The following is a 72,089-nucleotide window of genomic DNA, read 5'->3' as shown; positions in this document are numbered from 1 at the left end:
GTATACTGTTTGGAAATCCCACTTTAAACACCTCACTAAATCACAGCCTAGACATCATCACCGTAAGTAGATTAATCAGTATAACAACTTTGAATCACTGATAAATCTTATTTATAGGTAAATATAATGATATTATATTTAAATATAAGCTAGATTTAAAGTATGGTAGGCGTATCTCACTTACAGTGGGTATTTATTACAAACTGGGCTTCGTTGGAGCAGCTTTTCCGAACCGAAAAGCTCTTTTCTTGGAGCCTTCGGGAGCCTCGGGGATTCCTTCGGGTGCTAGGGGGTTTACCTAGGCTATAAGGGGGGGGGGGGTTTAGAGGCTAGAGAGAGGTTCTAGAGAGAGAGAGAGAGAGAGAGAGAGAGAGATGGATTGAAAGGTGTGAATAACTCGGCAGCCCTTCATCTCTATTTATAGGCTAAATTGGGGTCAATTCACGTCGTAAACCTTAAATTCACATCGTGAACTGGCTTGGGCACCAAGTCACAGCCTGGTGTTGACACGTGGCATCAAAAATTCATAACTTTCACGTACGAGTTCCTTTTTCTAGGTTCTTTATATCCACACATAGGTAAAAATAAGATTTACAACTTTCATTTTGACTCCGTCGGTTAATTCTCGACCGATCTCGAATTTAACAGTAAAAGCAGATTATACTGTTAAATGACCGCGCAAAATTCATAACTTCTACATACGGACTCCGTTTTCGTCTGACTTTTTACCGTTGAGCTCCTATTAATGAGATCTTCAACTCTCATTTAGGTCGCATTGGTGAAAAACCGCTCGATTTAAAATTCGAGTTTCGAGTTGTGCACTGCTAAGCCAAATCTTAGAAAATTCATAACTTCCTCATACGAAGTCAGCTTTTTGCGTTCTTGTTAAGGATGCTCTCAGTTTAACATATTCTACGACTTTCGTTTAGATTACTAAGGCTAAAAAGTCCTCTATCATAAATTCACTATTTACGTCTCCCGGTGCCGTGCAGGTTTAGCCGTAAAATTTCGACGGACCATAACTCCTTCGTTATAACTCGGATTTCGGCGTTCTTTATATGTACGGAACCCTTGTAATATATAGTAGAACTTGGTTAAGATTAATCCTTCTAAATAATCTTCCATTAAAAACTCATTTTTTGTAACATCCGGAATTTCAGGTATTAGATTTATTCTTTTTAATTTGAGTTTTGTGGACGAACTCGGCAAGTTGGTGCGTAGACTCGCCGAGTAGAGACGCGGTTTCTCACCCGGATTAATGACCGGACTCGACGAGTAACATTAGTGGACTCGACGAGTCTGCGCTGTTTAATGAAACCCTAATTTCTCGGGTTTGGGGCCTATTTAAAGGGCCTTATGGCCGTCATTTGTGCTCACCAGTCCCCATAGTGAAACCCTAGTAAGCTTGAGCGTTTGGAGTGAGATAAGGAGCCATTGTTGACCTTGGAGGTGTTATCTAGCAAGGGAAAGGAAGCTATAGCCAAGGAGGAAACGAGAGGATCAACTTCCTAAAGATCTGAGGTCCAGAACATCACGTTTGAGGTACTATTTTCGAACCATTTTCTGTTAAGGTGATGTTCTTGTTGATTTAGGGCTTATTGAGCCCTTTTGTGGCTAGATCTAGTGCTTCCTTGGTCCCTTAAGCGAGTTAGGTTCTGGATCTGGACCCTTGGAGCTCCAGAGTGTCCCTTTGTCCAAGCTTTTTATGAATCCATGGAGGTTTTGGTTTGGGATCTTTGTGCTTGAGGTCAAAACACCATTTATGAGTCTTTAGGTGTGTTATGAGCGCCAAGACATGAACTTTACGTGATGAATAAGCTTGGAAGGACTGGATCTATGAGTTAGTGAAGCAGATCTGACCGCAGAAGGTCGTTTGAGGTTGTGCATGGAATGTACTCACCGAGTCCATTTCCAGACTCGACGAGTTGGTGCGGGTTGTTGAGTGTTTTCGAGCCAGGGGTTGAGTAACCGAGTCGGGTGAGTCGAAAGGGACTCAGAGGAATCGGGTCCACGTAGAAACTCGGTGAGTCCACGCCAGACTCGGCGAGTTGAGTTGACCGTTGACCATTGACCAGAGTTAACCGATGTTGACTCGTTAGGGTTAGTCAACCTTAGTTGGGAAAGTGTTAAATAGAGATGTATTGTGTTATAGGAGGACTATAGCTCGGGAGATCGAGCACTAGTGATTTCAGGGATTTGCGAGTTACCGAGATACGTGAGGTGAGTCTTCTCACTATACTTTACCTTGAGTAAGTAACCAGAGTTATGTGATAGAGTATTTGTATGCTATATGTTATGTGTTGTACTGCACTATTTCTATGTGATTTATGTTGTGCATATTTATAGAGTTAGAACCGGAAGGTTCACAGAGTTAGAACCAGAGGGTTCACAGAGTAGGGTCCACAGACCCATAGAGTTATAGCCTCGAGTGGCTAATATGTGTTATGTGTGGTATTTTGGGGAACTCACTAAGCTTTGTGCTTATAGTGTTTGGTGTTAATTGTTTCAGGTACTATTGAGGATCGCGGGAAGGCGCCGGCCAGATCAGTACACACACGGGATTTTTATGTCATGAGATCTTGGGATTTTTATATGCTATCAATTTGAGTTTAAAACAATGATGTTTTTATGATTAATGAATGAATTGTGTTTTGTATAAAATGCGAAATTTTTTTTTGAAATTTACGGTGTTACAAGTTGGTGTCAGAGCCTTGGTTTGAGGGATTCGAGTACACCTTCGGGCGTATTTGAACTCAAACTGAGGATTTGAGAAATATTTTCAAAAAAAAAAGAGTAAAAGATTTTTGGAAAACGCAGAGCAGAGTCGTGTGTGAGATCAGTCCGCGCCCGAATGGTCATTTCCCAAGATACCCTTATATTTTATGTTATGATATTGATATGATGTATTCTCATGCTAGAGTGGGCTAGGTACTCCTATTAGGACTAGAGTGGCCAGATTTGTGATGCCTTAGCCTAGGGAGAGGTGAGCTGCTATGAGATGCTTGAGAGTGAGTAGGTAGCAGCGAGGAGCTTATGAGAGATGTGTTAGAGAGTGGATCATGGATAATAGAGTACTTGGAACTTGGTATCCGAAGAGGAGGACTTGGGGTGTATACTGAAACGGTGCAGACAGTAGTATGGGGCCCGTACTACTGGAAGCACCGAGGCGGTGTACAGTCCAAGTAAGAATCTCCGGAATGCCAAGGATCAAGGAGGGATGAGTTGTCGAGTGTGAGTATGCTCGAATGGGTTCTAATTTATCGTATGTTGTGTTTCAGAGGTAGATCATGGTGAGGACACGTCTTATGCCAGAGAGCAGTGGGGCTAGTGATGAGGAGATCCGCCGGATCATCCACGAGGAGGTGGCTGCGGCCATTAGGGCAGAGATACCAGAGATGTTCGGGTCTATTAAGAGCACGCTGATTGAGACTTTTGACGAGCGTTATGCTGCTCTTTCTGAGGCTGCTGTTGCAGTGGCCACCATAGCTATTGCTGTTGCGAGGCCGCAGGGTGGTGATGCGTTGCTGTTCCGAGAGTTCAGCAACACAAAACCTTCGGAGTTTGACGGGACCCAGGACTCGGTGGCGGCTATGAGATGGATTTCAGACATAGAGGGGTGTTTCTTTACTTGCTCATCTCCTGGGCATTTAAGAGTCTGGTTCGCGCTGAACTAGCTTCGCTTGGGAGCGAAGGACCGGTGGAAGTTTGTGACGGCGCACTTTACGCCTGCTGAGCTTGCGGCAGTGACCGGGGAGAGGTTCGCTGCCATGTTCCGAGATGAGTACGTTCCCCAGGTGGAGAGGGAGCGTGTGGCCCAGGAGTTTCGGACCCTCAAGCAGGGTACTGAGTCAGTTACGGTGATTACCAGGATGTTCCATGAGAGGGCAACGTTCTTCCTTGAGCACGTATCTACTGAGCAGGCACGTATGAGCCGATATTTGAGTATCTTGAGGAGAGACATTAGGGAGTTCGTGGCGAACTCCTTGTATCGGACATTTGTCGAGCTTCAAGCAAATGCCCGGAAGAGGGAGATTGAGCTAGAGACTCAGGCTAGGGAGGAGGCGGAGTCTCATGGGAGGGATCGCGCGACCGGCACAGTCCCAACCGGCAGCCAAGCGGGCCAGGCCCGCTGATCCCAAATCAGGGAGCCAGAAGGGCCGCACTTGTGGAAAGTGCGGCAAGGGTCATGATGGAGTTTGTAGAGTTGGATCTTGCTACAAGTGTGGCAAGGAGGGGCATATGGCCAAGGACTGCCCCAAGGGGTTTGCAGTGTGTTTTCACTGCAACCAGACCGGACACCGGAAGGCAGAGTGTCCGCAGTTGCGGGGATCAGCTCAGGGAGAACCTCAGGGATCTGCCCCTGCCGCCATCAGAGCTACCGAGAGTCGGCCAGTGATGCCGAGACGTCGAGGGCACGAGGGAGAGCCTTTTAGTTGACCGCAGAGGAGGTCCGTGCAGCGCCCGATGTCGTGGTTGGTATGTATTCTTTCGTGTATTTATTTTTGATGATGAGATATTATGCTTATATTATGTTATGCGTACGTACTTTTCTTATGAATTCTGTACCTGCCTTGGTGTTATTTGACTCGGGTGCGAGTCGGTCTTTTGTGTCTTTGACTTTTAGTCAGCATATCAATATTAGTCGTGAGGCATTCAGTCGGCCTCTGGGAGTTTCCATAGCTGACGAGAGGGTGATATATGCCACGGAGGTGATCCGTGGGTGCGTATTCGAGATTTTCGGTGATGAGTTCCCGATTGATTTGGTTCCTATTGCGATGGGTGATGTCTGTGTCATTGTGGGCATGGACTGGTTGAGCAGATTCGGTGCGGTCATCGACTGCGAGCGGCAGCTGGTGACCATACGAGACCCTAGTGGTGGATTTCTTACGGTGTACGGAGAGGGTACACGTTCTGGGTCAGCGTTTTGTTCGGCCGCTAGGGTGAGGCAGTGTCTACAGCAGGGCTGTAAGGGTTTTGTGGCATATGTGATGGATACGCGGGTTGATTCAGAGAGGCCGAGGTCAGTTGAGGAGGTTCCGATAGTGCGTGAGTTTCCGGATGTATTTCCAAAGGAGTTTCCGGGTGTGCCTCCCGTGAGGCAAGTGCAGTTCAGCATCGATTTGGTTCTGGGGGCCGCGCCTATTGCCAAGGTGCCTTATCGCCTTGCAGCTCCAGAGATGCAAGAGTTATCCTCGCAGCTTCAGGAGCTGCTGGGAAAGGGATTTATTCGGCCGAGCAGCTCGCCGTGGGGAGCGCCTATCCTTTTTGTCAAGAAGAAGGATGGTTCACACCGGATGTGCATTGATTACCGGGAGTTGAACAAGCTGACAGTCAAGAACAGTTACCCGTTTCCGAGGATCGACGATTTGTTCGATCAGTTACAGGGAGCATCTTGGTTCCCCAGAAGACAACGTTCAGGACACGTTATGGGCATTACGAGTTTGTGGTGATGCCTTTCAGGCTCACCAATGCCCCGACAGTGTTCATGGATCTCATGAACCGAGTATGCAGGCCGATGTTGGATCGGTCGGTGATTGTATTCATTGACGACATTTTGGTATATTCGAGATCTAGAGAGCAGCATGAGGGGCATTTGAGGGAGATCGTCGGAGTTCTGAGATCGGAGAGGCTATATGCCAAATTCTCCAAGTGTGATTTCTGGTTGCGAGAGGTCCAGTTCCTAGGGCATCTCATTAACCAGAAAGCGATACTTGTCGACTCGGCCAAAGTTGAGGCAGTGATGAGTTGGGAGGTGCCGAGGTCACCCTCCGAGAGCAGGAGTTTCTTAGGGTTGGCAGGTTATTATCGGAGATTTATCAGGGATTTCTCTAAGATCGCAGTGCCACTCACCAGGTTGACCCGGAAGGGTGTCGCTTTTTCATGGGGCCCCGAGCAGCAGGCCTCCTTTGAGACGCTTCGCCAAAGGTTATGCGAAGCCCCGGTGTTAGCCCTCCTGGAGGGAATGGAGGACTTTGAGGTATATTGTGATGCGTCGATCTTGGGGTTGGGAGCGATGCTGATGCAGAGAGGGCATGTGGTAGCATATGCATCGAGGCAGCTGAAGCCTCATGAGACGAGGTATCCCACCCATGATCTAGAGTTGGGGGCGGTGGTGTTCGCCCTCAAAATTTGGCGTCACTATCTGTATGGGGTTCGGTGTACGATATACATGGACCATAAGAGCCTGAAGTATTTGATGGATCAGCCTAACCTAAATATGCGGCAGAGGAGGTGGTTGGATGTAGTCATGGATTATGATTGTGAGATCCTATATCATCCGGGCAAGGCTAATGTGGTAGCCGACGCCCTGAGTCGCAGGGCGGAGGGCGCCCCTTTGCGAGATGTATGATTGCGATTGATTGTGATGGCTCCAGTGTTGGACACCATTCGTGGAGCACAGGCTGAGGCCGTGAGATCGGAGAACCAGAAGAGAGAACGAGTTGTTGGGTTGGTATCGGAGTTTGTTACTGATGGTCGGGGGCTTATGACATTTCAGGGTCGTATATGGGTGCCGTTTGTGGGAGGCACGCGTACCATTTTGATGGAAGAGGCTCATCGGTCGAAATTCTCGATCCATCATGGGGCCACTAAGATGTATTTGGACCTGAGGAGAGAGTATTGGTGGCCCTGTATGAAGAAGGATGTTGCGTGGTTTGTTGAGAGGTGCTTAACCTGCCGTAGGGTTAAGGCCGAGCACCAGAGACCGCATGGTAAGTTGCAGCCGTTGGAGGTTCCCAAATGGAAGTGGGAACAGATTACCATGGATTCTATCACCAAATTGCCAAGGACTGCTAGGGGAGTTGATGCAATTTGGGTGATTGTGGACAGGTTGACAAAGAGCGCCCACTTCCTTGCTATCAGTGAGAGTTCTTCCGCGGAGAAATTAGCAGAGATGTACGTGACGGAAGTGGTATCACGGCATGGAGTGCCGATCTCGATTGTTTCATACTGAGATGTGCATTTCACTTCCAGATTCTGGAAGAAGTTTCACGAGGAGTTGGGTACTAGGCTGCATTTTAGTACCGCATATCAGCCCCAGACTGACGGACAGAGTGAGCGGACGATTCAGACGCTCGAAGACATGCTCCGGGCATGTGTGTTGGACTTTGGGGGTAGTTGGGACACGTATTTTCCCTTGACAGAGTTTTCCTACAACAACAACCATCATTCGAGCATTCGTATGCCACCCTTTGAGCTGTTGTATGGGAGAAGGTGTAGGACCCCCATTTGCTGGGGCGACGTCGGGCAGCGTGTTATGGGTAGCATAGAGGTTGTACTTCATACGACAGAGTAGATACAGTGGGTCAGACAGAGATTGTTGACCGCTCAGAGCCGCCAGAAGAGTTATGCGGATAGGCGTCGATCCGAGCTTGAGTTCCAGGTCGGTGATTATGTTCTCCTGAAGGTATCTCTTTGGAAAGGAGTGATCCGATTCAGGAAGAGGGACAAGCTAGGGCCCCGGTATATTGGGCCGTTCAGAGTGATCGCGAGGGTGGGCAGGGTAGCATATCATTTGGAGCTACCTGCGGAATTGGAGCAGATTAATAATACCTTCCATGTGTCTCAGTTGAGGAAGTGTATAGCCGACGAGTCGGCGGTAGTGCCGTTAGGGGACATTCAGGTGGATGCGAGCCTGAACTACGCAGAGAGACCAGTTGCGATTGTGGATCGGAAGATCAAGGTTCTGAGGAACAAGGAGGTGTCTCTGGTACAGGTTCAGTGGCAACATTGGAAGGGGTCCGAGTTGACCTGGGAGCCAGAGCATGAGATGCGGGAGCAGCATCCGGAGCTATTTCTGGAATGAGACTTCGAGGGCGAAGTCAGATCCAAGTGGGGGAGAATTGTAACACCCGAAATTTCAGGTATTAGATTTATTCTTTTTATTTTGAGTTTTGTGGAAGAACTCGGCGAGTTGGTGCGTAGACTCGCCGAGTAGAGACACAATTTCTCACTCGGATTAATGACCGGACTCGACGAGTCGCATTGGTGGACTCGGCGACTCTGTGCTGTTTAATGAAACCCTAATTTCTCGAGTTTGGGGCCTATATAAAGGGCCTTATGGCCATCATTTGTGCTCACCAGTCCCCAGAGTGAATCCCTAGTGAGCTTGAGTGTTTGGTGTGAGATAAGGAGCCATTGTTGACCTTGGAGGTGTTATCTAGCAACGGAAAGGAAGCTATAGCCAAGGGGGAAAGGAGAGGATCAACTTCCTAAAGATCTGAGGTCCAGAACATCACGTTTGAGGTACTATTTTCGAACCATTTTCTGTTAAGGTGATGTTCTTGTTGATTTAGGGCTTATTGAGCCCTTTTGTGGCTAGATCTAGTGCTTCCTTGGTCCCTTAAGCAAGTTAGGTTCTGGATCTGGACCCTTGGAGGTCCAGAGTGTCCCTTTGTCCAAGCTTTTTATGAATCCATGGAGGTTTATGTTTGGGATCATTGTGCTTGAGGTCAAAACACCATTTACGAGTCTTTAGGTGTGTTATGAGCGCCAAGACATGAACTTTATGTGATGAATAAGCTTCGAAGGACTGGATCTATGAGTTAGTGAAGCAGATCTGACCTCAGAAGGTTGTTTGGGGTTGTGCATGGAATGAACTCGCCGAGTCCATTTCTATAATCGACGAGTTGGTGCGGGTTGTTCAGTGTTTTCGAACCAGGGGTTGAGTAACCGAGTCGGGTGAGTGACTCGGTGAGTCGGAAGGGGCTCAGAGGAATCGGGTCCTCGTAGAGACTCGACGAGTCCACGCCAGACTCGGCGAGTTGAGTTGACCGTTTACCGTTGACCAGAGTTGACTGGTGTTGACTTGTTAGGGTTAGTCAACCTTAGTTGGGAAAGTGTTAATTAGAGATGTATTGTATTATAGGAGGACTATAGCTCGGGAGATCGAGCACTAATGATTTCAGGGATTTACGAGTTACCGAGATACGTGAGGTGAGTCTTCTCACTATACTTTACCTTGACTAGGTAACCAGAGTTATGTGATAGAGCATTTGTATGCTATATGTTATGTGTTGTACAACATTATTTCTATGTGATTTATGTTGTGCATGTTTATAGAGTTAGAACCGGAAGGTTCACAGAGTTAGAACAAGAGGGTTCACAGAGTAGGGTCCACAGACCCACAGAGTTATAGGCTCGAGTGGCTAATATGTGTTATGTGTGGTATTTTGGGGAACTCACTAAGCTTTGTGCTTACAGTGTTTGGTGATAATTGTTTCAGGTACTAATGAGGATCGCAGGAAGGCGCCGGCCTGATCAGTACACACACAAGATTTTTATGTCATGAGATCTTGGGATTTTTATATGCTATGAATTTGAGTTTCAAACAATGATGTTTTTATGATTAATGAATGAATTGTGTTTTATATAAAATGCGAAAAATTGTTTTGAAATTTACGGTGTTACATTTTTGACGCTCATTGTCTCTAAATTGATTAGTCCGAACCTGCGTGCGTTACATCAAAACGCACACACACACACACACACACACACACATATATATATATATATATATATTATCAAAAATTTCTTGTGTATTTCCCTTAAAAACAGTAAAAAAAAATTACGAAAACGTAGGGGGTATGAACTCACTTGATAACTGGTGATTTGGGCAGTGCTTCGCTACTTGAAGTTACGAGTTTCTGGTGAAAATCGAGTTCTGCACGAGAAGAGTTTCGACTGAAAAAGATTATTTTATCAAGGACTTCGATTGCTCCGGGTTTTCTTCAGGTGTTAGGGAGGTTCCCTAGGCTCGGGGGTTTTAGAATGGCTTCAAAGGGTGTTTAGGGTGAAAGAATGATCAAAAGAGGCAACCTAAACCTGGTGGCCGAAACCTTGAATTACGCTGAGCGTAAATTCTGGTACGCTGGGCATACCTTGGTAAACTTAGGCACGTTGGGCGTATCGTTAAACGTAGTCCTTGTTTGATTTCCGAGCTTCGGATGTGTCAAGGCTACTAATACGCATCGAAGCTAGTTCGAGTACGCAGGGCGTACTCCTTCGAGAATTTATTTTTCAAACTTCAAAAATTCATAACTTTCGCATATGAGCTCCTTTTTGACGTTATTTATATCCACACGTAGGTGAGACCACGCTCTACAACTTTCGTTTAGATTCCGTCGGCTAATTTCGAATTGATTTTTAAAGTTATATTTTTAACAGGCCGGGACAGGAAAAATCCGTTAAAAATTCATAACTTCTTTATCTGACGTCCGTTTTCGTCTGTCTTTATACCTTTGAATTTCTATTGACATGATCTTAGATTCTCGTTTAGATTGTGTTCACTAAAAATTGCTCGATCTAAAATTCGAGTTTCGGGCTGCATACTACTATGCCAAATCTTAGAAAATTCATAATTTCGTCACACGAAGTCAGATTGGGACGTTCTTTTTATGCAGGCTCTCGCTTTTACGTATACTACGACTTTCATTTAGATTGTTAAAGCTAAAAAGTATTCTAGTGTAAATTCCATTTTGACGACACACTGTGTCATGCCGTTTCTATCGCGAAGGCACCAATGCCGGCCCATTTGGTTTATGTATTGTAAGAAGACCTGGGGGTAACCCTTGGCAGTTTGTGTGAAAGACCAGGAGGCGGCTCCTGGCAAACTGTATGCAAGACCAGAGTCTAAACTTTGACAGTTAATTAATTAAGTTGTGTAGATTTTATGCTAGTTGTCTTAGTGATGCTTGCATGGAAGATCCAGAGGTGGCTTCAGGAACTTGTCTGTAAGACCCAAGATTTTGGCCCCCGACGTTGCAAGGAAGACCACGAGGTAGCTCATGGAGTAATGGCAAGACTATGGATGACTCATAGCACTTTTATTGATTATGATATATGTATTGATATGTATGGCTCGATGTTATTAATGTTAGTTATGGCTTGATTGGTATGTGTGGTATGTAGGATTTAGGGAACTCACTAAGATTTGTGCTTACAATTTGTGGTTTATGGTTTCAGGTAGTTCTGGTTCGGTAGGGAAGGCTCGACTTGATCATAGTGCATCCACTCATGTAATCTGCAATATGTGATCTTGGGAATGAACTGTGATAAATGTTTTGTATTGAAATGTTTTGCAATGTTTGGAAAGATTACTCTAGTGTTTTGAATATAAAAAAAATGAAATTTTTACCCGTGATTTTTGGGATGTTACGAGTTGGTATCAGAGCCTTGGTTTTTGGAATTCAGGATACTCTCGGGTGTGCCTAGACTCAAACTGAGGATTTGGTGAATTTTTTTATAAAATAAAGATCTAAATAAAAAGAAATTTCTAATCAAGAAAGGGGTGTGATACGTGCAATCGACGATGCTTAAGTAAGTGGTTCCCAGAATACCAGTACATGTTTATTATGATATATGATATGATTATGAGAATTGCATGCTAGAATTGGGTTAACGATTTGCCCAATATTATATGATAGGAGAGATGCCTTTATATGCCTGACTGTATGAGCTTTAAAATCGCATGCTAGTATTAATTCTAGAGAATTGGATAAAATGGATTGATTTGTTTATGTGGGTTAGATTTTCCGTTGCTTGAATGCTGCTTGCTTTGTGCTTTGTGGGAGTCTTAGTGAGGTGAATGGACTGCTAAGTGAATATGCTAAGTCACATGCAGTATAGGTTAAATAATCTTAGAGTGATGGATTTGACCCTATTGCACAGCTCTTCTCTGAGTCTAACCGTTCTAGGGTCGAGCCTTTTACTCGAAGGATTATCTGATCTCTGTTTCATGTGACTATATTCATTAGGAAGCCATTTGACATTGGTGTGAGTTCTTCAGCATCTGAGGGCTGGGTGAGGCCGCAACCTTAGGAAAGCCTATGATATGCTTTAGTGGGTTAGTACTGTGATTTAGTGAGTTTTAGTGTATTGGTTTGAAGGAGTGACTTAGATGATTCGGGATGATTGCTGAGGAAAGTATGGATAGGTATGGAAGGTAGTATTGGGCATGTACTGTTGAAAGCACAGGATCCATACTTGAATCGATGAGAGTCTCGGAGATTTCTTGGGCATGTTTTGATCATTGGCTTATTGTATTTCAGTTTGGAGATGAACACTCAGGGAGGTGGTTCAGGTTTTTGTTCTGGCTCAGGTTTCGGCTCAGGTACAGGTGTTAAGCCGATTAGCAAGCAGTTCCGGGAGTTCATTTCTTCGGAGAATTCTCGCAGTATTTCAGAGATGTTGGATGAGCACTTGGGCGTGTTCCGTGCTGAGATTATGGCTGTTGTTGGAGGCCAAACTCATTATTTCTGGGATTTCCATGCTTGCAGAGCTCCTGTAGTCCATGGGGAGAGGGACCCCACTATTAGTAGGAGGTGGTTAGCGGATATGGCCAATGCGTTCAGGACACGACACGAGATTGGTCATATGCTTCATGCCTATTGAAGGACAGGACACGAGATTGGTGGGAAGAGGTTGGTAGTGAGTTGGGTGATGATGTTATTGATGCTATGTCATGGGATGACTTCGTGATCAGGTTCCGAGCTGAGTTTGCTCTAGCAATTGAGGTGGAGTAGTTGGTGTGAGAGTTTTTGGTTCTCCGCCAGACTACTGAGAATGTGGCAGAGATCACTGCTATGTTTTGTGAGAGGGCTTTATTGGTACCATAGTATGCAATAGACGAGGAAATGAAGAATGTGAGATATCATGATATGTTGTGGGATGATATCAGGGAGTTTGTGAATATTTCAGGGTGTGAGGCCCTGAATGATATGATTTCTAGAGCTCAAGAGGGTCCTGGGAAGAGACCCAAGACTTCTGGTCTACATTCGAGAGGCCAGCAAGGCCGAATTCAGTGCAACATGCACGGGAAAATACACGATGGAGTTTATTGTTCCACGAGATTTGGCTACTATAAGTGTGGTAGGGTTGGTCACGTATGTAGGGACTGTCGACTGGGGGCAAGCCCGTTATGTTTTCTCTGCGATCAAGTGGGTCACAAGAAGGTCGACTGTCCCATGTTGTGGGGAGGAGCAGTGAGTGCACCTGCTCTGGCTACTTTGAGGATCACCGATGGACGAAAGGGTAGGCTAGGAGCCCCATCAGAGAGGATTCAGGCCCTGCATTTTTAGACAGGGGAGGTCAGGACTCCAGCAGGCAGCATTGCGGGTATGTATTTTTTGCTTTCTTTTCGGTTTATATCTATATTTTATTGTTTGGAATCTTGCAACGGTTTTGGGTAGGCGTATCTTCGGTTTTATTTCTATGCTTATGTTTGGGTTATATCTTCTAGAATTGTTATATGCCATTTGCATGCCATGATTCATTAAAGATTTTAAGTGAAGGGTTATCTCCCTTATAGTGGCTTCAGAGGGTTCAGTGTGATCGTGGTTTTAGTCCAAGATCGATTCGGGGGTTTTTACATTGGTGCACGGATTGGCTTTTGGGGGTGTTGAGGGTAGTGGTATATTGTTGCGGTTTAGATTATAGCATTTGTCGTTAGGACTTTAAGATTTGAGTGTGATATCTTTTTGAGCATCTGGGGTTATCAGTAATATTGAGATTTTGTAAGTGTTCAGCTGGTCTTCAGGGGTTGTTTGGTCTTCGGAAGTGTCATAGGAGCCTTATTTTCGTTTGGGTTGCACTTAGTCATAATCCAACAATTCTTTGGTATTGGATGTGGGATAAGATCCATCAGTTCAAGGCAAGCGTTATTTTAGTCGCCAGCGTGAGAGATCGGGAAGTTGGTATAGTATCATGGGAAGTAATTTGGATTATCATGTCAGTTGAGATTTCAAGGGTATCTGTTAGGGTTCAGGAATATGGTGATCAATGAATTTGGCTAGCAATGGAATGCAAATATTGTTTAGCATAGGGTATGGACAGTTCACGCAAGTCGAGAAATACGTATTGATAAATTCCATGAGGATTAAAAGGTAGGACGCCTTAGTTGAATCAAAGTGGAGGAGAATCGTTCAGATATTTAGGACAGAAGTAGGGTGAAACTAGGATGTGTTTCGGATCCCCGTCGGGGAGGAAGGTGGTCGAGTGGCTGTCTGGATTGAGGATCCTGTTCGTTGGGAGTTCGAGAAACTTCCCGACATTGGTTTCGCATCTTTCTAGTGTTTGATAGCAGGCTTTAGGGGACCTAGGTTAGGGTTCCAGTCATGACTCGGGTTCAGTTCGGGAGTCTGGTCGCGTGTGTGCTCCACTATGGATGTTGTTCAAATTGATAAGATTAATGGTAAGGCTTGGGCCGCAGTTGTTGCGAGGTGGAAGTGTTGTAAGACTACAGGGTGGCCTGTAGCATTGACTAGCGTTCAGTTAGTGTGGGAAGTGTTGTAAGACTACGTGGTGGCTTGTAGCATTCACTAGCGGTCAACTAGCATGGGAAGTTTTGTAAGACTACGGGGTATCCCATAGCATTCACTGGTCCTTGTGTAGTGGTGAGATTTTGGAAAGGCTGTGAACTGCCCACAAATTTCTTCTAATGGATTAGACCAGAGCGGGCCTGTTTGTAAGGTTATGGGAGGACCACAACATGTTTGGAATTAGAAATGGGTAGTTCGCGGGAGTCCGACTATGTGATAAGGCTACAGTTGGTCATGCAGTGTTCAGTTTACCGTCAGTTGGGCGTTGTGATGATTCGGGTAATTATTGCCAGTCGAGGTTTTCTTTCGAAAGTTGTGTGGGTTGACTGTCTGAGTGTGAAATTTGAGGCAGATAGTGTAAATACCAAAAACAATCTATAACTTGCAAGAAGTATACACAGTTAGTATGAATAATATGTTTATTTTGCTACTTTAGGGGATTGAGAAATTTGAGACAAATCTTAAGACCTTTCACCCTATTTTGACTGAATAGCGTGTTTTGAAGTCAAAATTGGAGTTTTTTGTGATCCAGTATGCCAATGATATAAGTTCTGAAGCTCACATTGAGGTAGATATCAATACCATTCCAGTATGTAATGACTAAACTGAAATTAGCTCATTACTAAATAATCTTTAATTTCTCAATGCATATTATAACATTATAAGTTGCTTATACATGGTGATCTCATCTTTTGGTGATATTAATTAACGGCTTTTGGAGTAGGTAATGAGGAAAACAAAACCAGAAATGAAGGAGTATCAGATGGTAAGGATATTTCTCACCACACATACTACTATGGTAGTTGTAGGCATTGTTCCTATACTTGTATTTGTGCAACTGGTAACAACAGGTGATAATTTTTTCCTTCTTGGGTTTCCATCTTTCTTATATGCTTGTTTATCAGCTAAAAATTTTAATTTATTTTTTCATCGAGCAGTTATGTTTTTCATTATGGGCATGCAACAGCTCCAAGACAACCTATGTTCTGTCGCAAATAAGGTTTACAACCATAAAAATATTAGCTCAAACTATAGAAACCAAAACATTACAGAAAATAATGTTCTTATGCTTCTAATTATTTCATATAGTGGTAATTTTACTATCTAATAATCTTACTTCACCCAAAACAGATGGTTTTATATATAGATCCTATTGTACAACCTGATAAATATTTAATGATGGTAATAATAGACTGTTTGAGCAACCATGAAAAACTTACATGGGTTAGAGATATGAGTTTATCCTTCCAGTTTGCCATCGGTGTGGAAAAGGGGTTTGATTTCAGGGGTTTGAACACCCACATTTCAACCAGTTAAACAAGTTAAAATTAAAGATGGTGATAGTTGGCCAATGATAAATTTATTGCATCAAAAACATTTAAACCTTATTTTCTATTACCAAAGCTATAAATGATCAAGTTTACTAATGGGTTGGCATGCAGGTTTCATTGGAATGTCGTCCTCAGTTAATATGTTTGTGGTTTTAGTCTTGTTTGGGTTCACTCAGAGAGCCAATGAATTAGAAGTATGGTATGTAGTTTGCATTTAAAACTCCTTTATAACAAAACATCTCACCACAAACCATCTGAATTTTATTAATTCAAGTCTTATTTGGGATCTTTATATTTCCACAGGCATCTTATGGCCCTAAAATGACTATGCCACCACACTATAATCCTGTTGTTGCATCTGGTCATGCCCCTCGCCCTTATATGTAGGGTCCTCCACAAGTATAACATGCAAACAATTATCTCCATTCATTCATATTTATCAGGTTGACCTTTCTGTTGACTTATCTGTACTTGCAAAATCACAAAATCAACATATGATTCCACCATACTTTGCTTTCTATCCACATGGAGTTGTTTATGCACATCCTATAGTTCATCTTGTAAGTCTTCTTGATCTTTCTAAGATCATCTTGTAAGTCTTTTATGAAGATGGAAACAATATTGATGGGAACTCACACAGGTAACATAACTTGCATCAAGCCGATATTGGTCAATTTACGTGTTTCCACTTTCCACATATAAATGGTAGCGTGTTTATAAAATAGTGGGGAGACTAAAGGAATGAGTGAAGGAATTGATGGGAATACCATTGAGGTAAGAAAACTTTCTGTCATCAGCTGAAGTTAAGAAGGCTGAGCCACAAATGATGGCTAAAACTAAGGTAAACTGAGACAGAGCTCTATTTTTAACTTTGTTTTACTAACTTTCTGTTTTTAAAACATCATGTATCATATAAAAGTTTAATCTTTATTTGGTTGGTTGATCAGTTGAGCAGTTGGCAAATACCAACAGATGTGACTGAGCAAAGAAAAAAGCAAGATAGGTCTGGTGCAGAAGATTGGCTTTCATCGATTGAAATCCTGTTTTACAACAGTTTTCTATCCATTCTTGGCATTTCTTATAATAGTTACTAGAGAATTCTCAAGTCCAATCTCATTATTATATGCAAAGGTCATGATCTCCTTATGTGTGTATATTTAGTGTTATGAGAAGCCTTTAATTCTTGACATTATTTGGTAAATAAGCAAAAACTTAATTACTAAGACCCTAGTTCTTTGCCCTATTAAGTGTTGTCTTGGATGAAGTGCTATATGATAAATGATGTTAAAACATATTTGAAAAATGAATAAGGGGGAACTTGTTAAAAGTTAGGACTTGATAAGGATAGTTAAATTCACATATTTTGTAAGGATAGTTAAATTCACATGTTTTAAATCATTTAGACTACATGTTTCTCTCTTACATTGTTTTTTTGTTTCATTACTCTGTAAGGTGGAGATGATGCTCTTGACCAAGCTACAAAGGAAGGGGAGATAGAGATACATTAACTCTTATGGCTCCTATTTCTAAAAAAGATAAGAGAAATAAAGCTTATAATTTGCACATGATATTTGAAACAAGAAGGTGCCCCTTAATAGCAATGTAGTATTAGGTCATATAGTTAGCAAAACCTCTTAATAACAATGTACAATCGGATCCCCTTTATACCAATGTATTACAACTTTTTGACATGATATTATGCATCAAATTCATTGTTTTGGTATATATTTGTTTCCATATTTTTGTATTACGCGTAAATGAGTATCATAAAGACGCGTCGTAAATGTATATTGTAAATGAGTGCTGAAGTTTATGACACACAAATGCATGTCATCTTCATATATGACACGGGCTTTAATGATACGCATTGCGTGTCGTAAACGTGCGTCGTAAGGTCACGACACGCAAATGCGTGTTGTCTTCCTTTATGACAGGGGCTTCCTTGATACGAATTGCGCATCGTAAATGTGTGTCATAAATGCGCGTCGTAAACGCGCGTCGTCTATAGACAACGCGCAAAAGCGTGTCGTCTCTCGTTATGACAGGGCCTTCCTTGACACGTATCTGGGTGTCGTCTGAACATTTTACGACTCATTATGTCACTCTCCATTTCCCAGATGAGATTTGGCCCATTCGTATGTTTCCATCGCATAAGCACTAACTCGACCATCTTGCGTCGCAACTTCTTAGTCTTACGGTCAACAATTGCCTCTAGTTCTTCAATTAACCTCTTGCTTTCATCTATCCTTAACTTAGAAATTGGAATTATGTTGGGAACTTCTCCCGTGAACTTCCGCAAATAACACACGTGGAAAGTGTTATGAATACCATCTAGTTCTTCTGGTAGTTCTAGCTTGTAAATTTGGTTCCCAATCCTATGAAGAACTTTAAATGGTCCATCAGACCTTGGACTCAACTTTCCCCAAACCACGTAACATACTCATCTTAGCCGGACTCGATTCGATATGAGCTCTAGGGTCGGAATATCAACCATCTTCTTATTTATTACCGAAACGATGATAACGACTAACTTGAATAAAAACGAAATCAATTACTACCTTCTTTGTAAACTTGTGACCTTTACCTGATCCAAGTGCGAGTCCTGTGCTTCCAGTAGTATAGGCCTCTACTACTATTCACACCTACTCATACTCGTCCCAAGTATTGTCTCGTTGTTTTCCAAGACACCTTTCAAGAATTTCACATAATCATTTAACACATCATGTAACGAAACGAAGCTTTATATTACTTCCTGAAATGATTACAAAAACTTTCAAGTTCAACCTATACTATACCTCTAACAGGCTACACTACATGTTATTACAGCTACTTCATAGATGTTAAAGTCTTCATCCTTGATTTCTCGCGTTGTTATTTGCTTCATCGAGGATCATTTGGAATGCCCTCAGCTTTGGCGGCGCGTTTGGCCTTGTTGCTTCGTTTTTTTGGGCAGTCTCTAGAAATATGCCCTTCTTTTTTTTTTATCCGAAACATACCTCCTTGTTGAATGTGCACTCATTGGCATAATGCCCAGACTTTCCACACTTGAAACATATCACCTCTTTGCCACATTTTCCCAAGTGTTTCTTCTTGCACTTATCGCACCATATTGCTTCACCTCCTCCATACTTTGAGAATTTTCTCCTCTCGTTGGACATTGAAGATCTTTCAAACTTCATCTTCTCTCTTTCCTTATCTTTTTCTAGCCCCTTTTCTGTTAACTAGGTCTCTACATTCTTAGCATCCCAGATGGTGGCTTTCAGAGTGGTTGCTTGCTTGACCATTAGACCCAAGTCCGCTGGTAATCCATAAGCAAACTTGTTAACCTTGGAGAGTTCGGTTGGAACTAGGTATGGAACAAGCTTCATTTTCTCTATAAAACTTGCAGCGTATTCAGTAAATCTCATTTTTCCGTTCTTCAGATTCTGGAACTTATTGTTGATTTCTAGAATATCCTGTTTAGAGCAGTATTGCATCTTCAGCTGTACCAAAAAAATCTTGCTAAGACATCTTACTAGCTTCCCCCTTAGGCATTGAATCAGCTAGTAGCTTCCACCAGCTTAGTACTCCAGATTTTATCAGAGGAATCACGAGAGCAGTCTTCTGCCTGTTACTACACTCGGAACTTTCAAACATTGTCTCCATTTCGGAAATCCAATTCATGACTTCCATCGGTGTCGGGCTTCCAGATAGGCATGGTTGTTTGGATGCCATAAAATCCTTGTACTTTCATCCATGTCCATCATTTCCTTCATTCTGATTGTTTCATCTAACTATTGGTGGGTTGGCTTGACTAATATCCCCACTGTAGTTTCCTCTTTCTGACTGTCCATCATTCAACTCGGCTTGTTCAACACATAACGAAAGTGCCTCTTGGTTCTGTTGAAATAAACTCTGTGTTTCCTCCATTTTGCAATCCAACATCATCTATATCATTATTTTTACTTTGGCCATTGTGATTAGCTCAGGTGCAGCATCTACTATAGGCACCTGCTCCCTCACTTGGGGTTGAGATTGCTGATTTCTTTTTGCATTTCCAGCTCCACTTAGGGTTTTCGCCATTATGATCTATATACTAAATTAGGCGAATTTAGATCCTTATCACTCTGAAACGCTAAATGCTAGTTCTAATACTGTAGACATACACTTAGAATCCTAAACACATAAGGTTTCCAGATCCGGTCCGCAATAGACCATAGACCCGAACAAATAATCACATATATTGCAAGCATATAACATTTAACACATAAAAGCATTTTAGGCATCTTTCCTAAAATATACTAGTGCTCATGTCTAAAAATATAGTAGACACTCATCTCATGATCATCACTTAGCATTCTAAGTTTAAGTCTAGAAACCCTACAAATTCCTAGATCGCTTAAAATAATGCTATGATACCAACTGTGACATCCCCCAATTTCTCGTCCAGAAAAGACCGATTTAGTTTATGATTTTAAAATAAAATCAGATTAATCTCTCCAATAAAAATATGTGGAATTTGTCCCATAACAAAATATGATAAGAATTTATCAAAGCATTTCTTTAAGAAATGTATTTTTAATTTCATTACAAAACTCGAGATGTCCATATTGATATACACCAAAAGCGTAAATAGTACATTATAGGCATTACAACAGTTATTTACATCTATTGGCCTATAATCCAAAAATCCCTCTTCATCATCCAACTATGCGCTGGGTCCACTACCTGTAATATAAAAAGTTGAGTGGGTCATGCTTGGTTGCCTGATGAGCATATTGGGTTTTCAACCCATAATAATAAAGTTATTATGTTTTCTCATCAAACAATTAACCCAATTACTCATCACCATTATCTTCTTTATTTCATAAGGATTTACCCTAAAATCATCTATCACTCATTCCTAAGGACTCATCCTAAGGAATAGGCACGAAGTCACATCGTCACCACGGTTCATACAACAGGCACTAAATCCATAGATGCTAGGGTTATACAACGTGTACTAAGTCCATAGCTCTCATTTATTGACAGTATTATTTTCGAGAGTCCACTCGCAATACATTTCAATGGGTTTTTAGAGTACATCTGATGAACATATTGTTCACACACATACAGGTTGCGAGCCTGCTAGTGTTCCACAGACTGTCTAGAATAGTCGATGGTTGTCATCCATACAATGGTAGATTACAGGGCCAACGCTTGGCTCATCGCTTGGTACATCGCTTAGCTCATCGCTTCTCACCATATTTTACCACTCATATATCATCGCTCATCTTTCATCGCTTATCATTTATCTCATCTTTAATCTACCCATCGTTTACCCATCATGATTACAGGTATAAAATACATATACAGTTTAAGACAAATAAAACATGTATATTTTTGTTCATCCAACATATTTGTAGATAAAAATACATATACAGTTTAAAATCTGTATAAAACATTCATTCAACATCCATCTCAAATAAAAAAACAATATATATACACTTAGTACATAGTTTATAGAAAATATTTCATATTTATGTGTAAGATGAAAGTGACCACACACTCACTTGATAAGATGGCAATTGGACAACACTTCATCCCTTAAAACAATATTTTTTGATTAAACTGGGATGTTTTCTCAAAAACCTGACTTCACGTGGGCAGAGTTTCGACTCGAAAAACTCTTTTTCTCGGGATCTTTAGGCTCTCCAGAACTTGCTTACGATACTAGGATGATATATTAGGATTGGGGGTATTTAGTGTAGCTTGAAAGAGAGTAAGAGGTGAAAGAAATAAAATTTTGTAACCAAAATCGGCTGGCTTCGGATCCTATTTATAGGAGACCGAAGCTCCTTACTACTCGGTGCGTCATTCCAGGTACGCGGGGCGTACTGCCTCACACACTTCTTCGCTGGGAGTACGAAGTGGATCATTTCGGTCGCATCAAGGCTACGACACATGGCTCTCATGCGAAGGAGTAGGGAGGGTGACTGACTCTGGATTACGTACTCCTTCTGTACGCTGGGCGTACTCTTTCGGACCAGCCTCAAAGTTTGTGCGATAAACTTCAAAAATTCATAACTTTCGTATACGAACTCTGTTTTTGGCGTTCTTTATATCCACATGTAGGTGAAATTATGCTCTACATCTTTCATTTAGACTCTATCGGCTAATTTTAACTTTATTTTTAAAGTTATATTTTTAACATGCCGGTACAGGAAAAGTCCCTTAAAAATTCGTAACTTTTTCATCCAATGTCCATTTTCGTCTATCTTTTTATCGTTGGACTAATTTTAACGAGAGCTTCGATTCTCGTTTTGGTTTTCGGCTAAAAATCGCTCGATCTACAATTCTCATTTTGGTTTTCGGCTAAAAATCACTCGATCTACAATTCGAATTTCATGTTTGGACATTCTTTTTATGTATGCTCTCATTTTAATGTGTACTACGACTTTCATTTAGATCGCTAAGGCTAAAAAGCAATTTATCGTAAATTCACTTTTTACGTCACATAGCATTGTGTTGGTTCTATCGCGAAACTTAGACATGTCATAACTTCTTCTTTATAACTCGGATTTCAGTATTCTTTATATCTCCGGAATCCTTGCTTCAACCACTACAACTTTCTTCATAAGTATCGTGTTGAAGAGAATAAATATCAGATCGATTAGATCTTTCACAGGTAAAAAGAAGAAGATCAAACAAAACAAACACAATAATAATAAGAACACAGTATGGAATCAACGTTATGCTCATGATTCAAACATAGTCACGCCTCAGCAGAGCTCGATGAAGAACTTCCACTGTAGAGGTGACTAGGGTTTACAAAAACTCAATGAGAAAAATAATGAAAGCGTTAATCACAAAGGCTGCATGCATGCAGCTTAAATACTAAACCCTAGAATAAAACATGCATGGTTGGACAGGCCCAAACCGGCAACCAAAACTGGGCTAAGAACCGAGCCCATGACGGAACACTATAAGCCCAACAATCTCCCCCTTTGCGTCAAATGAGGCGAGAGATTATTTCTTCTGAGTTGGCTTCACAGTCTTTACCACCTTGAATAGCCGAGGGATGATAGCAAGAAATGTCTACCGAAATTGAATGTACCATCTCAGCATATCAGTTAACATCTTCTTGTCGGCTGCTGTGTTCTGATTACACCTCAGAATAATCTCCAAAATGTGCTCCAAGCAAGCGGTTGAGAAGAGGTGTTTGTCAACAAGGGCAAACAGGTGTTTCTAACCTTTGCCTCTGACAAACATCACAGTGTTGTACTTCGAATCAATCTTCCCTTTGATCATCAAGTTAACATCGCCAGCTCTTCCCATTGGTCTGATCGTTGTTCTCTTGTGAATTGTTGAGGCTATTTCTTGATCCATTTTTGCTACTTCGTGAATGTAGTAGACAAGCATTCTCTTGATATGGTCAATGATTGGCTGATACTCCTGAGGATTTAACAGTCAGATGTTGTTTAGGAGTATCTAGTTATGGGGATTGAGGTTCGGTAGATCAGCAAGAGTGAAGTTGTGAGCCGAGCCTTCAGATCCTCGAGTCACTTTGAATTTCACGTTAACAAACTTCCATGCTGTATAGGGCTTCAATACCTTGACAATTGTGATTGTCTGTGAACTCCAGGTCAAGTACTGAGGCTGAGCAAACTCCAGATAGAATTCCAATAGATCCCGATCCACCTTGAAGCAGTGAAAGATGAATGCCTTTCGTGTGATTGGCATATCAAACAGCTCATCCTTAGAGTTTTCAAGCCCGAACGACATCACAGGTTCAAGCCAAAGTGTAATTAGTTCATCAATAGCACACCTTTGGAGCGAATCAAGACTCCACTCAGGAAAAATGGACGTCTTCTTTTCCAGGAGCTCCTTTTCCTTTTGCTTCTGCTCAAGCTCAGTCGTTTGTTTCTTAAGCTTTTCTTCAAGGTCTTTATCAGAAGATTTTTTTTTTTTCTGAAAAGGCTTAGCAGGATCCTTTTCATAAACATCTTCTTCATTATTAGTGTCATCCTCCCCTATTTTCTTCTTCTTCTTGTCTCTATTACTGACCGAAGCTTCATTAACCTTCTGTTCAGCAGTTGATTTTGGTTCAAGTGGAGGTTGAGTTTTTGGTACCTTCTCTCCCCCTTGTTTCGGCTGGACACCAGTCACTGGAACACCCTCAATACAACTAAGGATATCCAACACAGGTCGGAGTTTGTCAGCCAAATGCATTCAGATTATAATGCTTGTGATGGGATCATTGGCTTCAAGGAGGTGAAGTAAAATGGAGTGAACATCACCAGCAGAGCTTCGTATAACCTCCCTCTCAGATTTCAAATCATTGAGCTTAGTTGTGGCAGTGCGAAGCTTGAGGTTCTGCATCTTCAGCTGAGAGGTTCTTTTGTCGAGCTCTTCCATGATATGATTTTCCACAGCCAACTCTGCCTCCATTTGGGTCAATCGATCGTTGACTTTATCATGCAGAGTGGCATTGGCTGCTTCGATTGCTTGTCGTACAGATTCAAGGTTGGACCGTCCAGCTTGAAGAGAACGCTGAAGGTTATCAACCGAAGCATTTACAGTTTGAGAATTCTTCTGAGTAGCCGCCTGCAAAGAATCTAAAAATAAGTGAGCCTTAGAAATGAGTTTATCTACTTTTGCGGTCGCTTCTTTGCACTCCTTTGTGGAAACCTCAACAACAAAGGAGGCTTTCTGGCATTTGGAAGTTGAGGCGTCTATAGCGTTAGCTGTAGCAGTAAGGGAGGCACTATGTTCTTGGACAACAGAGGAGAACAATGCCTTGAGAGCAGCATCTGAATAAGCCCCATAGGAAGAGGTGGAAAGCAGTTGATCAAGTTTGTCGTTGACTGCTTTGAGATGCCTCTTGGTAACAGGTTCATCGTCGTCTTCGTCACCTTGTACACGGTACGGACTAAAATAAGTGGAATCAAATTCCAAGTCCTCACCGCCTAGAACTGGGGTGGTGTCAGTAGATGGGGTAGGTGATAAGAGTTTGGTAGTGGTAGTAGGTTTAGTTGTTACTGGTGGTTCGGTTGTAATAGGTGGTTCGGTTGTAATAGGGGGGGTAGGAGCTGGAGAATGAGCCCCTGTAGTAGTGATGGTAGTGGTAGTGTTTGTGCAGATTGGAGCAAGGATGGGAATAGTGGTTGATGGTTGAGAGGTAGGGATAGGAAATATTGGAGGGATGGATATTGGGATGGTAATGGGTGGAGGAGAAGAAGGTTGGGAGCGAACTGGAATTTCTGGGGTAGGAGAGTGTCACACCCTCAAACCAGAATGGCGGAACCATTCGGGGGTGGATGACTTCACGTAGTATCACAACCATTGAATATTGTAAAGAAAGTAACACAACCATCACATATATAATGGAAACGTATGTTGTTGCGTTATACATATTAGCAAAAGAATATTACAATAAGATGATAAATGTTCAATAATAAAACATCCTTACTGTTTCCTTCTCCAAAAGCTGGTGGTTACCTGTATTAGTGATTCCCTGAGAAATACAAGTGGTTTCGAAAAAGTGTCAACAATTAAGTTGGTGAGTTCATAAGAGTTTTGCTTTGAAAAGTATGTCCTTTTTTATAGTAAATCGATGAACGAGGTTTTCAGAAAATCCAATATTTTCTATAAATGATTTGAAAAGTTTCCCGTGTTGGAGTGTGTTAGTGTTTTCCATACTTGAATAATAGTGATAGAATTTGTGTTAACAATAAAATGGAAAACTGAAATGCATAGATGAATCTCGTAAATCAAACTTGTTTTTATACTTTTATGTGAGTTTTATAACCATACTATTGACACTGACGGCCTGTAACAACATTCTTCAGGTGTTGTAGTGTTATGACATTTGTCACCCCAGACCTGCCGGTCTAACTATAGCTAATAGTTTAGGTGCGGGGTTGTCAATCCCGTATAGATCTATACACAAGTATCACGCTCTCTCTCCAAGAGATTATGGTATATAATACAGGACTTGAAATGCATACATACGAGTACGTTGAAGTTTAAATGTCTCACATTACTTAGTATAAACAGATTTACGATAATAAAGACTTTACTTCTTTTGAAAGCATTTCATTTGTCGAGATGTTTATGTAAAATGTATGAATCACTTGAATACTACACTCATTATAGTTTCTCAAAAGTATGTTTCCATTTAGTAAGAACAACTTGGTGATATATTAGCCCTTTAAACATAACGTTATTTTTGTATCAAAACCCTATAAGAACGATATTATAATTATGTTTATGAAATGATACTTTGACTTGTAATGTACTTGTATTCCCCCCCCCCCTAAAACGTGAAAAGAATTGAAAAGTAGGGGTATGAACTCACTCGTTAGGTTTGAAGAGAGAGGCTAGAGTTGAGCAGAGTTTCGACCGCGGAAAGTTGCGTCTTCGGGTTCTCGGGAATCTCTGCAGCGTAGATCCTTCGTCGGGGGCTCGAGTGCGGAAACCAAGGTAAGGAAATGGTCTCTGGAGCTGGGAGAATGGCTGAGGAATTGTGAAGGTGTACCAAAACTCGAAGCTCATGCCATCTATTTATAGTGCTGGAACTTCCTCGTACGCGGCGCGTAATCTTGGATTACGCGGGGCGTAATATGTCGTCATGGATTACGACTCCTGGCTAGCTAAGCGTAGCTTGGGCGGGCCGATGGGACTCGACTATGGGTCTAGTACGCGGGGCGTACTCCCAGAGAACGCGGGGCGTAATATGGTCTGTCCTCTTCTAAATTCCATAACTTTCGCGTACGAGCTCCGTTTTTCGTGTTCTTTATATCCACGCGTAGGTGAGATTATGCTCTACAACTTTCATTTAGACTCCGTCGGCTAGTTTTGACTTTATTTTTAATGATATATTTTTAATAGGCCGGGTCTTCTAAAGTTCGTTAAAAATTCATAGGTTCTTTATTCGACGTCGATTTTCGTTTGTCTTTTTATCGTTTTATTACCACTGAGGAGATCTTCAACTTCCATTTAGGTGGCGATAGCTAAATAACACTCGATCTTCAATCCGAGTTTTTAGCCCTCTACTACTGTTACGAAACTTTGAAAAATCGTAACTTCTTCATACGAGGTCCAATTTGGGCGATCTTTTTATGCACGCTCACCTTTCAACGAGATCTACGACTTTTGTTTAGATACTTAAGGCAAGAATGTATTTCATTGAGATTTTACCTTTTTACGTCAAATAATGTTTTAACGTCGTGTCGTAAATATACGAGAGGTTATACTTTCTTCAATATAACCCAGTTTTGAGCGTTCTTTATGTTTTTGGAAACCTTGGCATGATATCAAATATTTGAGGCATCCCAACTTAGATACTTGAACACTTTATTTTTGAGGTTAATTTCGTTGTATTTGGCTTTCGAGTGTTACAATGCTTTTGGAAAATATAGGGTTGTCACATCATCCCCCTGTAAGGGAATTTCGTCCCGAAATTTAATCTAAGATAGAGTTTACAGTTTTAGGAAAAAGATGCGGGTACTTTTGTTTCATCTGATCTTCGCGTTCCCAGGTGTATTCAGGTCCTCGCTTGGCATTCCAGCGGACTTTTACAGTGGGTATGCGGCTTTGTTTAGTCCTTTTGATTTCCCGATCCATGATCTCTACTGGTTCCTCCACAAATTGGAGGTTTTCATTTATTGCAATTTCGTCTAGAGGGACGACAAGGGTCTCGTCGGATAAGCACTTCTTTAGGTTCGATACGTGAAAGGTAGGGTGTACGTTGTGGAGCTCCTGAGGTAGTCTAAGTTGGTAAGCCACTGGACCGATCCTGAGAAGGATCTCGAATGGTCCGATGTATCTAGGGTTTAGTTTTCCACGTTTTCCGAAGCGTATTAAACCTTTCCAAGGCGAGACTTTGAGTAGGACATGGTCTCCAACTTGGAATTCCAAGGGTTTTCGTCTCTTATCTGCGTAACTCTTTTGTCTATCCCTTGATGCTTTTAGACGTTCTCGGATTTGAACAATCTTCTCCGTAGTCTCCCTTATGATTTCTGGCCCAGTGAGCGTGTTGTCAGTTGCTTGCCCTTTTGCTAGTTCTGTGTCCCCCACTTCGTCCCAGCACAAAGGTGACCTGCATTTGCGGCCATAGAGGGCTTCGAACGGGGCAGCTTTGATACTGGTGTGGTAGCTATTGTTGTACGAGAACTCGACCAAGGGTAGATGTGTGTCCCATGCCTTGCCAAAATCGATTACGCAAGCTCTCAGCATGTCTTCCAGGGTTTGTATAGTTCTCTCGCTCTGACCGTCAGTTTATGGGTGATAAGCGGTACTCATGTATAGTCTTGTCCCCAAAGCTTTTAGTAGCGACTGTCAGAACCTTGAGGTGAATCTACTATCTCGGTCCGAGATAATGGATATGGGCACACCATGCAGTCGTACAATTTCTCTGAGGTATGTCCTTGTTAACTTCTCCAATTTATCCGTCTCTTTGATTGGTAGGAAATGCGCTGACTTAGTTAACCTGTCAACAATTACCCAAATGGTGTCGAGTCCGCTTGTTGTTTTGGGTAATTTTGTTATGAAATCCATGGTTATCCGTTCCCACTTCCATTCGGGCATTTCTGGTTGTTGTAATAAACGCGAGGGCTTCTGGTATTCCACCTTGACTTTGGCACATGTCAGGCATTTGCTCACGTAGGTAGCAATTTCGGCTTTCATGTTTTGCCACCAGTACAACTTCTTGAGGTCGAGATACATCTTATCGGAGCCGGGATGTATGGAGTATCGTGTTTTATGGGCTTCGTCCATAACGATTTCTCTGAATCCACCAAACTTCGGTATCCAAATTCGATCCATGAAATAACGAATCCCGTAGCTCTTGGTCTCAAGGTTCTTATCCATTCCCCTTAGGGCTTCTCCTGTCACATTTTCGGATTTCAAGGCTTCTATTTGGGCTTCCTTGATTTGCATGAACAGGTGTGATTGGATCGTCATAGTTAGGGATTTTACTCGGCGACCTGAGTACTCCTTCCGACTGAGTGCATCAGCCACTACATTAGCTTTTCCAGGGTGATATCGAATTCCGCACTCGTAATCACTTAGTAATTCTACCCATCGCCTCTGTCTCATGTTGAGTTCCTTCTGATTGAGGATATGTTGGAGGCTTTTATGATCAGTGAAGATGGTACATTTTGTGACGTAGAGATAGTGTCTCCATATCTTCAGAGCGAAGACGACTGCTCCTAGCTCAAGATCATGCGTTGTGTAGTTTGCTTCATGCGTCTTTAGTTGCCTTGAGGCGTAGGCGATGACCTTCCCTCTTTGCATTAAGACACACCCAAGTCCTTGGTTTGATGCATCACAATAGACCACGAAGTCCTCCATTCCCTCTGGCAGGGTTAAGATGGGCGCACTACGTAAGGCTCGCTTTAGTGTCTGAAATGCGCTGTCTTGTTTTTCTCCCCAGTCGAAGGTCACATTCTTCTGGGTTAGGGTGGTAAGTGGCTTGGCAATCTTTGAAAAGTTCGGTATGAATCTTCGGTAATACCCGGCGAGTCCCAAAAATTGCCGGATTTCTGTAGGGGTTCTTGGAGTAGTCCAACTATCTATTGCCTTTATCTTGGAGGGGTCCACGTGTATTCCTTCTTTGCTTACAACATGTCCTAGGAAATCCACTTCCCGAATCCAAAATTCACATTTGGAAAATTTTGCGTAAAGTTTCTCTGCCCTTAATGTTTCCAGTACTTGGCGGAGATGTCGGCTGTGTTCTTCCTGGCTTCTTGAATAGATGAGTATATCATCTATGAATACGATAACGAATTTATCCAAGAAGGGACGACATACTCGGTTCATCAAATCCATGAACACTGCTGGAGCATTCGTCAATCCGAAGGGCATTACCACAAATTCGTAGTGACCATAACGTGTTCGGAAAGCCGTTTTGGGGATGTCTCCCTCCAGCACTCGCAGTTGGTGATAACCAGATCTTAGATCGATCTTTGAGAAGTAGCTTGCTCCCTGTAGTTGGTCGAATAGATCGTCTATGCGCGGTAAGGGATATCGGTTCTTGATCGTGAGTTTGTTTAGTTCCCGATAATCGATGCACATGCGAAAAGAACCGTCCTTCTTTTTCACGAATAGGACTGGCGCTCCCCATGGTGAGAAGCTCGGTCTGATGAATCCCTTACTCAGCAGCTCGTTTAATTGACTGGATAGTTCCTGCATCTCGGCTGGGGCTAAACGGTAAGGTGACTTTGCTACAGGGGTAGCTCCGGGGATTAAGTCGATTCTGAACTCGACTTGACGTTCCGGTGGGGTTCCTGGAAGATCTTCTGGGAAAATATCCGGGAAGTTGCAGACTTCCGGAATATCTTTAATGTTTTTCGATTCTCGTTTCTTGTCTACTACGTGGGCTAGAAAGGCATGATATTCCTTACGAAGATACTTTTGTGCTTTAATACAGGAAATGATTTGTAAACTTGAACTAGGTTTGTCACCATAAATGACAAGAGTTTCGCCGTTTGGCAGATTTAGGTGAACAGCCCTTTCATGGCAAAGGATATCGGCATGGTGAAGGCTCAACCAGTCCATACCGATGATGACATCGAAACTTCTTATGGAAATGGGCATAAGATCGACTCGAAACAAGTGCTCGTTTAAATTTAGTGTGCACCCTACGTACAAATCGTTTGCGTGTTCTGTTTTACCGTTTTCCATTTCTACAGTGAATATTTTATTGAGTGGTTGGGGTTTTTGATTAAGTAGGTGTTTGAATTTATGGCTCACGAAACTTCTCTCCGCACCGCAGTCAAAAAGTATGCATGCATAAGTGTTGTTGAGTAGGAACGTACCCGTAACCACCGTGGGGTCCGCTATTGCTTCATTCTGTCCTACTGCCAGCACTCTCCCCACACCGCCAATATTCCTTTCCTTGGGACAATCCCTCCTGAAGTGTCCAGTCTCCCCGCACCCATAACACGCCCGGCTTACTCCAGTGCCAGAAACTTGAGTGATTGGTCGTGCCGGTGCTTTACAGAAACGGGCTGTGTGCCCCTTCCTGTCACAGTTCTTGCAGTGCATCTCGCGACAAATACCATGGTGATGGTAGTTGCACTTGCTGCACTTGGGCAGATTCCCCGCATATGGTTTTGTTGGTGCAGAGGTAGCAGGAGTTGTGGTGGGGGTAGTAGCAGCATGAACCGCAACCATTTGCTTCTTTGAAGGTTCTTGCGAAGTTTGCCCCTTCCTTTTGTTCCAAAATTTCTTCTTGTTGTTGTTGTTGGCATTGATCTCATTGTTGCTGTTCCCTTTGGTTGGTTCAGCCATGATAGCCGTGACTCCTTGACAGACACCATGATCAACAAGAGATTGCGCCAGTTCCTTGGCGCTGGCGAAGGTCAAGGGTTTGGAGGCTAATACACTTCCTCGAAGTTGGGGTGATAGTCCCCAGATGTATCTCTCGACCTTTTGGCTTTCCAGGGTTAACATTCCTGGGCAAAGTGTTATTAAGTCACTGAACCTGTTGGTGTAACCTGCTATGTCCGAACCTACCATCGAGAGGTTCCACAGTTCCTGTTCAAGCTTCTGAATCTCGCCTCTTGGGCAGTATTCTCGAAGGAGCATTCTTTTCAGGTTTTCCCAACCCATGGAGTTCGCCACCACTAGGGTTAGTGTCTGGACGTGGCCGTTCCACCATGTCAGGGCGCGTTCAGAGAAAGTAAAAGCAGCAAACTTTACTTTGCTTTCTTCAGGACATGCACAGATTTCGAATACAGCTTCCGTTTTCTCTATCCATTGAGATAGAGCCAATACTCCCCCAGTCCCATAAAAGGGAATAGGTTTTCCATTGGTGAAGTCTTTGTAAGTGCATACCCCTGAACGGCTTTGACCTTGGCCATTTGTAAAACTGTTTGTTCCTCCCCCCGATCCGTTGTTGCTCATTTGTGTCATTGCTGCAGTTACAGCAGCGGTTACAGCAGTCTGGAACATAACGGTGTCCATAATTGGGGGAGGTGGTGGAGGTGGTGTTGAAGTTGATTTTCTGCGTGTTGATCTACGAGGAGGCATGTTCTGGTGGAGAAAAATAAGAATGAATACTATAAGTTTCTAATGTTTTGACAATCGTGTGTTAGTTGTATCTTGTAATTTGTTTTGGCTTTAGTTTATGGTTTCAAGGTAGGCATAGAAATTTAAAACTTGTAATTTTTGAGAGGTATAAGAAATACTTCATATTCATACATATAAGTCACACCTGAGGTGTGTTACATTACATGTTTTTGGTTTGGAAAATTTGATCCTCCTAGAGATTTCCGATTACGGATACAATAGGGAAAAACAAGGGAAATAAGGGAAAAACTTTTATCCGAAATCCTAATCTATAACAAAATTGTTGGGGCTCGAACAAGTTCTACTTGCGGCGTTTGGAGCTAGATTCGGCATCCGACCGTTTGACTCCCATCAGTCGCCTCTCAAGATATGCTTGTTGTTCCTTCATCTCTCTTATATCTGCCAGAGCTGTTATCATTTGGTTCTGAAGTGTCCCCATGTAGATTTGGGTATTCTCATGTAGTCCTTCCAAACGGCGGATGTCAGCGACGTTACCTTGGGTAGCAGCATTGACCTCGCGAACTTTGGTTGCTTGCCTGTCTGTCTGGTAGTTCTGGGTAGCTATAGCGTTCACAATAACAGGAAGTGCTCGATCAGCTGAGCTTCCCCCACTGACATTGTAAAAATCTCGGCACATGCCGAAAGGAGGGCGTACACCTTGCTGGCAGCTCCAGTAGTAGAGGTGACTTCCCTACATGGGAATGGGCCCCGGTTGATATGGTCTGATTTCAGGAAGATGAGGGATGGGAGGGTCGAACACTTCTGGCTCGGATTCTGTCCCGCTAGAAATCTCCTCGATCTCTTCGTCGACTTCGAATTCCTCTCTGACTTCGACTTCGAATTCTCCCTCGATAACCCCTTCGGGTTCTTCCTCGACCTCTTCTTCGATTTCCTCTGGGTCTTCCTCCGGGTCTTCTTCTATCCAACCGCCGTTGCCTTGGTTTGGGTAGTAGGGATCTCCTGGTAAATGGAATCCGACCATTTGCCTGTACTAAGAAAATTCTATTTACGACTTACTATTTTTAACTATAATTTGTACAACTATTTTTAACAATACTCCTATAATATTTCAATTTGGCGAAACTAAAATAATTTGTATTTGGTAAGTTCTTGGCTTGTTGTCCACTACGACCATTCCTCGACGTACGTTGGTTAAATCCAGGATAAATATAGTTGATCAGGCTATATTTATTCTCGACCTGATTACATACCCCGGGGCTCAATCGTAGTGTCGTAATTTGCCTAAATACTCTTTAAAAGAAGGTATTTTGTTCATGAAAATGTTTCGTCAGAGGGTTTTCGGTCCCCTTTGCATTTATAGTTTGTATATCGTATGTGGTTCGATATACTTAGTTCACTATAAACAATGCTCTGATACCAATATGTCACACCCTCAAACCAGAATGGCGGAAACATTCGGGGGTGGATGACTTCACGTAGTATCACAACCATTGAATATTGTAAAGAAAGTAACACAACCATCACATATATAATGGAAATATGTTGTTGCGTTATACATATTAGCAAAAGAATATTACAATAAGATGATAAATGTTCAATAATAAAACATCCTTACTGTTTCCTTCTCCAAAAGCTGGTGGTTACCTGTATTAGTGATTCCCTGAGAAATACAAGTGGTTTCGAAAAAGTGTCAACAATTAAGTTGGTGAGTTCATAAGAGTTTTGCTTTGAAAAGTATGTCCTTTTTTATAGTAAATCGATGAACGAGGTTTTCAGAAAATCCAATATTTTCTATAAATGATTTGAAAAGTTTCCCGTGTTGGAGTGCGTTAGTGTTTTCCATACTTGAATAATAGTGATAGAATTTGTGTTAACAATAAAATGGAAAACTGAAATGCATAGATGAATCTCGTAAATCAAACTTGTTTTTATACTTTTATGTGAGTTTTATAACCATACTATTGACACTGACGGCCTGTAACAACATTCTTCAGGTGTTGTAGTGTTATGACATTTGTCACCCCAGACCTGCCGGTCTAACTATAGCTAATAGTTTAGGTGCGGGGTTGTCAATCCCGTATAGATCTATACACAAGTATCACGCTCTCTCTCCAAGAGATTATGGTATATAATACAGGACTTGAAATGCATACATACGAGTACGTTGAAGTTTAAATGTCTCACATTACTTAGTATAAACAGATTTACGATAATAAAGACTTTACTTCTTTTGAAAGCATTTCATTTGTCGAGATGTTTATGTAAAATGTATGAATCACTTGAATACTACACTCATTATAGTTTCTCAAAAGTATGTTTCCATTTAGTAAGAACAACTTGGTGATATATTAGCCCTTTAAACATAACGTTATTTTTGTATCAAAACCCTATAAGAACGATATTATAATTATGTTTATGAAATGATACTTTGACTTGTAATGTACTTGTATCCCCCCCCCCCCCCTAAAACGTGAAAAGAATTGAAAAGTAGGGGTATGAACTCACTCGTTAAGTTTGAAGAGAGAGGCTAGAGTTGAGCAGAGTTTCGACCGCGGAAAGTTGCGTCTTCAGGTTCTCGGGAATCTCTGCAGCGTAGATCCTTCGTCGAGGGCTCGAGTGCGGAAACCAAGGTAAGGAAATGGTCTCTGGAGCTGGGAGAATGGCTGAGGAATTGTGAAGGTGTGCCAAAACTCGAAGCTCATGCCATCTATTTATAGTGCTGGAACTTCCTCGTACGCGGCGCGTAATCTTGGAGTACGCGGGGCGTAATATGGGGTCATGGCTTACGACTCCTGGCTAGCTAAGCTTAGCTTGGGCGGGCCGATGGGACTCGACTCTGGGTCTAGTACGCGGGGCGTACTCCCAGAGAACGCGGGGCGTAATCTGGTCTGTCCTCTTCTAAATTCCATAACTTTCGCGTACGAGCTCCGTTTTTCGTGTTCTTTATATCCACGCGTAGGTGAGATTATGCTCTACAACTTTCATTTAGACTCCGTCGGCTAGTTTTGACCTTATTTTTAATGATATATTTTTAATAGGCCAGGTCTTCTAAAGTTCGTTAAAAATTCATAGGTTCTTTATTCGACGTCGGTTTTTGTTTGTCTTTTTATCGTTTTATTACCACTGAGGAGATCTTCAACTTCCATTTAGGTGGCGATAGCTAAATAACACTCGATCTTCAATCCGAGTTTTTAGCCCTCTACTACTGTTACGAAACTTTGAAAATTCGTAACTTCTTCATACGAGGTCCAATTTGGGCGATCTTTCTATGCACGCTCACCTTTCAACGAGATCTACGACTTTTGTTTAGATACTTAAGGCAAGAATGTATTTCATTGAGATTTTACCTTTTTACGTCAAATAATGTTTTAACGTCGTGTCGTAAATATACGAGTGGTTATACTTTCTTCAATATAACCCGGTTTTGAGCGTTCTTTATGTTTTTGGAAACCATGGCATGATATCAAATATTTGAGGCATCCCAACTTAGATACTTGAACACTTTATTTTTAGGTTAATTCCGTTGTATTTGGCTTTCGAGTGTTACAATGCTTTTGGAAAATATAGGGTTGTCACAGAGAGCGAGGCGGGGTATCACCACGACCCGAAGCCTCGTCATCAGAGCTATCACTGTCAGATTCTGAAGGAGCAGTAGATTTGTTTTGGGGAGGAACATACTCTGAGTCTGAATCGCTTGAAGATTGGAGTATGAGTCTCCTAGCGGGCTTCTTATGTTGCTTGTTTTTAGGCTGTGAAGGATCAGCCTTGTCTGATTTTCGCTTCTTGGGGGTTTGACCCTTGGTTGGTTTAGCGACATTCCCTTTTTTCTGGGTTTCGGTTCTCTTTCCCCTCTTTGCTGGCTTATCAGCCTCTTCAATGGAGTGAACCAAGGTTGGCGTGAGCTCCCTTGGACCCAAAGAAGGAATCTTCCTGTATTGTTGCAGAACATTGCTTGCTGCAGACACATAGACAAGCATGGTGTCAGGGATGGATCTAATGAAGAAGAACTTAGTGGGATCTGTGACGATAATCTCGGTTGTCTGAAAGGTGGCGATGGAGGAGAGAAGAGAGTCCACCATAATTGAAACATGAAGACGATCCATTGCCCACTTAGTGATGATAGACCAGTACCTCCCACAAGAGATCTCTGAGTGTTTTGATGAAGAAACCAAGCTTTGAACCAGTTGTTGCCAGATTATGGTTCCATAATCCAAATTGATCCCGTGATATAGCCCATAAAGCACAGTCATAAATGACTTGCTTGCTCCATCTGAGCTGGCGCTTCACTTAGAGAGTCCTTTGAATAGGAGAGTAAAAAGACCATTCCATTGAGGAGGAAGGCAGGACTTCTTGAACTTGGTAATGGTGGCAAGGGTTTCAGTGTAACCCATTTGATAAAACATTGAGAACAGTTGACTAGTAGTGATCAGTTCAGGGTTTACCAAATTTGGTTCTTGAGAGAGACCAATTAGGGCACAAAAGCGGTTCTTGGAGATTAAAGTCTTCTCATTGTTGATTTCAAAGTGAATCCTCTCAGCAACCTTGTCGTAGTGGGCAGTTGAATAGATGAGTGAGAGGCAGAACATGGGAACAACTTTGATCTTGGACAGAGCATCAACCAGAGGCGAGTATTTGAGACATTCAACGACGTACAACATGTAGGGTTCATAGATAAAGGGAGTAAGATCAATGATCAGGTTTTGTTGAGGTTTGATTGTGAGAAGGGTGGAGTGAACAGATGTGTCGTGAATTGAAGAGGAGTCTACCATTGTTGAAGCTTGGAGAGGAAGATGAACAGTAAGATGAATCAACTTTGTTCGTTGAGAGAGTTTTGTAAGTGATAAAAGGGTAAAGATTAGCGTGCCAAAACCATTTATACGTACACGTAGGAGAGAGAAAAATCCGGCTGATATCTTGGAGTAATTCGAAAACTGTGCCTAATTTGACGTATCAACAGTTGTCATACCCGATGATGACGCAGGAAAGAGAAAGGACGTTTCCTTTTTACATGCCATTCCAGAAAAAGTGCTTTTTCAAATCATCGAAACGATTGGATAACTGCGAGTCAGCCTTAACTTTATCCCAATTGTCACCCCATATTTCACATGAATCATCATTGCCTTTTAACTTTATCGAGCATTGTAATACTTGAAGAAACGAAGCTGGAACAATTAGGGCACCATTAATAGAACCAGATTTTGGAAAATCAAAAATTTTCGTGCATAGAGTGTAAAAGATAGAGAAATAAAGCAAACTTTTTTTTGACAATTTTGATGTCTTAAAAAGACATAAAGCAATTGATTATGGGCGCAAATCTCTTCCTTCAAAGTCAAGAGAGACTTTAAAGTTCTTGTGTGGTTTCCCATTAAATAACGATCAATAACTTTTTAAGAAGTATTGAAAGGAATCTTTTTAATTAAAGCTTATAAAGGGTAGCTTTCGCTTCAATTCATGATTTCGATACTTGATATAAGACCAAAAATGAACGAAGTACTTGTGACATCAATGTGATCTGTTGAACAAGTAGGTAGGGAAGATTTTTATAGACTTGTCGATAGGTGAGAAATCCCCAAAAAAAAAATTTAACTGGAACCTTGGGGAAGAAAAATTCTTGGTAATAGAAATTTTTAGAAGAATCACTCATAATAAAAAGAGATTTCTTTTAAAATTTGTAACATAGAGATCATGTATCGTCAATTCATTAATGGTGTTGAATGGTGGGTTTCACTTAGTACATAGTGGCACGAAACTAAGATCATTAACACAGATTTTGTATAACCATAAACCTCAGTGGCAAATGCTGAGAGTCTCAAGGGTTATATTGGTGAGATGAAGTGTGATGAAGAAAAATGATAGAGGTGGTATAAGAAACAAATGTACCTCTACTATAAAAGAAGGACTAAGTAGAAAAGTCTAAGGTCAATATGAGTAGAGTAAGGTAGCTCATGATTAGAGTGACTATAGTAGCCTAGCTTGGGAAAATATCATTTGTAGGTATCATGTTATAACTTCTGGATCTTCATCATCAAGAGTAACACTTATGCTTCTAGGGACACATAGAAAGTGTATAGAAAGGAAATTATACCTTCTGGATCTTGATCATCGAGAGTAACACTTATGCAAAGAAAACATTAGATCAAAACGAAAAATATTTTTTTGTATTTTGTGAAAATTGTTCAGTTGAACGAAAAAGAAAAATATTTTTTGGATTTTATGAATATAAAAAGAAGTATTTAAAAGAGTGTACATAGGAATACAATCAAAATGCCTTGATAAGAAAAAGGAGCGATTAAGTTCAGAAGGACCAAACCCGAAATAGACCGAACGTTCGGTTCATTTCGGTTCTTGGTCGAGCTTCACCCGAAATAGACAGAACCCAAAATAGACCGAACACTCGGTTCATTTCGGTTCACTCTATTTTTCTTCTTACCTTTATTGAAGTGAAGACGATTTTGGTACTGATTCTGCTTCCATCATTCCTAGGCTTTGCAAAATCTTGTTGAAGCTTGCTTCAGGTAAACCTTAGTGAATATATCTGCCAGTTGATCAGTTGTCCTTACGAAATGAATTTCCACGTTGCCATCTTCCACGTGATCGTTAATGAAGTGATACCTCAGTGCTATATGTTTAGTCTTTGAGTGTTGCACTAGGTTGTGACAAATCCTAATTGCACTTTCAGAGTCGCAATATAGTGGGATTTTTTTTCATGTTCAGCCCGTAATCTCTAAGCTGACTTTGTAGCCATACAACTTGAGATGTGCATGATGCTACAACGATGTATTCAGCTTCTACAGTGGAGAGAGAAACACAAGTTTGTTTCTTTGATGCCAGCTAACCAATTTACCGTCGAGAAATTGGTATCCTCCAGTGGTGTTTTTACGATCTAATCTACAGCCACCTAAGTCAGTGTCTTAGAACGCTTGGACAAAGAATCATGAGTTGGCTGGATACCACAGACCGAGAGAGGAGGTTCGCTTCAGATAGCGAAAGATGTTTTTCACAGCTTGCAAATGAGGTTCGCGTGGGTTAGCTTGGAATCTGGCATAATAACAGACTGAAAACATGATGTCAGGTCTACTAGCTATGAGATACATCAGAGACCCAATCATTTGACGATAGAGCGTCATGTCAGCGGCTGGCTTCTCCAAAGAGGGTGTAAGCATTGTCCCAAAAGCCATTGGAACTTTAACTTTGGAGTCTCCCATCATACCAAACTTATCTAACAGTGTCTTGGTGTATGCCTCCTGATTGATAAAAATGCCTTCGGGTGCCAGTCTAATGTTTAAGCCAAGGAAAAAGTTAATTGGACCCATTGAGCTCATCTTAAATTTAGTTTCCATCAACTTCCTGAATTCAGCTGTTAAGCTGGGATTCGTGGAGCCAAAGATGATGTCATCAACATAAATTTGGACTTTCATAAGGTGGTTACCCTCTCTATTATGAAAGAAGGTTGAGTCAACCGAACCTTGTTTGAATTTAGACATTTTTAAGAATCGAGTCAGAGTTTCATACCATGCTCTGGGAGCCTGCTTTAGGCCATATACCGCTTTGTCAAGTATGTAACAGTGATCTGGATACCTCTCGTTCACGAAGCCTGGCGGTTGCTCAACATACACAGTTTCTTCAATTTCTCCGTTGAGAAAGGCACACTTGACGTCCATCTGATAGACTTCAAAGTTTTTGTGTGTAGCGTAAGCAAGAAAGATACGAACAGACTCTAATCTTGCAATAGGAGCGAAGGTCTCTTCATAATCGATACCTTCTTCCTGATAGTAGCCTTTCACAACCAACCGAGCTTTGTTACGAATCACATTCCCCTCCTTATCCATCTTATTTCTGAATACCCATTTGAGACCGACAACCGAAGCATCCTTTGGAGTTGGAATAAGGCGCCATACTTTGTTTCTTTCAAACTCATTTAACTCATCTTGCATGGCTTGAACCCAGTCAGAATGATCAAGTGCTGAATTAACAATCTTTGGTTCAACTTTGGAAACAAAGGAGTTGAACATGCAAAACTCTACTTGAGAAAAGAGTGCAACTTGGTTCGCTTTGATATGTGATCGAGTTAACACCTTTTTTGAAGATTACCCAATGATTTGACTTTGTGGATGATCTTTGGTCCATTTAATAAGAGGTGGGTAGTTTGGATCATAAGAGGGATCCTATTCTGCATCGATTTCTTCTTCCAATTCTGATAGTATGTCTTCATCATTGACATTGGCGTTCTCCCCCCTCGAAGGATGACGCCTGTTCAGAATCTGGATTAGTATCTTCTCCTTCGTTTGGACTTTCAGTAGAGCTTGATGATTGTGACATTAAATTCTCCCCCTAGAATGAAGAACCTTGATCGTGTTGTAGAGACGGACCCTCCCCTGGACATAAGGACCGTCATTCGAAGGTTCGCTTCCGTCTGGCCTCTCGGTTGCTTTAGCTTGACCAGCAGCCATCTTTTGAGCAGCATCGTTGGTGATTTGTTTTAGATTATCAACCTTGTTGCCTTTTGTCGTTTATTCAGAATCAATTTCCGTTTGAGGATCATTAAAAAGAAGCATATATTGCTCGAAAAGTTTTGAATTAGAGGCTGTAACCTGACTAGTCTTTGGATAGATTTCCTGCATTGCACCGTCGGTTGACTTCATCTTTTTAATATAGCTATCGTCAAAAGTGATATAGTATGTTTCTTCAATCTTCTTAGAGCGCTTGTTTAGAACTCTGTATGCCTTAGAATTCAGGGAGTAACCTAAGAATATTCCTTCATCAGCCTTAGCATCAAACTTGTTTCGATTCTCTTTAGAGTTGAAGACGGAGCATCTTGAATGGAACACACGGAAGAATTTCACATTCGGTTTGCGATTGTTCAAAATCTCGTAAGGAGTGATAGAGAATCACTTGTTTAGATATGATATGTTCTGAGTATAACAAGCAGCAGCAATTGCATCAACCCAGAAATATAAAGGCAAGGATGTGAGGCATAACATCGTTCGAGCTGCTTCACACAGAGATCGATTTCACCTTTCAATGATACCATTCTGCTGTGGAGTATATGGGGCTGAGAAATTATGAGTCATTCCCTTCTCAGCAAGAAAATCTTCAAAATCTTTGTTCTTGAATTCCAAACCGTTGTTGCTTCTTACGTTACGAACAACTTTCCTCAGTTGAATTTCTACCTGTTTTATGAAGAGCTTGAGCTTCGGAGTAGCCTCAGATTTTTGCTTCAAGATGAACACCCATGTGAATCGAGAGAAATCGTCCACTATAACCAGAATGTACTTGTTTCCACCAATGCTTTCAATGGAAGAGGGACCACACAGATCAATATGTAACAGCTCCAATGGTTCTATCACCTTTGTGTTGATAATAGAAGGATGACTTTGTCTACTCTGCTTTCCCATTTCACAGGTTGCACATAGATGTTCTTTGTCAAATTTGAGAACTGGAAGACGTCGAACATAATCTACTAAAACCAGCTTGTTGATATCCTTGAAATTAAGATGAGAAAGTCTTCGATGCCATAACCAGCTTTCATCTGAGTGAGCCTTCGTGAGTAAGCAAACTGCTGGTTTACCTCGAATTGGGTCGAGGTTTAAAGGGTACATTTCCCACTTTCACTTCGATTTCAGCAGAATGTTATTAGACTTCTTCTCAACTATTTCTGAGCCTTCATCATCAACCGATACCTTTAATCCAGTTCCAACTACTAGCTGTGATATGCTGATAAGGTTGTGTTGCAGTCCTTCAACATATGCGACCTTCTTATCGAGAAATCACCATTCATAATCATTCCATAGCCTTTGATAGTCCCATATGAGTTGTTGCCGTACTTCACAATACCACCATCCTTGAGAGACCGAAACTCCCTCAGTTCTTCCTTCCTTCCTGTCATGTGACGCGAGCAGCCACTATTAATATACCATTCTTCGTCAAACTGCTCGTCACGGATAACCTGCAAAATACTAAGCAGATTTAAAAACCCAAAGTTTCTTGGGTCCTTGTGAGCCTTTTACAGGACAGGGAATAGTAAGAGAGATATCAACCAAATAAGTACGTTTAATCAAAGTTGTTTCATCTTTTCTTTTTAAAGTGAAAACTTTAATTTTATTTGACTTAGGTTTAGTAGGTGTAGGATTTGAGGTGTTGATGTCTGCATTCTTTTGGATCTCTTTTGGATGTCTGTCATCTTCTGGAAAAAGCTTTCCTTTCCCCTTTAAATCTTTTGAAGGATAAGAATTAGAATGAGAAGAGTTGGGTTCATAAGTGACATTGGATCTTCTGTTCATCTGATTAAATTTGTAGGGTTGAGGACTAAAACCGCTCTTTTGGTTGCTATTGGGTTGAGGACCGAAACCGCTCTTTTGGTTGATGTTGTTCTGAGGACCGAAACTCTCCTTTCGTTTCCTTTCAGTCGAGGGACCGAAACTACCCTTTCGGTTCCTTTCAGCTGAGGGACCGAAACTATCCTTTCGGTTCCTTGATTCCTCTTGTGACTTATGCTGCCTTTCGTTCCTGACATAGTGAGGATTTTGTGATCTCCAAAACTGTTTACTTTCTGAGAGATTCTTCTTGTATCTCAGATTTTGTTGGTGTTTTCGATCTCCCACCTGTTTTGGATTTTTGTGGATGTTAGCCTTTTTCTTTGAAGAACGAGCATAGTTGTCGCTCTTTGTTGAAGATGTTTCACTGGTAGTTTGCACCGATTCGCCTAATGATGTTTTGGTTCCACTTGTGCTTGGCACATCATATCTTGTAGGCGCATTTAGTGGTTCTGGAATGTATCTACCTTTCACTCTCCATGAGGTCTTCTGAGAAAGGCCTTTCGTCTCATCAGCGTTGTCTATTGGTGCTGACCAGAAGAACTCATCACATCCAGCTGCATTATCTTCTTCCACCATAGCTGTCAGTTCTGCAGTTTGTTGTGGAGTGACTCCTGGAACTGTGTAGACTTGATTTGGAGTAGTCTGAACCTTTTGATGCACTACGGCCTTTGCCTTGAGAATTTTGGTATTGTCTGTCGACGACCAAGCGAACTCAACGGAATTTTCAGAAATAAGATTTTTGTGAGTTTCAGGTTCGCTTTTGACAAATTCTGAGCAGTCCACTAAATCCTCTACAGAGATTTCACTTAGATCATCATCCTAATTAAGTTCAGATGCATTTTCAACATCAGTTTTATTTTCTGAACTTAATTTGGCATTCAATGAGTCAAATTTCTGTACGGTTTCGGTTCTTAACTTCAATCTATCATTCTCATCTAACAGATTTTTGAGCATGTCCTTATGGTCTTTGGACTTTATGTAGGACTCAATTTTGTATGCAGGTGAGACCTCATCAGAAGATACAATGTTTTCACAGTTGTAAGCTTCGGCATCGACTTTATCCTCCTTTAACTCAAGGAAGGGTAAAATCATGCGATGTGTCTTCTTTCCTATTTCACAATCGAGATGCAACTGAGTGATATTAAAATAAAGTCTTTTAGCAATCAAACAAAAAACATTTCATTGTTTTAAAAGTTTAAGATTGTCTCGTTGTAAATAAATCGATTCATCCTTAGACCTAATCAACTCTTTGTCCTTCTTCTCAATCCACATCATCTTTTCCTTACTCTTCGACGATATGCTGCTAATTTGATCAGTCATATTAGAATTTGTGACACGGGTTTGGGTAAGACTGCTACTTATACTAGAAAATTTAGATTTTAAGCTATTTAGTTCATTTTCATAGTTAATAACAGGTGCTTTCAGAGAAGTGAGAATATTTTGTACCTTCTTGATCAACTCATCACATTCGTTGATCTGTGCATTAACAGGTTTTGCAGCAAAACACTTGTCCTCTCGCTCCTTCTCGCCTTCTATCCCATCATCAGTTGTATGTACTCTCATCTGAGATACACCTTCGATCACCATTAAACACCTTCCTGCAGCAGGTTGTTCTTTCAACAGCATCGCTATGCCATGAGTGGGTTTTCTTACTTCTTCATCCTCTAAATCCGTGGACCATACTTCCACGCCACCGAATTCATCACGGTTGCCTGTATCCTATACAATCAAACCATTCATAGTGTTGTTGTTAGTAGCTGACTTTCTTTTCTTGATTTTCTCCAGTCGTCTTAGGAGGCTCGCTTCCTCATCATCCTCATCTGTCTTTTCTGCCTTCTTTTTCAACATACAGTCTTTGGCGAAGTGATTCTTGCCTCCACAATAATGGCAATCAAAGTCTGATTCTCCACCAACTTTCACTTCTTTCTTGGACTCTTCTGACTTCGACCCTATCTTCGGTTCCTCCTTAACCTTTTCAGCAATGTAACTTCCCTGCCAATTTCGGTTCTTGTTGGCTGGGAACTTTCTTTTAATGAACTTTCTAGGATTAGACACCATCAGGGCATACTCTTCACCGGTTAGATCGTAGTTAGCAAGATCCAATTCCTCTTCTTCTTCAACAGAACTTTTCCCTTTAGACACAAGGGCTAACAAACCCAAACTAGAAACCACATTCGTTTCCTTAGACAGTGCACTTTCATGGGATTTCAAAATTCCCACCAGTTTCGCTAGAGAATACGATTTAAACTGTTCATGTTCTTTAATAGTGGATATGACAACTATCCATTCAGGTCTTAGACCGTTCATGAATGTAACCTTCTTTTTAATAACCTTCCTTTCGATCCCATGCTTTATCATCTTACTTAAGAGATGATTAAAGCGATCAAAAGCCTAAACCAGTTTCTCTTCGGGCTTCTGTTTGAAATCACCAAATTCAGAAAGCAAAAGAGTTTGAATCGAATGTTCCAGATCTTCATCATTGGAATACAATTCTTTTAGCCTGTCCCATATCTCTTTAGCAGTAGCGCAAAAACTCACCAAACGGAACGTATCTGACTGCAAAGCAAACTTAATCATCCTCAAGGCCTTGATGTTGCGTTGAAACTTCTCATTCTCATCTTGAGGAATATCTTTCACATCATTCACAAGCTTAATGTACTCCTTTTGAGTTTTGACAATCGTTGAGGTGCTTGAGTGAGAGAATGGGCCAACGGTGATAGCTTCCCAGATCAAGTACCCATTATCTTCCGATCCAATCACATAATCTTCAAAGTGATGCGTCCAAACTTCATAATCTTTAGTATACAAGATTGGAATCCTTGTGGTTGAACCAATGTTGTTGGAGATGTTGATTGGATTGGTTTGAGAATCATCCATGGACATTGTGATGGCGTTTGATTGATTACCTGTTTTAAGACCAGACTTGTAATTTTATCAATTAGAGTAAGATTGACGATTAATGAGATACGTAAATATGGAATGACGGCTCAATTAATATCAATCAATGCGGAATAAAACCCTAATAACTTCTTCGACAGAAGAGATGTGTATGAATTACACAGTCTCCTGCTCTGATACCAATTGAAGAGAATAAATCTCAGATCGATTAGATCTTTCACAGGAAAAAAAGATGAAGATCAAACAAAACAAACACAATAATAATATGAACACAGTATGGAATCAACGTTATGCTTATGATTCAAATATAGTCACGCCTCAGCAGAGCTCGATGAAGAACTTCCACTGTAGAGGCGAGCTAGGGTTTACAAAAACTCAATGAGAAAAATAATGAAAGCGTTAATCACAAAAATTGCATGCATGCAGCTTAAATACCAAACCCTAGAATAAAAAATGCACGGTTGGACAGGCCCAAACCGGCAACCAAAACTGGGCTAAGAACCGAGCCCATGACGTAACACTATAAGCCCAACACGGGTTTATCTAATATTTATTTTTGACACTTATTTTTATCCTTAATTTATTAAATCATAATAATTATGTATTAAACACATAAATTCACATAATTCATTCTTATTACATCAAAATGAGTTAGAAAGGTTGACATAGACTATTAGTTCATCATTAATGCCTAGCCTAAAAACACGGGCATTACAGATATATAGAATAGGAAAATAGTGACTAAGGGAGATTGGAAGAATTAAAAAAATAGACCTATAAAAAAAGTCTAGGATTAAATGGCAAATTGATGGAGACAAGAACTTCTGCTTCTTTCATGGAATACTTAAAAATAACCACCACAAAAATAAAATTTAGAGGATAGTTGTAAATGGCCCCTGGAATACCGATCCTGCTACTATCAAATAGGAAGTGCACAATTTCTTTTGTTCTAAATTTCATGAGCTCTGGCCCAATCTACCCAAGTTCATTAATGGACTGTTTAAGAAACTATCCAGTAATGAGAGCTTATTATTAGAAAGTAACTTCATTGTAGATGAAATTAAGGTTCCAATATTTTATTATGGAAGTGAGAAAGAACCAGGACCAGACAAATTCATATTTATGCCGCTCAAAGGTAAGTGGAAAACCATAAAAGATGATGTAATCAGATATGTAAAATATTTTGAAAAGACATGAAGGATTTCAAAAGAGTGCAACTCATATTTTAGTACATTGGTCCCAAAGATCAAAAACCATATTATGCTTGGTGATTATTGACCCATTAGTCCCATTGGGTACATGTACAAATCATTACTAAGGCTTTCGCTTCTAGACTAAAAGTGGTGATGTGGAACATAATTGATGAGGTACAGTCAGCATACGTGGATGGAAGGAATATTCTTGACGGTCCATTAATCATAAATGAAGTTTGTACTTGGGCAAAAAAAGTGAAAATAATATGTTCCTCTTTTAAGGTCGATTTTAAAAAGGCCTTTGATTGAATAAATTAGGGTTTCTTAGACTTAGTCATGGAGAAGATGGGGTTTGGGATTATATGAAGATAATGGATTCAGGGGTGTCTTCATTTGGCTAAGGCTTCTGGTAATATCGAAAGGAGTTTGCCAAGGTGATCCCTTCTCACGTTTTCTCTTTATCATTGCAATGGAGGTTATGAATATCACCATGAAAACTGTGTGTTCAAAATCCATATTTAGCGGCATTAAACTTCCAAATAATCGTCCCTTGATCTCACATGTTTTATATGCTGACATCGTTATATTTGTAGGTGAAGGGACTCAAGAAATCATTAAAAACATTTCCAGGGTTCTTAGATGCTTTCAAGTCTCATCGGGACTTAAAGTCAACTTCTGTAAATCTAAAATAGCTCGGATTTGTTTTGATGATAGTGAAACAAGAATGTGGGCGATTGATATTGGGTATCTAGTGGATTCCCTCCCATTCATGCATTTTGGTGTAATAGTAGGGACAGGCATGGTGCGTAAGAAGCATTGACAACTAATTATTGACAAGTTCTAGTCTAAGTTATCATGTTGGAAAGCTAGGTCTTTATCATTTGCTGGTAGGGTGAAATTACTCAAATCGATTCTTAGTAGTTTTCTAACATATTATTTCTCGTTATCCAAAGCGCCTTCACGTGTCATTGAGGAATTAGAGAAGATCAGAAGAAGCTTCTTATGCGGAAGTTCAAATTCGGGGAGAAAGTTAAGTGAATAGCATGGGACAAGGTCTTATCCCCAAAAAGGGAAGGTGGTCTTGGAGTTGGTTCGGTTAAAGCTCCAAATCTGTCACTTATGTTGGAGTTCAAATTCGGGGAGAAAGTTAACCGAATAGCATGGGACAACGTCATATCCCCAAAAAAATAAAGGTGGACTTGGAGTCGGTTCACTTAAAGCTCAAAATATGTCACTCTATGTACGTGGTTGTGGAGACTTCATAAAGTAGAAAGAAAACCATTGAAGAATTTCTTGAAAAGAAAAAAACCTTGCTTGGTTTATGGCACAATATCTACAAAAGCTTTGATGATCTTGCTATGATGATGATATCTTCACACATCAAGCCATCTCCGAAAACAAAGCATTATTGTGGAAAGACAGGTGGATCAACCATAACACGCTCCGTGAATAATTCCTAAACTTATATCCTATGGAAGCTCTAAAATCCTATTACATTATAGAAAGGAGGGAGGGTGGAGTTTTCAAATTGGATTGGCGAACTCTTCCTAATTCTGCTATGGCCAAACAAGAGTTGGTCGATTTGAATTCGATGTTATGTGGTTACAACGTTTTACAGAGACACGCTAAAATTTGGTGTAAACTAAATTCGGATGGAAGAGTTCTCTTGGTGTAAATGGTTTGAGTGGTATTGTTCCTCTTTCTTATGTTTGTAATTGGTAAACTCTTGTTGTACCACCTTCTTCCCTCGGCTAGTTTCTAACTAGTCATCATGTAGCCTTATATTTTATATTATTTGCCGTTTCCAAAAAAATTTAAAATAATACAAATTAAAAATTAAAAATTAAAAAGAATCCATCATGCTCTAACACCAAATTAAAGAACCTATTTACTGGTTCTGTCCAGGTTCCAATTTGACTTTCTGAATTTGTTTTGATTCACATTCTTCATTTTACTTCATTACTCACATATATTTAAATCAAATAAAATCGTGATTTAGGATTTTAACGAGTCTTTGATTGGTGGTGGTGTACGAACAAAGGGGATTTTTGAAGAATCTTCTGAACGTTGACGTTAGGCTGCTCCTTAATTTCTGCATGGATTTCCACATGCCAAACTACGCATCTCTTGATAGATAATTCATAAAATACAAGTTTAAATTTTTGAGAATATAGTATATAAAAGTTAAAACCCTATAATAAGAATAATAATAATAATAGAAATCAAATATTTTTTTTTTTATCTTTTTTATCTACCAATCTTTTTATTCAATAGATTAGTATAACTAACGAAAAAAAATAAAATAAATAAGAAATAATAAATAAATAAATAAATAAAATAAAGAGAAAAATAATTAGTAGATTTTACATGTTGAGAATTTTGTATGGATAAGAAGATTTATATAAATAAAAGATAAAAGAATATTTAGTTTCGGATAGAAATACATATACACATGGCTAAAAACATGAAAAACAAAATATTATTGCATATTGATTAAAAATGATATCGAAACTGAATGTGCATACAGCACACGCGAGTTTTGAAAAATGAGAAGTCTTCTAGATGGTCTTAAGAGTTTCATGTTAGGTATTTATCCATGAACGTTAGATGTTTTTCAAAGTCAAAATCATTATTTCATTTTTTTCATTGCATAAAAATGTTATTCTAAAATATATATTAACTATATAATTAATTGTATTGGTTTATTTATTGAGGTTGATGATTTTGATATATTTATTTGTGAATTACTCGATTTATATATTATCTTTCATGTATACTATGTGAATTAATAAAATTAATATAAAAGATAAGTTTAGATAAAATAACAAAAGTTGGCTTCCTTGTTATGTAATTAGGGTTAATATCTTACATGCGCTTAGATACATAAAATTTTCTATTCAAAAATTTTATCAAAAAGTAGAGTGTTAGTTTGTAAAAACGAAAAAAAAAAAAAAAAAAAAAAAAAAAAGAAGTTAAATGAACTATGAAAAAAAAACAAATAGAAATGTTATATTCCTAAAGTAAAAGTACTAAAAAAATATGTAAAAGAAGCAGTCTGATTAAAAAAATCAAGTATGATAATTAAAAACCCGAAAAGGGCTGAAAAAAGGGGTGGTTGTTGGAGTTCAATAGCAAGCCTTCTGTTGGTGATATCGAAAAATAACTTTCGATTTGAAGAATTTTTTCACTCCTCAGTTGATTCTAATGACATACCATATTGGTCATGGAGTTTAGATGTGTCTAACAAATACTCTTGTCTTTTTTTATAGGACATAGTGTGACGCAACCTTCCTTCCCAGCTGAGTGTTATTATTAACATGTTCAGAAGGAATGGTTGCACTTGCATCCTCATCCTTGTAGCTAAACACATGTAGATTTGGATCAGGTGCTCATATATAAAAGATGATTTAATGACATGGTAATAGGAACTAAAGTGCATGGATTCATTCTCATCCGTCAGATCAAAACACTTTGAAACCATATTTCCATCTTTATTATCTTTTTTTTATTTTAAATGGAAAAACATCTTGAGGTGCTTATACCATGCTACCCTGGTTGCTATTATTAGAGGGCTCAAAAGGAATGGTTGCACTTGCATCATCATCATGGTGGCTAAACATATGTAGATTTGGATCATGTGTCTCATCTATAAAAGATGATTTAGTAACATCATCATAGGAGCGAAAGTGCATGAACTCATTCTCATGAATCAGATTGAAAATTTTGAAACCATATTTCCATATTTATTATCCTTTTTCATTTTAAATGGAAAAAATATCTACATAAAACTTCACATCCTTGGAAAGAAAACATAATTATTGTCAAGAGTCTGTAGTTTGTACCCTTTTTTTCATTTGAATGACTAACACACACATTTTTTTTAATCTTTGAACAATTTTTATCTTTCTGTAAATTTACCAATCACACTTAAATTTTCAAAATGAGGTGAATTGTTATAAATCATTTCAAACATTGACTTTCCTTTAGGAAAAAAAATTAGGGAATTTAATCAAGAAAGCAACAGTTGAAACAACATGCACCCAAAATTTTAATGGTACTGCGGATTGAAAAACAAAAGACCTTGACACATTTAAAGGATGCATGTGTTTCCTATCTACAACACCATTTTTTGTGGATTTTAGCTACACAGGGTCTAATGAATTATAACATTTTTATCAAACAAGCTTTAAATTGATTATTAACAAGCTCACTTCCATTATTTGACATAACAATTTTAACACATGAATTAAAATGATTTTTCAAGATACTATGAAACACAAAAAACCAATAAAAAACCTCAGTTTTGAGTTCATCATGTAAACATCTACACCTCTATTCCAATAATCCACAATAGTTAAGAAATATTCAAAGCCAATTATGGTAAAAACTTTATAAGAACCCCAAACGTCCATGTGAAGTAGATCACTTAGGGCAGAAGTCTTATGAAGACTCAACAGGAAAGAATTCCTAGACTGGTTTTCTTTATGACATATATCATAAGGAAAAGAAGACTCACATCCAAGATTAATCTTTTCTTTCAAAACATTCAAAGACTAATCTGTATGATGACCTACCCTATTATACCAAGTAAAACTGGACACATATCAATGACTTCTTAAAACAAAAGAAGGACCATTACCTGAAGAACATGAACTCTTAAGGTAATACATTCCTTCTGATTCACTACCATCCCCACAGTCACCTTGGACTCTGAATCCTGAATAACACAATTGGATTAATCAAAAATAATTTGATACTTATTTTCTTTGCAAATCCTGTGAACAGATAAAAGATTAACATTAAATTAGGAACCACAAAGACATAAAACAAGGTTACAAATTCATATAAGTGCATATTTCCAATTCCGTTTATCTTTGAAAGGATCCGTTTCGATGATCCACTCTTAAGTCAAGTTTATAAGCATCAACATTATTTTTTAACTAAGAGTGATTCCGTGCCATATGTTGGTTTACGCCTAAATATATAACCCAACGTTTGTTAGCAACAGAAGAATCCCAAGAAATACCTACCATATTGGCTGTTACTTCTATAGTTCCTTTTTTTCATTTATGAGGCTTAAGACCTTAGAGTATTGTTTGTTAGAAATATAGGTTTAATGACACTTGGAAATCTGAGAATCGTTATTATCACTTTCAAATCAAAGTATTTGAGTGATACTCCCAAATCCCTAATTGGATAAGACTCGGAGAAAATCAGAGAGAAAGAAAGAGAATGAGAGGGTATAATTTCATTAGTATCAGAAAAAGAGACCAAATCTGACTTTTAGATCCTTGTCTGAAAACTGTCATATGACAGTTTAAAACCGTCACAAACCACCAAAACAGTCATAAAAATGGGTATTTTGAATAAGAGTTAAAATAGGACAATTCTCTAAAACCAGCCAGGGGCTCTGCCCCTTGGACCCCGCTCCTAGGGGTGCTTCCCCTGGACCCCCATTCATTTAGGGGCTTCGCCCCTAATTAACAGTATACTTTGATACTTGATCAAACTTAAACAAGTGTGTACTCCACACCATCCTTATTTGTTTAATATTTATCAAGATCACTTTTGTTCAACAAAGTAATCCCATTACACTAGGATCATTTGATCATAACAAATCACCAACATTGTTCACCAGTAAGAAAGAACTTATCAGCCACATTATTAGATTGAACATCAGATGTAAAGGAATCACATTGTCCAGACACAATTGCACTATTTCCTAAGACAATTTATTTTGAGCATCATTCCCGAACTTGAAGTCTTTAGGATAACCAATGAGTTTATAGCAACGCTCAATTGTATGACCCTTAAGACCATAATTATTACATTGTAAATTTTATATAACATCCCAAATTTCAAAACAATTTTTTAAAGTAAAAGTAATCATTCCAATTTTATTTTTAAAGATGGAAAAATAACCATGTGTTTTTAGTTGACAAACCATAACCAAATCAGAGCAACACAATATAGTAAATCAAAAGTGCAGAATCTCCAAAATACATATCCATAAATGAGGTGAAATCAAGTCATGCCCTTCCTTTGCAACTTGAACAACCTGAAACAATTTAAACTTAAACCGGTAAAAACAAAGCTTAGTGAGTTCCACAAAATAAGACATACCCATGTAACTACTCTACTAGTAGCATCCCAAGAATCCAACTGTAAAATTTTGAAAATTAGAGTGTAGTTTACTAAAAGGTTTCATTCATATTCATTACTCAATCATAAAATCATCTTTTCATGTCACATTAACATTTTCATAGGAAAAATGTGGATGCTAAGTCTTGTTTTGAATACCATATCATACCATGGAATGATTAAACTAGATGTCATGTCCCTCCGAGAATGTCAATATATCCCAATAATGCCAATTCCTTGTCTTTCAAGCTTGAAGGACCAACAACTAAAAATATAAAGTAGCAACTATATGCTTAAGGCTTAATGAGTAATCACAACACTTTATCACTATACAAATGATATGCATTTTGGATGTTATACATAAACACATAACTAAACACATAAAAATATATAACCATGCTAAAATAACTAACCACAGTGCACAAGACTCCCTCCGAGAGGTCTATCTCTAGTTGGCCTGGTATTAGCTACTTCCATCCAAGAGGTCTATGATGGTCCTGATTCCACTAAAGTTTGTCCAAGAGGTCTATCTCTAGTCTGTCTTACATACAACATATAATCTACGTAGAAAGTAAGTTCGCGAGAAATCACCTGAATATCTAATATAAAGGAATCCACAAGACCAAGCTAGTAGCATCAAGTCTTCCTCAAACACTACAAAACCAATAACCCTAATTTAAGAATTAAGGTATAGCACTAACTTTCCACTCTAAACAAGTCTTTCTCTTTCTAATCCTTATCTTATGGAAAAAGACCATTTTGTTCTTAATCATTGATATAAGACATAATATTACGAATATTTGACCAAAATTCAAATCGGTCAATAAGTCAACGGTCGTAGTGTTGCGGTACATCCTTGGCCACATCATGGCAAGGCCACGATAAAACAGACGCGACACTCGTTACCACTGAGCCATGGTTAATCTGTGACCACATATTGTTGTATCTAAAAAATTAACTTCTTCATTAAGCTCCTTATCTGTTAAGTCTAAACCTCAATCTTTCTAGAAGGCCTTACTACAATCTTGTAGTCCATAAAACTTTATGAATAGAATAACCCATGCAAGTTCCACACCATTTTTGGTAAGAAATGTTGAAATGTGATCCTAACTCCATACATGCCACCAAATAGAGACTAAAGTTCAGATCCATAAAACCATTTACTCCTGTGACCTTAAGGGACCATAAAGTTGTAAACTTTACACTGGAATTTACTAAAACCCCATCCATTTCTCATGAATAAGACCAAAAAAATTTCAACTTCCTAGATCTATGGAGTAAGAAGCATAAAATTGGAAAACAAGGGTGTCAGACTACACCTTACAGGCAGTGAAACCACCAACACAAAACACTCCACAAACTCCAAGTGGTTTTGATGTGTTAGTTCTAATGCACTACTTTTTTATTTATAATTCCTAGTTTATCACATGTAAACCACACCTTACAGGCAGTGAACCGATCAAGTATAGTATAGTTTTGATAAACAAGGGCGTCGAACTCAAGGGAATGATAGTGAATTAATATTAGAATATTTGATTATAGGTTACTTATAAACAAAAGAATAAAAAGAAGTTTTATTATAAAAGGTCAACTAAGTCAACAACTAAAGTAACTATATATACTGAATGAAAACAAATCACTTCAGGTATTTTGGTTAGACAAAATTACTCAAAATCATAATTCATTGCTAAATCAATTGACATTTATTCTTTATTCACCGACTCCTAATATGACTAGTTTCTGGATCTAGACAACTAATCCTTTGATTTTCAAGACTTTTAATTGCAGTGATCAAGTGAGTTAATTATCCTAAAAATCGGTGTTTACGACGTATTATGAGAGTCTTGGATTGCTAGCATCAAGGATCATGAAGCTATTACACATGAATGGTCGTCGCATGTATACTTACAGATTAAGATTACAAACATTTCTATTTAATCCTAGGTTTTTGGTCAAAACACTAGTCATACAATTTTATAACTCATAACCTCATATGATTCAAGAACATTAAGCTAGATGGTCATTTAAACCTAACAATACTCAGCAATAAACAAAAAAGACTGCAACTTTAACATACAAATATCTTTCATCGAGCAATGATAATAAAATAAACAAGAATAAACAATCCAAATTAGCAAATAAACACATAATCTCAAAAATTATCAAGTCAAACACAAAGTAATAAGGTTTTGAACCCTAAATCAGAAAGTAAAACACAAAATAAGTCATATGGAATTCTAAACATAGTCTAAATAGCAAACCAAATGATTCAAATCATGAATCAGCTCTTAAATCCGTCAGATCCTCACTCCATATTAGCTTATCGGCCATCTGGCCACCTTGTATACTTTCAAAATCGTAGTTTTGGGGTTTATTTTCGTAGGTAATGAATTAGGGTTGAAGATATATCATTACGGGTAACTTTTGGTTCTATTTATATCTTTTAACATCACCACGGCATGGTAAAAGGAGTGCCACACTGTGGTAGATTGTTTCTTCTCGTCTACGAAATTTTTCTGATGCGCCACATCGTGGTGATTGCATTGCTACGCCATGGTGACTAGGAATCAACATTTTCTTAAAACATGAAAGGTGTTTGAAATTTTTTCTAGTTTCCAAAAGATTTTGAATATCATCAATTGGAGTTACGAGTCATGAGATATGTCCAAAACATTGATGAGGTGTCAAGCAGTCCAACAACATCCTTTTTGCGTCTTTTTAGCTCATTTCTCCACATTTTGCATTCCAACTCCCAATTTAATTGTAATTAAGATTTCAAATAATATTAAGTATCATATATATTAAAATATAACATATTTACTCAAATACATTATGATAATGATATAAAATATATAGTTAAATATGGTTATCTCAAAATGCTCCATACTATTCTTTTGAATGTCCCCAGGCAAAACTGATTTTATTATTATTATTCCATCACATCAAAACCCTAGCCACCGATATCGTACAAGAAAATCCATTCTAAACTTCTCCATTACATCAAGACTGCAATGGATGTATTTGTGTCTAATTTCGATAAACTTCCCCAATCCTATATACTCACAATTCTCATAAAAACTCCCTCACTTATTTTGCATAACATTCATTTTATGCATCCCTCCGAATATATCCTCATAAATCTTTCTTAACCTCAAGGTAAATTTTGATTAAGTTCCCAAGCATACATATAGAAAATAACCTAAAAAGAAAAATTACAATAAAATACTCAATTCATTTCATTGCGATTTTTGCTTTCTTCAAACTCTACAAGCTTTGTCACTCAACATTTCCTTTTTTTTAAACACACTTTTTTTCACACAAAACTAAAAACCTAGAAAAATATATGCTTAAGCAAGGGAACTTAATCGTCAATTCTTATTGGTTAAAGTCATTAGTTTAGAGTGCAATGACTACTTAACCTCTCTTGGTCACATTTATGGTACACGATGCTAAACGTATTATGTCCTTCAAACTAAGAAATTTCATGTTTTTGTCCCGTGATTTCAGTATGACAGAGAAGCCACAAATACACTAGAAACATATGTTGGCTCAAATAAACACCGAGGCTTGCATCGGGTTGTCCCACACAACACTAGCAACCTAGGCATCAACACAACAATTTAATTTAAAGTGTAAGTAGATTTTCAAAATTAGCTTATTTTTACAAGTCTTTATTTATTTGTTATCTAAAAAAAATCAATCTTTCAATGTCAATTAATATTGAAATTTCTTTTTATCTTTTGACCCCTATCCCACACTTAAATCATGCAATGTCTCCATTGCATGAAAAACAATTAAAGAACATAAAAATAAAGAGGGGGGAAAAAGGAACAGACTCCCCCGAGGTAGGAGTAGCAAGGTCGAAACAAATAGGGGTTGCTAAATGTTGCTCCAAAATGTGTTGGAAGACTAGAAATTGGAATATTGCTTCTAAACGTGCTGGAAAATAAAACCAAGAACACCGACTTCTGAAATGTGGTGCAAAAGATTGCAAAATAATGTAATATAATATGAACATGGTGTGGGAAGGTGTCGACCACGTCATGTCGTCGAGTGAGGGAAAACCCAAATCGCGAACAATAGCATGGCCATGACGTGGGAAAGTATCGACCACATCGTGGTATCTAGGATGAGAATCTCCACTCGCGACGAAAAACTCCCCCACGATGTGGGAAAAGTGTCAACCATGTCGTGACAGCTGGGATGATACTTCTGATTCGCGTTAACACAAAACTACATGGCGTGGGAACAGCTCTTGCACACCATAGGAAATTGATGAAGTCAAACCTGCCACTCTTATAATTCTAATTATAATCCCTCATGAAATTGACACGCACCCCACACTTATTAAAATTCGTTGCTCTCGATTATCACCTTCGAAATCTCACGACTTTTTTTTTCGCTCACGACAAATTAACATTCGACACCAATTGTTGAAATTTTTGAAAGCATTTGAGGGACAAAAAATTCTAAAAAGATCTAAAACATCAAGATGGAAAACAAAATAAAAAAAATTAAAAAAATCATGTCAAAATAATTAAAATATGAAACTAATAAACCAAAATACCTAAAATGGATATCACAATCACTCGTCTTCGTTGGAATCATGCAACAACTGTTGATCAAGTGAACTAATTATCCTAAAAATCAGTGTTCAGTTCATATTATTAGTGACTTGAATTGCTAACATCAAGGATCATCAAGTTATTACACATGAATGCTCATCACATGTATACTCACACATTAAATTTACAAACTTTTATGTTTAGTAATATGTTTTGGTCAAAACACTAGTCATACAATTTTATAGCTCATAAACTCATATGATTCAAGCACATTAAGCTAGATGATCATCTAAACCTGACAATACTAAGAAATAAATAGATAATATTGAAACTTTAACATATAAGGATCTTTCATCAAACAATCATAATAAAATAAACAAGAATAAATAATCCAAATTAGCAAATAAATGCAAAATCTCATAAATTATCAAGTTTAACATAAAGCAATAAAGTTTTGAACCCTAAATGAAACGTTAAAAACGAAATACGTCACATGGAATGTAAACATGGTCAGAACAGAAAACGGAATTATTCAAATCATGAATCAACTCTCAGATTTGTTAGATCCTCGCTCCATATCAGCATAAGGGCCTTCCAGCCGCCTTCTAGACTTTCAAAATCGCAGTTTGGGAATGAATTAGGGTCGAAGACATATCATTATAGATAATTTTTAGATCTATTTATAGCTTGTAATGTTGCCCCTGCGTAGCAAAAGGATTGCCACGTCGTGGTATGTTGTTTCTTCACATCTACAAATTTTTTTTGATGAGCCACGTCATGGTGATGGTGTTCCCACGCCGTGGTTACTAGGAATCAAAATTTTCTCAAAACACAAAAGTTATCTGAAATTTTATCTAGTTATCTGTGGTAACTGGGAATCAACATTTTCTATGGAGCAGGCATGTGTGAGTCGTTATCTGAGCATACTGAGGAGCGATATACAGTAGGTCGTGGTGAACTCATCATACCGGACATTGACTGAGCTACATACCAATTCCCGATGTAAGGAGATTGAGCTTGAGTTATAGACAAGAGAGGAGGAGGAGTCCAAAGGGAGGGACAGTAGACCAGTGCATTCGTAGCCAACGACGAAGCGGGCTAAGCCCGCTGATACGAGGACTAGGGACCAGAAGGGTCGCACTTGTGGTAAGTACAGCAAGAATCACGAGGGATTATGTCAAGTGGGTATTTGATACAAATGTGGCAAGGAGGGGCATGTGGCGAAGGATTGCGCCAAAGGGTTTGCAGTCTACTTTCACTGCAACTAGACTGGCAATCGGAAGGCCGAGTTCCCTCAGATTCCTTAGGGATCAGCACAAGGATCTGCACCTGCTGCTATACGAGTTACTGAGAGTCGGCTAGAGAAGGTTGAGACACCCAGGGTTCGTGGGAGAGCCTTCTAGCTGACAGCGGAGAAGGTCGACGCAACACCAGACATCGTGGCCGGTATGTGTTCTTTTCTACTTACACTATTTTGAGTTATGTTGTATGTATATTGTGTTGTGTATAGGTACTTTGCTTGTGATTTATGTACCTGCTTTGGTGTTATTTGACTCGGGTGTGAGTCAATCCTTCGTGTCCTTAGCTTTTAGTTGTCACATCAGTATCCGACGAGAGGCGTTGAGTCGACCTCAGAGAGTTCCTATAGTCGACGAGCATGCGGTTTTTACGACTGACGTGATCTAGTGGTGTGTGCTAGAGATCTTTGGTGTTCAGTTTTCGATACACCTGGTACCAATTGCGAGGGGTGATGTCTGTGTCATAGTGGGCATAGACAGGTTGAGTCGATTTGGAGTTGTGATTGATTGTGAGCACCAGTTGGTGACTATACGAGACCCTAGTGGGGGAGTGCTTATGGTGTACGGCGAGGGTACTAGATTTGGATCAACTTTCTGTTCTGTTTCCAGAGCGAGACAGAGTCTACCGCAGAGTTGTATGGGGTTTTTTCCGCTTGTGATGGATATGCGGGTTGCCACAGAGAGGTCGAGTTCTATCGCCGAGGTTCCAATAGTGTGTGAGTTTCATGATGTTTTTCCTGAGGAGTTGTCGGGTGTGCCTCCCGAGAGGCAGGTAGAGTTCCACATCGATTTGGTCCCAGGAGCGGTGCCTATTGCCAAGGCAGCTTATCGCCTTGTGCCACCAGAGATGCAAGACTTATCCTCACAGCTCCAGGAGCTGCTGGGGAACAGTTTATCAGGCTGAGTAGCTCGTCGTGGGGGAGCACCGATCCTTTTTGTCAACAAAAAGGATGCTTCACACCGGATGTTCATTGATTACCGGGAGCTGAACAAGCTGACGATCAAGAACCGTTATCCACTACCGAGGATCGACGATCTGTTCAATAAGTTCCAGGGGGCGTGTTGGTTTTCAAATATTGATTTGAGGTCTAGATATCATCAGATGAGAGTGTACAAGGAAGACATCAAGAAGACAGCCTTTAGGACTCATTATGGGCTCTACAAGTTTGTGATGATGCCTTTTGGGCTCACCAATGCACCGGCAATGTTTATGGACCTCATGAATTGGGTGTGCAGACTATGTTGGATTGATCAAGGATTCTGTTCATCGATAATATCCTAGTGTATTCGAGATCCAGAGAGCAGCACATGGAGCATCTTAGAGAGATTCTTAGAGTTTTGAGAACGGAGTGACTTTATGCCAAATTCTCCAATTGTGATTTCTGGTTATGAGAGGTCCTATTCTTGTGACAAACCGTAAACTAGAATGGGATATTGATCGATCCGGAAAAGATTGTGGTAGTTATGAGATGGGAGGTGCCGAGATCCCCTCCCAAGATTAGGAGTTTTCTGGGCTTGGCCGGCTACTATCGGAGGTTTATCAAAGATTTATCCAAGATCGCAGTCGCTCTCACGAGATTGACCCGGAATGGTGTTACCTTTACTTGGGGTCCCGAGCAGTAGGGCTCATTTGAGACTCTTCGCCAGAGATTATGCAAAGCCTCGGTGTTAGCTCTTCTCGAGGGAGTGGAGAACTTTGTTGTTTATTTTGACGCATCTATATTAGGGATGGGTGCGTTGTTTATGTAGAGGGGGCACGTGATAGCATACACATCGAGGCAGTTGAAGCCTCATGAGACGAAATATCCCACATACGATCTGGAGCTGGGGGCGATAGTGTTTGTCCACAAGATCTAGCGCCACTATCTGTATGGGGTCCGAAGTACCGTATATACGAACCACAAGAGCCTGAAGTACCTCATGGATCAGCCCAACCTGATATATGAGGAAGAGGAGGTGGTAGGATGTGGTCAAGGAATATGACTGCGAGATCTTATATTATCCGGGAAAAGCTAATGTGGTAGCCGATGCCTTGAGCCGTAGAGCAGCGAGTGCTCTGATCTGAGATGTGTGCCTAAGGATGACAGTGATGACTCCAGTCTTAGACACCATTCTAGAGGCCTAGGTGGAGGCGATGAGTCCGGAGAACCGCAAGAGGGAGCGGGTGATTGGGTAGGTTTCTGAGTTTGTGACGGACAGTTGTGGGCTTATGACTTCTCGAGGGTGGATTTAGGTGCCCTATATAGGTGGACCTCACCGTATACTAATGGAAGAGGCGCATAGATCGAGTTTCTCGATCCATCCTGCGGCTAATAAGATGTATTTAGACCTGAAAAGAGATTATTTGTGGCCCGATATGAAGAGGGATGTAGCATGGGTAGTTGAGAGCTGCTTGACCTGTCGCCGGGTTAAGGTAGAACACCGATGTCCACATGGTCCGTTATAGCCTCTAGAGATTCCCAATAAAAGTGGGAGCATATTACGATGGATTTAATCACCAAGATACCGAGGACCGTGCAGGGGTTCACGCGATATGGGTGATTGTAGACCGATTGACGAAGACTGCTCACTTTCTCGCCATCAGTGAGAGCTCTTCGGTAGAGAAGCTGGCTGAGATTTATGTGAGAGAGGTGGTAGCACGGCATGGACTGCCGACCTCGATAGTGTCTGATCTAGATGTGTGTTTTACTTCTAGGATCTGGAAGAAATTTCATGAGGAGTTGGGTATGCGGTTGCATTTCAGTATCGTATACCACTCGCACACAGACGTGCAGATTCAGTAGGCAATTCAGACACTCGAGGACATGCTACGCGCATGTGTTATGGACTTTAGAGGAAGTTGGGACACCTATCTTCCCTTGGCTAATTTTTCATACAACAACAACCATCATTCAAGTATTAGTTTGCCTCCCCTTGAGCTTCTATATGGGAGGAGGTGTCGGATTCCCATCTATTAGGGAGAGGTAGGGTAGAGAGTCATGGGTGGCACTGAGATAGTGCTCAAGGCGACCGAGCAGATTCAGCAGGTCAGGCAGAGGCTACTGACAAACTAGAGTCACCAGAAGAGTTATGAAGACAGGAGACGATCTGAGCTAGAGTTCCAGGTGGGAGATTTTGTCCCACTGAAGGTATCCCCATGGAAAGGAGTGATCTGATTCAGGAAACAGGGCAAGTTGGGGCCCCGATACAGCGTACCTTTCAGAGTGACTGCTAGAGTTGGTAAGTTAGCATACCGGTTGGAGCTACATGCAGAGTTGAGTCAGATCCATAACACCTTCCACATGTCCCAGCTGAGTAAGTGTGTAGCCGATGAGATGGCGGTGGTGCCAGTAGAGGACATCCAAGTGGATGCGAGCCTGAATTATATTAATAGGCCGATTACGATCTTGGATCGGAAACTGGATGTTTTGAGATACGAGTTGACTTGGAAGCCGGAGTCTGAGATGCGAGAGCAGTATCCATAGTTATTTCTGGAGCATTACTTCAAGTGCGAAGTCTGATTCTAGTGAGGGAGAATTGTAACATCTGGGCTCCCAGGTATATTATCCATTTATTTATTTATTTTTGACATCTATTGAGCAATTCAATGAGTTGGTGCCTCAACTCGTTGAGTAGAGACTGATTGACCACGTGGGTCTAAAACCGACTAGACGAGAGATTATGTGATGTAATATTGAGTGTTTTGGTTGATCTTTTGGAAGGAAAGGAGTGAGATACAAGCAAGGAACAAGGAGAGGATATGGGATCTAGCATTCATTCACTTGGAGCTTCTGTGGAAGGTAAAAAGCTGGCAACTTTCTCATCTTATTAGTTGGATCTCTTGAGCATAGAAGTTAGGGCTTTTATCACCTTTTGTTGGGACAATGAGTGCATGGAGCCTATTAGGATGTCTAGACTTCAGATCTGACTGAAGGGACTCGCCGAGTCAACGAGCTGACTCGACAATTCGGCCAGGATTTTCCCTGATGAGTCTGAACATGGGTAACTCGGTGACTTGATTAGACAACTCAACGAGTTAAAATGGATGTTCGCGATATTCCAAAAGAAACAAGGGAATCGACGAGTCACATAGATGCACTATGCAAGTCAGGTCAACATGGACTGTAGACTTGAGTGTTGACTTTTGTTTACTTTAAGGTTTGGTCAAGACAGGGATTATGGGTCAATAGAGGGGTAAAATGGTCTTTTACCCATTCCAAGAGTTAGAGAGAGAGAGAATAGCCTTTGGTTTATTTAGAGTTGTTAATAGAGTGTTAGAGATAATTATCCTATGTGTTAGGCGGAGGCTAGTTCGAGATTCGTATACGAGGTTATTACGTGCTTGATTACGAGGTGAGTCTTCTCACTATACTTTACCTAGAGTGGTAATATTTGTGTGACCAGAGGGTCTTATGTGTTATATTGAGTATTGTGATATCCTGCATTTTGTCTTTGTGATTTATGTTGTGTATTATTCTGAGCTTACGGAGTTAGGACCGGAGGGTCCTCCCGAGTTATGGGACTCGAGAGTCCCACTGAGACACATTGACCGGAGGGTATTATTCGAGTATAGCCATGAGATGCTAATGAGATACGTGTGGGAACTAACTAAGCTTCATGCTTACTGTGTTATGTGTTATTTGTTTCAGGTACCTCTCAGGATCACCGGAAGGCACAGTCTTGAAAGTACACACTGGAGAGATATTATTTTTATGATTTTGGGATAGTGATTTTAATTTGTGGATTGTTGACATCTGAGACACTTTTGGTTTTGAGGAAATGTAAAAATGAGTTTTATTGTGTTTTAAAATGAATTTTTTTTTTTTTGAAAATTTACGATGTTACAAGTTGGTATTAGAGCCTTGGTTTGAGGGATTCAGATATATCTTCGGGTGTGTCTGGACTCAAACTGAGGATTTGAGAAAAAATTTCAAAACAAATAGATTTTTCTGAAAATGAGAAAGAGTTTTATGAGAAACCGAGTTGGAGCAGTGTGTACTATCAGCCAGAGCCCAAACGGTGATTTCCCAAAATACCCTTCGTTTTGTTTTTTGAGATACTATTGAGATATTAGCTATGCATGCAAGAGGATAGGCTAGGTATTTCATATTTTAGGACCAGAGTTGCCTGAGTTATGATGCCTTAGCCTAGGAGTTGCTGCTATCTGTTATGTGCTTTGAGTATGTGCTGAGTAAGAGTATTTTGCAGGAGTCACTTAGAGAGAGTGTTCTAATTCGAGAGATAATCTAGGAGAAATATCTAGATGAGCATATCAGAGATCTACTGAGAGGGTAGTCTACTATTCATGATAGTTAGAGTACTTGTGAACTTGGATCCTAGGAGGAGGACTTGGGGTGACTATAGGTTGGTGTGGAAGGTAGTATTGGGCCCGTACTACTGGAAGCACCAGATCTGTATGCAACCCAAGTAAGAATCTTTAGGATGCTAAAGAGCAAGTAGGGGAGAGTGATCGACTATGAGTATACTCGAGCGCGTCTCTGATGATTTTGTGTTGTGTTTCAGAGACATCATGGTGGGTACACGTCACACCCCAGGGAGCAGTGGGACTAGCGACCATGAGATTCGCAGGATGATTCATGATGAGGTGGAAACATCCATACGAGAGGCGATTCCAAAGATCTTTGGGTCTGTTAAGACCACCCTGATCAACACATTTGATGAGCAGAACGCCGTTGTTACCAAGGTTGCTGTTGCTAAAGCCACCGCAACGATCACCACTGCCAAGCCATAGGGAGGTGACTCGTTGTCATTTCGGGAGTTCATCAACATGAAGCCACCAGATTTTGATGGGACTCAGGATCCGATTGATGTGATGAGATGTATCTACGACATCGAGGGGTATTTTTACACATGTTCTTGTCCAGATCATTTGAGGGTTCATTTTGCACTGAACCAGCTTCGCGCGGGGATGAAGGACTGTTGTAAGTTTATGTTGGGTTTTGAGCATTCTAACACTCCTAAGGTGTACATGCAACCCTAAATACCTTGGATCTATGTTTTCTCTATTATACATGCAAAGTTGAACTTTCCAAGGTATTACCCTAACTAGCATACAAACATTGATACTTGGGTAATAAAACAAGTTACATAACATACCTTTTCTTGTAGTTGGAAACCTTGGACCTTTAAGAACTTAGTGCCCTAAGTTTTGCACCTCAAATGGAATCCCACAAAACCACCAACAACTTGGAATAACTTGAGAGAAGTATACTTGCACTCAAAATTGGCTAGCCCTCCTTTCCTATCACTTAGGTGCCAATTCATGATCTTTGAGGCTTCTTATATCTTGTGCACATTAGGGTTACACCATCTAACTCTTGAATTTCCACATTCCTCATGATCCATGGGTTTTAACCTCCATGGAGTATCCATGGTTCACTACATGGGTTTAGCCCAATATGAAGAATCATGGATCATAAGCCCACTATATAAGAATGAATGATTTACCAAATCAATCCTCATTTATTTAATTAGTCTTTTTTTATCACAAAATTAATTCTAAACTAATTCTTGATCAATACTAATTAAATAATATGATTTCATATTAATATATTATAACTTATAATATATTAATAAATAATAAATATCCTCTTCTCACAAAAGTCTATCTAAATTGTTCCGATGCCATGCAACCGAAATGGACCATGCTACTCTCGGGTCAAGTATATACCAATAATAGTTATGGGCTTAGACACCTAATCTAACAGTCTCCCACTTGGATAAGTCTAATAACTATTATTGCAAGCATGACTCCAACCCGACTAGCAATCGTAGCTCTTAAAAACCGCTGGCGAACTCTGACCTAGTCAATGACGTGTCCATTAGATAAGGGATCATATATTCCTCCATTCTAAATATCATATGGACTGAGACATGGATTATAATCATTCTCTTTATCCACCTACCGTTTCCCAATTTTCGATTTATGACGACCGACTAACTGAAAAATCAAATCAGTCCAAGCCTGATGTCATCTCTAAATCGTCGAAGGGCCCACATATATCACTTTTATCCACATGGGGTAAAAGGAACGGATAAACTTCAACCCAAATGCTCGCTTGTACTTACTCATAAAATTACACACAACGATATATTTTATAACAACCAAGTTACTAGTGCATTTACATATGTCAATGTGTAACCGACTCGTAACTACAACTCACATGTCTTCGTTTGAAGAATATAAGATATTATCATCTCATGATCACTCGTGATAAAATCCATGAAGTGATTCAAATGAGCATAGGTTGAATCCAATACTCGAATCTTATTCCTGGAGTACTCATGAACACTGTAGCCACTTTGTCCTAGACAAACTACCAACCCATTCATGGCAGTCTTGCCTCAATAACTACTTCCAAAGTATGATCGACTGTGGATGGTTTGAATAACCTAGTTATTAGGGAAGTCAAAACATGCAAAGTGAAACACAATAATAATCGAATCCAATATGGTGTCAGAACTTATGAATATAAGTAAACACCTTTTATTTAATCACTGTATTGATTACACATTATTCATTGTATAATGTTTTGATCAATCAACTTAATACTTGAATTAAAACAACAATTATGCCATGCTCCAAGCATGCACACTATGTTTATCTAAACAATAGTTATGTCATGCTCCAAGCATGCACACTATGTTTGTCTATGGTCCTTTACTTTGTGAAATAGATCAATTGAAAAACATTTCAATGATGCTCACTTCACAATTTCAAATCCTTATTTAAAGTGTAAGAATTCCAAATTCTTGTCACTGCTAGATAGTGTTAGATTCTAGACTATCATGCAATGATTATTTTGTAATGTCATGGTGCCAAAAGTCATAGAGACTTGACCAATGATATTACAAAATATTGCTTTTGGAGATTGTTACAAGACAATTCCATGGAAATGAAGTCTAAAATTTAAAGTACATTCCTTTGTACATCCTTCCTACATAAAAGTTTCTAACTTTTCCATTTATCCTTGAACTCCCAATATGGAAACATTCCATATTTGCCATACGACAATTCATTACTAATAGACTCCTATGTATTCATAATAATGTCAATATGGCCCTTTCATTACTATACTTCCAACTGTGCTTAAGCGACCAATCTTTGGCGAACCTTAGATTGTCCTTGACAACTGTTTAACCACTTTAGTCATATTCGGTTCTATACTTAAACCTCTAAATGCCCTAGGCATTTGGAAAATTAGAATACAAGAATATTATAGCATATGCAATCGATCCTATACCCGAAGCATATGGGATACGATTCATAATGTCTAACATAAAGACATGATACTTAATCATTCTTTTGCTATAATATTTATATTTTCCATGTTCTCAAAATTTAGATTATGAAGAGGGATGCCGTAATCATAACCAATTTTTTGAGAACATAATTAAGCTTTCCATATATAGAATTTCCTTATGTTGAACCATTCCAACATAACCTTCATATATATATTTGACTAAAATTGATTAAAATCTCAATATAAGATTTTAGAATTGAAATGATAAGCTTTTAGAATTGAAATGAAGTATAATTTCTTCTCCCTTAATTATAGCAAAACAAATTTCAAACTATACAACTTCCAAATTGACACTTTTGTTTTCTATAATTTTAGAATTGAAATGAAGTATAATTTCCTCTTCCTTAATTATAGCAACACAACTTTTCAAACTCTGCAACATGCAAATTGACACTTTTGTTTTCTATAATTAATATTGCTAACTTGCAACATTTACCATAATTGATTATACTCCCACTAGCATAATAATTACATCCTTATTAGCATAACACTTATGCTCTCACTAGCTTTGACATGTATTCAGAAATCAGTTGGACTTCTAGAAATCAACACTTTGTTGACTTTCTTACCAAAGTTCAGACTTCTGATATGAGAAGCTTTGATAAGACTATATCTAGGCGTCTCAAACTCATACACCTTTCCTTAGATAGCTCACATGTGTGTATAAACAATTTCTAAATTTACAATCATAAACCTATAATGTTTAGACCCTTTGCAATTTCTCACAATTCAAGTTATGAAAAGGGATGCCATAATCATAATCAAATTTGAGAATGCAAATATCACAATTGCTATCTCCTTAAAATCTACTTAGTGAAAGCGTTTCATCACAATCATTTTCATTAAGCGGAGAGAAACATTATGACTCTTAGATTTTATGGTGTATGTGTTCCTATCCATGTCAATTTATCAAAACCATAATCATAATACTAGGTTAGTGACAAATCAAAACTCATATGGACTGAACTTGTTAAATGTTAATTTCTTGCCACTTGGCAGCACAAGGGCCTACAATGTCTTCCAAGTTGTTATGCAAACATTTGAGAACTCATAGAACTCACATACATAACCAACTTTTAACTGGAATTGAGCATAGAACTAAGAATATCTCAACATGATAGGTTAAAAACCTCAAGTTGCATGCTAGTGATAAATAGGTTTTATTATTAATTAGTTCTTGAAACTTGTCAAGATCTTCAAGACTCCCACTGACCTCTTGACATATAAGATTCTCTTGTCAAGAACCATTACTTGACAAACAAATATTCAAGAGTTAGTGCAGATTCTTATCAAGATAAACACTTCATACAATTGGTCTTAGTTGGTCTTTGTCCTTACCAAGACATCACAGCTTACCAATGTCAAATGTACAAGAACAAAAATATTTTACTCTACATTTGATGAGTGTTTCAAACCTTCTTACGATTATGTCACTCAAGGTTAAAATCTTGGAGTATGACTCTAAGAAATGTTTTGGAATGAAGTATGACTCATCTTCTTGATTTAACCATTTCAACATTTTATGATTCCTCTTCTTAGCCATACAAATGCACTAAGATATCCTTAGAGGATCAATTGTGATACATTTTTTCCATAATCATTAAGATGATCGTAAAACACGATACTAAAGTACTCTCACATCTTTTCAGATTGGTGAAACTTTTAACTTTCTGTCTAATTTGATTCTTCTCATTTGTTCTGCCATACATTGAAACTTTTCCAATGTTTCAGAATTATACTTAATCTGGTAAGTATAACTATATTTACTAAACTTTAGTAAAATATGACGAATAGTCTTATCAATCTTTGTGGTGGACCTTGACCAGGGCACAAGAATGTGTACTCGATCCCTTAGTCCTTCACTTGACTCATATATACATATGAACACGGAATTAGTCTTAATTTTCCAAAGATGAAAATTCTCATTCATCATACTATATTATAAATGAAACATTTTTCATTTCACCACATTTATTTGAAACTCCCATATATTTTTTCCTTTCACCACATTCATTTGAAACTCCCATGACTTTTTCAATTTCTTTCTAATAATAATTATAAGTTGGTTAAGAAGGTTAAATAAATATTAAACCTAAAATGTAATCATATCTAAACTAAATTTCAATATTAAAATAATACCTTTACTTCTACTTATTAAGTGGTTTTTTTAACTTTTAACATATTATACATAATTTATTAGTTTTAATATGTTGTTGAATGTAAACCGTTATCATTTTAAAGATAAAATTTTGGAGCAATTTGTATAAAATACTTAAATTTTTAATTTGAATATAACATTACAACGTCAACTTAAATATAGATTTTAGTTTAACTTAAACAACCCAAAGAATATTTTGTAAATAGTTAAAACTGATTAATTATATTGTTTTTCTAATAATGATTATAAGTTGGTTAATAAGGTTAAATAAATATCAAATCTAAAGTGTAATTATAAATATACTAAATTTTAATTTAAAATAATATCTTTATTTCTACTTATAAAGTTATGTCTGTAACTTTTAACATATTATACATAATTTATTAGATTTAATATGTTGTTGTATGTAAACCATTATCAGTTTAAAACTAAAACTTTTGAACAGTTTAGACAAAATACTTAAATTGTTATTTTAAATATAACATTACAATGTCAACTAAAATATAAATTTCAATTCCATTTAAAAAACCAAAGAATATTTTGTAAATAGTTAAAAGTGATAAATTGTAGTGATAAATGCAAAAATTAAATTGTAATCTCAATTTAACTAAAATATTTCCTAAAGAAATTTTTATAATCGTTAAAAGTTTCCAAATAAGTAGCTTAAAATAACTTACAATAACAATAGTTAAAAATAACTCTATATAAATGATTATATTATTACCATTAAATTCAAAAAACAATGTTTGATGTTTTAAATAATTATAATGATAAAAATTAAAACATTAAGAAAATAAATTTTAAAAACTTAATTAACAATAACAACAATTATAAATAACATTAAACCATATATTATATTTAATTTTATTCATGTGTAACTCACGGGTAGAAATCATTCAAACGATTGCGATTATGCAGTTATAATAGATGTATATATTATCATATAATTCAAAATAATCAATACATTATATAAATTTAGTATATGAATTATTATATCAAATTTAACAACAACGTTATTGCTATATTAAAAAATATATATATAAATATTTGTAAAGACTTCAACTATATAGGTGTTTCTGCGCAACGCGCAAATTTTAGTGATAAATGCAACAACTAAATTGTAATCTTAATTTAACTAAAATATTTTCTAAAGATATTTTTATAATCGTTAAAAGTTTTCAAATAAGTAGCTTAAAATAACTTACAATAACAATAATTAAAAATAACTCTATATAAATGATTATATTGTTACCTTTAAAATAAAAAAAATGTTTGATGTTTTAAATAATTATAATGATAAAAATTAAAACATTAAGCAAATAAATTTTAAAAAATTAATTAACAATAATGACAACTATAAATAACATGAAACCATATATTATATTTAATTTTATTCATGTATAACTTGCGGGTTGAAGTTATTCAAACGATTGAGATTATGCAGGTATAATAGATGTATATTTTATCATATAATTCAAAATAATCAATACATTATATCAATTTAGTATACAAATTCTTATATCAAATTTAACAACAGCGTTATTGATATATTAAAAAACATATATTCTTAAAGACTTCAACTATATATGTCATTATGCGCAACGCGCGGGCATTCGCTTAGTAATACAATAAAACTTGCATGATTCTAAGTTTCTGTCCAATTGAAACTTGGGTGATGAGAATGTTTCCTTATTTGGTAAATTTAGACACTACCAAAAATGAAAGAATCAAATCCATATTTCCAATATTGCTAGAAACATACAAACATCAATTTTTCATAAATATCATTGCAAGGAGATATAATAAAATAAAAACAAAATTTTATTTATTTATAAAATGCGGAAAAACTTTTCCTTACAATGCAATTACAAATGAAAACTATGTTATTATATATTTCCTAGCAATCTATCATAACTCTTAAGCAGCAGCTTAAAAATCCGATCTTCAAACCATGCGATTGAAATCCATCTTCGCGATCAGATTCAGCATACTCTTCCTTTAAGTTTCCTTCCCTTTGCTTGATCATACAAAACATCAAAATGCAACCTTGTCACAATATGTATTAAGAATCAACAATTAGGAACTTAATAGAGTCAGACAATAGACCTACCTGGAGTAGAACCATACAATCTGATTAAACTTCTCAGGTAGTCAGGGTAGCTTTGCTTCCAATGTCCCTTTCCTTGGTAGTAGAAACACATAGGATCACATGGAACAGTCTTAGAATTGGCCTTAACCATGGCCAATTCCTTTCCTTCAGGAGAAGGAATCTTTTCTGGGATTTCCATGCCAGCTTGGGATGTAGATCTTCCAGTCAGATTCGCTTGACCATTGCGCCAAATCATTGCTGATTCAGCAGCAATTAGCAAATAGGTGAGATCAATTAGGGTCATATCGTGATCTGTCACATATTACTCTTTAACGAACTCACTATATGACTCAGGAAGTGACTGAGGAACCCAGTCAATAGCCAACTTCCTTGGGAAGACGGCACCCAACACCCTCAGCCTATCAATATACAACTTCATGTCCAAGATATGAGTACATACATGGCTTACATCTTTGTGTTTACTATTCAATAGGGATTGAGTGATCCTGAACTTTTCAAGTCTTCGATCTTGTGGTTCAGGGAGAATAATTGGAGGAGCTGGAGGAAATGAAGTATGATTTTCACTTCCACGATCCAATCGTAGAACATCATCTTCGGAATGAAAGCTTGTTCTATAACATTTGGGAAGACCATAGTTGTCTGAGGCAGACATCTACAAGGGAGAAATTCAAGTTTGTTGATTTAATCCTTAATATAACACCCAAATGAAATATTAAGGTTTGGACCCAACACAATATTTTACAATTTGGAAGAGGGATGCCGTAATCCAAACCACAAAATATTTGAAGGTAGGTAAATGACGATTTACCAATTTCCACCACGAAAAACGAAAAAAACATTTTAGGTTTTAAGTTAATTGAAACTCCTAGATCCTTTGAGATTCATTGGACAATTAAATGGCATGTTTAAATCTTGAGTGTGCCCTTCAATTTTGTGACTAGGATGCCGAGGATCACAAACAAGGTATGAATAACCATGCGAATTAGCTTGGTACACCCAATGTTACAACCACCTAATCAATGTGCCGATTAACCACACATTCTCCATTGATCTATAACAAACATCAAGTTACCCTTTGCACACACTGTCAGTCCAGATTAGTGTGTCGGTTAACCACACACACTCCACTAACGGCTTAACAAGGTTCAAAGTGCACTTTCATGGGTTAGCACCTTGTTCACATTTTCCTAAGTAACTAAGATTGGGAATTTAAAAGTGTTTAGTTACTTCATATTTATCATTATACTTTTAATGAAGGGAGAATTACAGTCCTATCTTACCCGCTCGGCTAACGACCCTCCACCAATCAAGGAAGCAGTGGGTGAGAGTGGACACCCATTAAACTGCCATTTTATAGGAAGTAACCTTATACCCCCCTTATAGACCAGCTTCGTGAATGAGGCCTACCAACGGTAAGACTGACTTTACTCTTATACATATATATAGATATTAAACCTATAATATT

Source organism: Lactuca serriola, chromosome 3, assembly GCF_051521515.1.
Source record: "Lactuca serriola cultivar US96UC23 chromosome 3, Lser_US96UC23_V15, whole genome shotgun sequence".
Classification (NCBI taxonomy): domain Eukaryota; kingdom Viridiplantae; phylum Streptophyta; class Magnoliopsida; order Asterales; family Asteraceae; genus Lactuca; species Lactuca serriola.
This window is presented reverse-complemented; position numbering follows the sequence as displayed.